The sequence below is a fragment of the Thalia democratica genome, chromosome 6 (assembly GCF_965202585.1).
Source record: "Thalia democratica chromosome 6, ktThaDemo2.hap1.1, whole genome shotgun sequence".
NCBI lineage: Eukaryota > Metazoa > Chordata > Thaliacea > Salpida > Salpidae > Thalia > Thalia democratica.
The window spans coordinates 29,581,744-29,653,832 of NC_139170.1; the positions used below are offsets into that span (position 1 = coordinate 29,581,744).

The window sequence follows — 72,089 nt, forward strand, 5'->3', positions numbered from 1 at the left end:
CGTTGTGTAGTGGTTAAATAACGTAGTTAAGTCGGCTAGAGCCCGGGAGGAAACACTTTTGTTGAAACTAAGGTATCTCAATTACTAAAAAGTAAAAAGGTAATCTTTCATGTAGGTAACAACACTTTAAACAAAATAGTTTAGAACATAACGTTATTTTAAAATTGGACATAGCACATAATGGGAGCATTACCTTTGAACAGATATGCTTTAAAAAGCAATTACTTTTTCAACAAGTAGTCATTTTGCATCGAAATTTAAATTTTAGCCTGATCATTATCATAACACTGATACAAATATTAATATTCAAAACTACATATATAATAAATTTCTTCAACAAGTAGACCTTCAAAATAAAAAAATACCTAAATCTTAAAAAAAAAACGTAGTAATTGAAGGGAAATAACCTATATTCGATCTTTATTTATTTTTATTTTTTAATTTATAGATTTTTATTACTTTACATGAACATGAAGCTAATGAATATCTTATTTGAATGCTAAGGGCTTCAAGTTGCATCTTTGATATTTTTTAAAGCGTTTATTATAATTTATGCTAGCTTAGTAGTGCGTGAAATTAAACATATTTTTATAGATTACTTACATACAATGCATGAAATGATTTTATAAACTCAATTTGTTACTGAAAAACTTATTTTTTTTTGTTGTTAAAGCTACGTTTTTTATTAAACATTTTTGTTTCTAAGCAGTTTAGTACAAATGCAGTATTAATTTCAAATAGATCTAACATATTGTTAAAAAACAAATTTAAGCTAGAGGGCTACTTTAAATTACACTATCCTCGACTAAAAATACTGTATAAACGTACATAAATGAGAACGTTCACAACTGATGGAGCTTTACTATCAAAACGTATTAAAACACTTTGAAGTACATATTTGTAACAAACTGTAATATTACAAGTGGGGACGTAGCTCAGTGGTAGAGCGCAAGCCTTGCATGACTGAGGCCCCGGGTTCGATCCCCGGCGTCCCCACGCCCATTGTTTTATTTACTTTGTTGTAAATTCAAACTTTTAGTTTGTGTTAAATTTTCAATATTGAAATTTTTAAGTTACTTCTTTATTCAACAAAATTTTGTTTTACTTAATAACTTATTTTTATTAAAATTTAAAACTTTAATACATGTTTATTATAAGCTTTTTAATACAGGGTTGCCAAAAGTTTTTGACTTGTGTAAACGGATACTTGATGCGTATATAAACCTATCATACTTACAAACATCACTTTGGTTTAAGCGTACTCTTTTACAATCAAATACTTTTGAGCTTTATATCTTGACATTTATACTGATTGCATTTAAGCTGTTAACAACTTTTCAAACAAACTTAGGTATCACTTTTTTTAAAGAACTGCTTACGGTAGTTTTTTTAATTAATATAAAAATAATAATTTTTTTTAAATATTAAAAACCAGCTTGAAATTTAAATAGTCTTTATTTGTTTAAAATAATAGATTTACATCATTAGCAATTGATGTTTATAAATTATAAACAGTATAACTTTTTTTAAGGCGTTACAAACACATTTTACTTTTATATTATATATTTTTTTAACTTTATCAAAGAATTTTAACATCAAATCAAATTTTATCTTCGCTTTTTAAACTAAATTACAAAATAGAAACTTTTTAAGACTATAACTTGTTATTATTTACGAAATAGGTATAAGCTTTAGAAATTTAGAAATATATTATTTTTTGTATACAAGTAGTAATGATTTTACCCTTTGATTTACAAATTAAATGTTTTTTTAGTGCTTATATATTTGAATTTAATAACTTAATATGTTTAAGTTTAACTAAAAAACTTAAGGTTAAAACAAATACAATAAGCATATGGCATAATTTTTTAACTTTTACTAAATACTAGTTTAAAAAGCTATATTAAACTAAAGTTCGTAAAATTTAATATAACATAAAATTTTTAAAATTTAAATTAAAAAATTAAAAATTGTTCAAACACAAGTTAAAGAGTTTTACTTAGAAATTGTTTTGCCTGTTATAAAACTTAACTTTACACAATTCTATTATAAATGAGGTAATACAATTTGTAAAAGATAGACTTATTAAGTTTTTGATTTAAAGTAATTTAATAAACTTCTAATAAAAATAAATTTCTAAAGTTTTATTAAACATAAGTTCATAAAGCGTCATTAAATATAAGTTTATAAAGCGTTTTTGAAAATTAGTTTAAACATTTTATTGAACATTTGTTTATGAAATTTTATGAAAAATTTATACAGACTAAGTTTATAAAATGCTAATTAAATTTATTTTATCAAATTTTTCTAAACAGAATTCTAAAAAGTTGTATAAAGATAAATCTATTAAAATTTTAAAATATTCATATCTTTATAAAGTGTTATTTAACATAAGTTTGTTAAATTTTGCTGAACATAAGATTTTAAAGTTTTAATGAACTTAACTTTAAAAAGTTTTACTATATGTAGACTGAAATTTTCAAAAAAAGTATATTTGTGTTGTTTATTTGTGTTAATAAACTTGTTATTTTAATATTTTTAGATTGTAGGTACTTCAAAACATAAGTATTAAAGCTTATGGATTTCTATTTTTAATTTAAAAAGACTTGTATATTTAAATTTAGTACAGTACGCTAATTACAAAAAAAATATTACCAGTCACTTATTAAGTTTTTTTAAGTATATCGAAAATATTTAACACTTTTAGATTATGACAACCGGTTTTTAAGTTAATTTGATAAACTGTGGTTGAAATATACTTGTTAAACCTCAAGCTAAATTTAAAACTTTATGAACATATTTTCATCAATTCTACCGACCTCCCAGGTGGTCTAGTGGTTAGGATTCTTGACTCTCACCCACGCGGCCCGGTTCGATTCCCGGTCTTGGAAACCTTTTGCTGAATATTTCAGTATAAAAGTAATCTTAAAAGTAATTAAAAACTTATAATTGTAGTTTTTTAAACTTATTTACTTGTATTCGTTGTATGTTTTGTAATTTCTAAATGAAAAAATTTAAAATTTTGGAATTTATCTGTTCTCATTAATAAAATGCAGTTTATTAAAAATAATCTTATAAAGTATTGCTAAATTATAGTCTATATAGTTTTTTTAAAACTATGTTTATAAAGAGTTATTAAGTATAAAAATTTTGACAAAGTTTTAACAAAACTTAAGTTAATTAAAAAAAAAAATTTGTAAACTTAATTAAAAATAAAAACATATATTTTTATAAAACATAAGTTTTGAAAGTATATCAAATTTAAGTTTACAAAGTTTTACTAAAATAAGATTTAAAAACTCTATTTAACACACATTTATTTAGTTTTACTAAATATAAGTTTGTAAAGTTAAATTAGACATTAGTTTACAATTATTTTTCAAAATAACATATAATTTTTTAAAATTTTAAACATATGTCTGCTAATTTTAATTTTTTATACATAAAACAAGTCTTTTTCAACAACACATATATATTTCAACAATTTTCTTCAGTGTGATTACAATTGTAACAAGGTAAAACAATTTTTAAACTTATATAGCCTTTTTAATTATATGAGAAATTATCAATCAATTAGCAAAAAAACCCTAAACCAGGGGTCGGCAAACTGCGGCCCGCGGGCCAATTGTGGCCCGCGAAGGGTAAATCTGCGGCCCGCGAGCACGTTATTTTTTTGAATGGAATGCGGCCCGCGAATAAAAATTTTGTGGCCCGCGAGTATGTAAATGTGGCCCGCTAAGCAAAAATATATTTAAGTTAATTTTTTTCGGTAATTTGATTTAATTTGATTAGTTTGGTTTTAAGTCTCTGTATAATATACTGGCTTAGTTTAAAAGTGTGAAAAAGACAGATTAGCATTCTAACAGGACATTTTTCTCAGTTTCATAATAAATTTCTTTTTTACAACAGCAAGTAATTATCTGAAAAAAGAGTGTAAAGAGTGCTTTGATTTAATAAGTTAGATAAATAATACCTATTTATTAAATAAACTAAATGCAAATGTTTTCCATTTTGTACAAAAGTAATGCATAGTTATTGTTTAATGTGTTAATTCTTTATAGCTTAGATATTCTTTTTCAATGTTTTTTTTACCTTAGTTTACTATAGTTTTACTTTAGTTTTTTTAGACTTTTTATTTGTAAATGTTACATTCCATTGTAAAAACTTTTAACATAACGTAGTAATAAGAAATAAGGTTTACTTGATTTTGTTTTGACACATTTTAATTTTTTAAAAGTTTTCTTTGCACTTTAAATTAATTTCTATGCATACCAACTTAAAAAGATGCTCATATTTTTAACCACTTTTTATCTAATATTTTAGTTAAAATTTAAAGTTTAGTTTCTGCGTAATTTTCTAACATTGTTGTTTCTACATGTAATATCTAAATTGTACACACACATTTAAAACAATATATATGACATACATTAATATAGTTTTTGTTAGGTATACATTTTCATTTTTCAAACATTTTTTTTGTAAAACTTAATTAATTTTATACCTTGCATATCAATACACACAATTACTGTTTTTTAGAACTATCTATTTAATATAAACTAGATTTAGGGATGGTAAATTTATTAAGTTTATATATTGTTAAAATAGTTCAAATTCAGGCAAAAAAAAAAACAATTAAACATTGCCAACGAGCGTGAACTTGGCTTGATTGGCTTTTTTTTGTAAAATAATTTTTTAACCAAACTTTAAAACCAATTATTTTTAATTTCTTTAATGCTAAATTAAAACTTTTTTTTTAATCTAAAGAACGTTCTTTTGTTAAGCTTTTCACAATAATTTTTATTGAATTGGGGTTTTAGTTTTGTAGTGGGCCCCTTTAAAAATTTAATGCTTTTTAGCGTTTCTACTTTACATTGTTTTTCTCCAAAAAATTTTTTTCAAATATTTTTAATTTTAACATACTTATTAAATTAAGTTATAATACGTTATTAATTTTTTGTTTCAAAAATTTTTTATTTTTATAGCATATGCTTTAATAAACTTTTCAGAAAAATTCCAAATTGAAAGGCTTTGGTTCTTTTTTTACATGATTTTACAACAAAAGTAAATTATTTTTAAAATATATTTTATTTTCAACAGACTTATATAATTAATTTTTATAACATTATTTTATTCTTTTCCAACTTATTATTATTTTTAAAATATCTGACCCATTTAAATTTTACCTAAGCTCTTAGTATTTGATCAAGAAATCTCTAAAGTTACGTAAACAAAATATTCAGGTAAAACTTGTATGGGTCATACATTTAAAAAATAATAATAAGCTTGAAAAAATTTATAACGTTATAAAATTTAAGTATATAAGTATGTTAAAATTAAAAACTATTTAAAAAATAATTTATTTTGTTATAAAACCATGTAAAAAAAGAACCAAAAGCGTGCATATTTAAAACTTTTCTGAAAAAATTATTTAAGCATATGTTATAAAAAAAAACTTTTTTGAAAAAAAAAATTAATAACGTCTTAAAACTCAATTTAATAAGTATGTTAAAAATAAATAAATTTGAAAAAAAAAAGTTAAGAGAATAACAATGTAAAGTAAAAAATGCTTAAAAACATTAAATTTTTAAAGGGGCCCCACTACAAAACTAAAACCCAAATTCGATGAAAATTATTGTTAAAAGCTTAACAAAAGAACGTTTTTTAGAACTAAAAAAAAATTTCTAAGCTAGCATTAAAGAAATTAAAAAAATTGGTTAAAAGTTTGGTTAAAAAATTAAATTACAAAAAAAGCCATTCAAGCCAAGTTCACGCTCGTACATTGCCACACTTTCAGACTATCACTATTTGAAGACTTTAAATCTCAGGCTAACTAAATCTTTTTTTTAAGTTTTTGGCTAGAATTGCTTTTTTTATACAAAAATATCAGGAATGTTTTTGATGACTCAGGCTGACTTTTTTGCTTGAAAGAGTGGCAAATTAAACTTATGATGTATGTTTTGCTCAATCATCAGTGTTAGTTGGAGCTATAATATATGTTAAATTTTAAGTCTTGCAGGTAATTTAATTCAAAATGTTTATTATATTATTGTGTACATTTAAGTGTGAACAATCAGTGTTGCCAAAAAACTTGAATTCAGGAAAAGCTTTGAATTTAAAAATTTGTGCTTAAAAGTTCTGGAAAAAATTTGAATTTGAGAATTTTTGAAAAAAACCTGAAATTTCAAACAATTTTTACATGTAAAGTAATAAAATTTCGATTTGACACAAAAAACTAAGCAAATAAATATTTTTCTATTAGAAAATACATCAAAGTAGCTTAAAAGTATCTTTCAATATTGATATATTTGTTAAGACATTTTTTCAATTTTAGTTACACTTTATACTAAAAATAAAAGAAGAAATTGTACTTCCAAAAACTTGTTTTGGTGCATTGCACCTTTACTTGTAAAATTTCACCGATTGTTGTGCTTCGCTTTGAAACTTAACCAAGAAATTCTACTAAAATGTCAAAGTTAGTAAAAACATCTCTAATAAAAATTCTCAGATGAGCAATAGTTTTTTTTATCAGTGCTCTCATGTTAACAGATTGATTAAAGTCCTAATTTGATTTATACGACTATAACCTTAATGCATTTCCTAAGGACGACTTCTAGTTGTCACTGAAGAAATAAACAAAAGCTTTTCATTACCGACAACATAAATTCTTTAGAAAAGTTTTCAATTATAAACGATATCTCAGTTTAAGTAATAAATTTTGCTACTTTATAACTTGCCTTAACAACTTTTTCTGATCATTCTGTAGTTACTGAAGATAATCATGTGCTTTGTTGGAGAACTGACTTTGGTGATTTGTTTTTTTATCGTTTCTCGCAATAACTCCTAAACAACGTTTTTTTATTCTTGTAGCTGGTCTTATATTTTGCAATTTCAATTTTTAAATGCAATACTCTTATTTCAGATAAAGAGTTGCTAAAATGCTTAATGAAAAATAAGTTTTTCTACTTCGCTAATGACTCAATAGAATTTTATACTTTTGTTAAATTTGTTTAAGAATCTTAATTGTTTATTCCAGCTGACTTATATTTTCTTGGCATGTAATTTATATACTGTTAATAACCTTTGTTATTTCTTTATGTTGTGAACTTTATTTTAACTGGGTTGCTACCCAAACAGGCAATTTTAAGAGCTTGAAAACTCAGGTGTGTGTGAAACTTTTATTTCAAACACTTTAAGGAAATCTTTCAATTTTCAGAATAGTTTTTATGACTGTAGTGTAGTTTACTAATCGTCTTACATTACGTAAATCTTACATTTTGTGTACTTTTTGATAATGATGATATTTTAACTAGGTATTTAAGTTTGATTAACAAGTATTTATTAGCTTTTTCAACTTTTAACAAACTTAGGCTGGTTTGATACAACTCAGACATTTTAGCTTTTTGAGTGGCAACCATGTAAAATACTAATTACTAATAAGTTATTTTATTAAAATTTTCGAGAATAAATTATGTTAAAGAATTTGTTTTAGCATTCTGGAATACAAATAGGTATTAATTTTATCAAGTTAACTAATTAATAAATTGTTTAATGAGTGTAAATTATTTAACCCGCAAAAACTTTTTTTGAAGTAAATATTCTTAGAAATATGAAAAAAGGGTTGATAATATAACAAATGTATAAAAAAACACATACATTGTCTTTCAAGTTAGGTTTTTATAGAGAGTTAGGTTGTAAGTAAAATTACTAAAGTATTAAGCTTAACTTATTAAGTGCTTATTAAAATGCATAGTTTATTAACACTTAAGTATATTAGTCAATGTGAATTCTATTCTAATAAATATTATTTTAAATAGGCATTCTATGTATAGCTAAAAGTCATTTAAAATAATAAGGTGTATAAAAGTAAAACCTTTCTTTAGTGTGACTAAAACCAAAGTATTATTCAAATGTCACTAAAACTAAAACTGCGGCCCGCGAAGACTTTGGAAACTTGAAATTTGGCCCGCGAGCACCAACTGCCTGCCGACACCTGCCCTAAACTATAACAAAAAAAATTAAAAACAACAAGGAAAACGTAATTAACTGTAACAATTTAAAACAAAACAAAATTAGTCTAATTTAAACAAGGATAATGAGTAATCAAATTCTCTTTGTTTGCATAATTCTGGCTTGTTTAAGTGAATATAAATAGCTTCTATTTTAAAATTAGAAGATATATTTTCTTAAAATTTGAGCAGAGCTGCCAAAACACCTGGAATCTAGGAACTTGACAGTTTAAACAAAAATTGGAAAAACCTTAAGTTTGTGAAATTAAAAAAAAGAAGGAAAAACATGGTATTTTAAACAAAAGTTACCAAAAAATATGTGATTTTTAAACTATTTCTGCATGTAAAATAATAAAATTTTGATTAGATATTATAAGTCTATCATATATTTGAGTTTTTATTTGTATCAAGAATTTATTTAACTAAAAACACATTTTAAGTACCTTTACTGTATCTTTTTAGTGTTGTTATACTATTTAAGATAGTTATTTACCTTAAATTTATTAGTTTATGCTGTAAATAGATCAATATACTTGTTGCCTTAAAAATTTAGAAGAAATTCTGAAAACATGGAGAAAGTTTTCAAAAAATCTGTTTGTGGTATTGATATCAAAAATGTAAGAGGAGAAAGATTTTTAGTAGTTTTAGTTTACCCCTACCATAAGGAATCATAGTATAACAGGCTATTTCTCACAAAACTTCTTTGATATAAAATTTCTGTAAAAAGCAACTCAAAGCTTAGTTGAAATTCAACAAAATAAGATCAAGTTATAAAAAAAAGACTAACCCCACCCTCCCCAAGTACCAAGTATTTTTTTATTATTCTTAAATTAAATTTAATGTTTTACAAACAGGTATATTTGTAGTGTTAAGTTACTAGAATTGCAAAAGAAGCATTTAATTTCATTCAAAAGTGGAAACACTTAGGCAAAAAAGAGTTTACAGAATTTTTTTTTAAAAGAAGTTCCTAAAATTGGTTTAGGGCCACTTGACCCATACCGAGAAAATGTACATTTTGAACCATCTTATAAAGTTGATGATGTTGCAGTCAAACTTCAATTGGGATTACCCACAGACTTCATTTAAGAATTTAATTAATTCTAAAGATATAAAGATCTTATAAGAAAATTTATTTAGATATTCAGTTTCCGATAGTGGTTATACCAAAATACCTGCTAAAAGACCTGCTAAAAGACCTGCTAAAAAACCTGGTAGTAGGAAAAGGGTTAAAGCAAATCGCACTTTTTCAAAACCATAAACAAATATTTGCTATAATTTTCTCTTAAAAGCTACTATGCTTGATCTTAATTTTATACTTGATGTTGTTTAATTGACTTACTCTTTAAATTTAGATCATGAATTTTTTTTTTTGACTAAAATTCAATTTTCAATTATTTTGATTTACATTAGATCAAATCTAATTTTCTTACAATACATTGGTTGTGTATCTTTGTACTAAAACAGAGATCTTTTAAATTCTTTAGATAAAACAACATTTGACCACCCTGATAAAGTTTTTATATAAAGAATAAATATTTTTCTCAATATGTATATGACACCTAAAGCTTCGTGTTGTCATGAAAACTTTTGCAGATTGAATTTACAAGTGCTTGTTCACCATCTGTGACAAAGTATGGGGTTGAAAATATGAGAGTAGGAAATTTATTTAAACTTTTTGATTTTTTATAAGAGAAAAGAAAGTTAATCTTCTTCTCTGGCTTGTTTGTGTAAAAAACTAGCATCTAAAAATACTGGATTAGAACTATTATTTCTGAAAGTTACTTTTTGTTTTTGAAAGTTATAGCTGTCAAGAAATATGTTCCCAGATTAAAACTTCTGTCTACACTTTAAACTGAACCTAGTTGAGCAGAACATGTGACCATGTAAACAAACTGATCCTCTGTGAAAAGAATCAATGAAGGTAAATTTTTATGGACGTTAGTAAGTATAGGATCATTAAAAATTTTGATAGACTGAATGAATCCATCACCTATTTTCTTCAAGCAACTCTCTAGATCATTTGCTATACTGTTATCTTTAAAGTCCTTATGCTTGTTGTTAATTCTATACTTCACATTTTTAGTTGGCTTAGTATTTAAACTTAGACAATTAATTGTATTCTTAATTTTTTTACTTTTAAAAATATAAACTTTTACTTTTTTGATAGACATTGGATCAACTCTATTTTTTTTATAAGACAATGGTTGGGTACCTTTGTATTGAAATAGAGCTCTTTTAAATTCTTTAGAAATAACAAAAGTGACCACCCTGATAAAGTTTTTATCTATAGAATGTTTTATTGTATACCAAACTGTTTTAATCAAATCATATTCTTTGAGTTGTTCACATAGATTTTATAGTGACTCAACAGAACATGTTTTTGAAAAGTAATCCTTTTTTTCAAATACAGCTTTTTGATAAAAAGTTACCTTATACAACAAAATAACAAAATATTTTGGCTGCCAATATTTGTTAGTATCAAAAGTTTTGAAGACCGTTTAATTGTTAAACTTACTTCGTTTCCAAGAGCTTTACAATTAAAAACTGTGTTTAGTAATTTTGCCGAAATATCTTCTAGACCATTTACATGTGGATAGAATGTATTAACATATACATCAAGTGTCAACTGCGTGCGATGTGGTCAACTCCCCTCCACACTTGTGGTGCTCACACTTACATTGATTAAGAAAATACTGAGTCCATTGTAAAGTTTATGTACTTTTCTCTTATTTGTACAACCGCATCTTTGTTCTTAACAATTCAAGCAAATACTTTTAGACAATTCATTTAGTTTAGGATTGGAATACTATCTATGAGTGATCCCAATCAAAATTTGACTGCAACTCTATCAACTTCAAATGTGTCAAAAAGTACACTTTGTCATGTGTTAAGTGAAGGAACTTCACTTAAATAAAGTTCTTTGAACTCTTTTTTAAATACTTTCATTGTAATTGAACTAAAGTACTATAATTGCCTGTATAAATTAGTAGTGCACAAGTTGTTTCAGTATTTCGTTTTAGTTTCTTTATTTGTTAGATTTAACTTTGTTTTTGTTAAGTGCTGTTTAGTTAAATTGTAATATGAAATTTTTATCTGATTTAGTATATTTTTATTTTTTACCATATAATTAAAAGTAAATTATGGTTACATACTTAACTGTTTGTTTTATAAAATCAGAATTGTGTTCTATAACTATCAGTGAACATTTAAATTAGATTTTTTAGTGTAAATTTTCTGTTTAAATATCAAGTAGTATTAATATTAATAACCGAGGATTGCTTATTTTAAACAGAATTACCTAGGACTAATGATATTTATTTTTTTTTATACTAAAGAGTGTATGTTTTAGATTTATATACATGTTTTTACTTTTTCTTTACTTTTCAATACATTTAAAGGAAAAATTATTTGTTTTTGTATAAAAATGTTTAAGTTCTAAAAGTATAATAGGTAGATGTTTTCCTTTCTGCTTAAAAAACATTTTTTTCAAAATATGTTTGGATTATTTTGAATACTTAAGATAACTAGTTATTAGTTTTGTGTTTTATGATAAAGCATGAAACCTATATATTTATGTAAATAAAACGTTTTTTTTTAATTGTTGTGTGTGTTAAAAATTAACATAATTTAAAATAATTATTTTTTTTTGCTAAAATGTTTCATTTTTTTATTTATTAAATAAAATTAAAGGAGATATAAAGTTTAATATACAACTAAAGTTAACTTTAAATTCAATTTAAAGTTTATATTATAATAAAATGTTATAGTTATAATTGAATATTTTTACAGTTTAAACTTAAGCTCTAAATAAAAATAAGAGCAAGTAATAAAACTTGTTAAAAATAAATTTTAAAACCCTTATGGCTTGTTTAAAGTATTATTTAAGTAATTATGATAAACAGCTTACAATAGATTAAAACTTTACTAGGTTTTTGTTTTTAAACAAAATGCGAGTAGTCTCTTTATATTTGATTTAAAACTAAAATAGTTAGTTATGCCTTATTTTAGTTTATCTATACACATCACATTACCGGCTTTAATAACTGGTCAAGTATGTTTTAATACGAAAACCATAACATAGAAGAAGTCTTATTGTATCATGTTAAATAAGTTTAAGGTATATAATTTCAAAATTACTAGTAGTTATAGTTTAATTAGTATTCTTCTGTAGATATAACTTAGTAAATAAGTTTATAAAGTACACATGACTCAAAGAAAATTACACATAAATTAAAAACGACCCACTTTATAATTGTTATTACATTTTATTAAAACTTAGTAAATATTTAAAATATTTTTTTTTTATACATGTGGTTGAATTTGTTTACAATTAAAATTCACATAAAAAGCGTTTTTTTTATAAACAGAGACGCTTGTTCTTGTGTTTACAAAAATAAAGCTCCAAAAACTAGCAGTACGACTTTTAATGAAGCCATTGATTGTAGAATTTTTAAATGTAAAAGTGTTCAATTTACTTTTCAGCGCGAAGTATTTTTACAACTTTTTTGTATAATTTTTAAATCAAAACTACCCAAAATATGGTATGATGTATTCAAAATATTGGAGCCTTTTTTTGCAAAATTGCTGCAATTATACTCATGTGAAGTACCCAATATTGATCGAAAAAAACTACACAAAAAAAGTCCTACCCATATCTTTATTTATTAAAAAATCGGTCAATTTACGCGTTTGCTTTTTATAAAGTTGTTTGATTTTATTTCAAGTGACGTATTTTTTGTAAAAAATTTAGACAATTTTTGTAAAATAATTTTCACGTGACGTCATGTATGCAAATTTTTTGTAAAACTTATTTAGTTTGTAAATAAATGGGTTTCCTATTTTAGCAATTATACTATAAACTATTAAGCTTTAAAATTTATGGGTTGTTCTCTTAACAATATATATTAAAAAAAATGAGCTTTTAGTTGTTATTTAAAATAACTTAATTAAGAAGTCTTTTTGTATTTTAAATTTTTCGTTTAGATTTTCATAAAACAGCTTAAAATATTCATAAAGAAACTAAACATTAACTTACGTTTTTTAGTTACCATTTGAATTTTTAAATAAATTGAAACCCATAAAAACATATAGAATTATTTAATAAATCGGTTTCTTATATCATCAAATATTATAAAGCCTTAAATTTTATGAACTACTTTGATAAAAGTAAACAGAAGAAAAAAAAAGTTTTTTTGTGCCTAATTTAAAAAAACATTATTTAAATTTATGTATATCGACAAAACTTATTCGTTTCAAATTTTGTGCAACAGTTTAAAGTTTTCTTAGAAATACCTAACATATACTTATTTTTTTGTAAGTGCTATTTTAACTTGATTTGAAAAAACTTCATTTAAGCTTTTACTTTAATATGATACCTTTTAAAAGTTGTTTCTTTTAGTTTACTTCTAACTATTCACTAACATTAACAAACATTTACTTATTTTAAACACACTTATACCCACTAAAAGATATATTTTTAAGTATAAAAAAATTCAAAGAAAAGCCTAAATACTAAATATTTAAAAGAAACCTTACCTTTATTACGCATATTTAAAGGTTATAAACTTAAATATTTTGGTTTAGCAAAGGTTCTTTTAAGTACAAAAAACTAAATCATAAAATTATATTAGACTTAAATTCTAATAAAAATCTTAACGCTCTAAAATTAATCCTTTTTTATTCAAAAGCGTTTTCTCTAAAGTAACAAAATTTTGCAACAGTTAAGCATTTAGTACAGCGGTTCTTAACCTTTTTTTCATTTATTACCCCTTTTTGGAAGGTAATTACCAAATATTCCCTTAATATACAAAATAGTGTTTAATATTGAGTAAAAACTAAAATTTGTAATTTCTTTTATTTAAGCTTGTTAAATGAAAAAATCGTAAGATTTAAAGAGCTTATTTCACTAAAAAATATTGAACTTTTTAACTGACTTAAAAATTAACAAGATTATTAATGAAAATTAATTTAAATAGTATATAAATTAATATTTATTAATAGTCTTGTTAATTTTTAAGTAAATAATAGAAATAAGATAGGAAACCCATATGTTTACAAACTAAATAATTTTTACAAAAAAATTGCATACATGACGTCACGTGATAATTGTTTTACAAAAATTGTCCAAATATTTTACAAAAAATACGTCACTTGAAATAAAATCGAACAATTTTATAAAAAGCAAACGCGTAAATTGACCATTTTTTTAATAAATAAAAATAAACATTATGAAACATAATTATCGAGTAATTCAGAAACTCCTATTAATATACATTTCTAACCTAGTATTAAAAGAAGACATATCTTTTCTAAGCGTAGGAACTGTAAGCAGAAGGTTGAAATAAATGTTGGTTGAAAAGTATAAAAGTGATTTTAAATGTTGTTTTTAAGGTGTTTGACGCAATGTAGATTATAAAATTACAATAAAACATGTGAAGTAATATCTGAGTATAAAACTAGGTAATAACTAGTGATGTACCGGCCCGGATCCGGACTTTTTTTTTCAAATTAGAATCCGGCCGGAACCGGATCAAGAATTTTTTTTCATATCAAGATCCGGCCGGATCCGGATATCAGACAAAAATGGTAATATCCGGCCGGATCCGGATAGTGAGTCCGGTACATCACTAGTAAATAGATACTTGATGCGTTTATAAACCTATCATACTTACAAACATCACTTTGGTTTAAGCGTATATGTTTACAATCAAATACTTTTGAGCTTTACATCTTGACATTTATACTGGTTGCATTTTGAGCTGTAAACAACTTTTCAAACAATCAAACAAACTTATGTATTACTTTTTTAAAGAACCGCTTACAGTAGTTAATATAAAAATGATAAATATTTTGAATATTTAAAACCAGCTTGGAATTTAAATAATCTTTATTTGTTTAAAATAATATAATAACATCATTAGCAATTAATGTTTATAAATCCTAAACAGTATAACTTTTTTCAATGTATTACAAACACATTTTACTTTCAAATATTATTTTTTCATCAAAACATTTTACCTACAAACCAAAATTTTATCTTCGCTTTTTAAACTAAACTACAAAATAGAAACTTTTTAAGATAATTTATTATTTGTGAAATAGGTATAAGCTTTAGAAATTCAAAAATAGATTATCTTTTGTATACAAGTATTGATAATTTTACCTTTTGATTGAAAAATTAAATGTTTTTTTTTATTGCTGATATTTGAAATTAATAACTTGATACTTTTAAGTTTAACTGATAAACTTAAGCTTAAAACAAATACGATAAACATTTGGCATAAATTTTTAAAATTTTATTAAATACTATTTTAAAAAGCTATATTAAACTTAAGTTCGTAATTTTTAATTTACCTCAAAATTTTAAAGATTCAAAACAAAAAAATAATTGAAAACTATTTAAACACGAGTTTAAGAGTTTTACTTACAAAAGTTTGTAAATTTTTATAAAACTTAACTTTGCATAACATAAGTTGACGAAAACTTTAAAACATAGACCTCCCAAATTTTAGATTTAATGAATTTAATAAACTTCTAAAAAAAACAAATATATAAAGTTTTATTATATAGATGTTCGTAAAGCGTTGTTAAAAACTAGTTCAAGTAAAATTTTTAACATTTGTTTAAAAAATTTTATGAAAATTTTATATAGCATAACCAACTGACCTAATATAATAAATATCTGGCGTAAGGTCATTATAACTAAGAGGTCTATAATGGTTACGAGGGCTAAAGGACATCTTAGGAGAGCGAAATAGAGAAAGTTAATTGTTATATTATCATTAATGCGCTACTAAAAACTAAGTAATTGTATAAATTACTTGTATTATAACTTATATATAGTTATTTTTTTTTATATTATTTTGTATAGGGTCTTCGTGGCAAAATTGATTTAAATTAACACCCTAAGAGTAAGTATTAAATAATTTTAATAGTATTAGAACATTCGAAAACTAATAACGTTAGTTTTCGGTCTAGTTAAAAAACTTATTTAACTTATACAAAGATGTACAATAACTTTAAAACAACGAAATAAACTAAAGTGATATTAAGTAATTAACGTAATTTTATCGTCTCCCCCTGTCGTCCTAGGTGGTCTAGTGATTAGGATTCTTGACCTACGCGGCCCGGGTTCGATTTCCGGTCTGAGACATTTTTGCTGAATATTTAAGTAAAAAAGTTATCTCAAAAGCGAATAAAGACTTATAATTATAGTTTTTTAAACTTATTTACTTGTATTCGTTGTAGGTTTTGTAATATTTAGATCAAAAAAGTTAAAAATTATCTGTTCTCGTTAATAGAATAAATTTTTTGACTATAATCTTATAAAGTATTGCTAAATTATAGTCTATACAGTTTTATTAAAACTATGTTTATAAAGAGTTAGTAATCATTAGTATAAAAAGTTTGAACAAGTTTTAACAAAACTATAATTAAACTAAAAAATAGTGTAAATTTAATTAAAAACATAAACATAAATTAATACTAAACATAAGTTTATGAAAGTATTTTAAATTTAAGTTTACAAAGTTTTACTAAAATTGGTTTTTAGAAATTATATTAAAAATAGTTTTATAAACTCTGCTAAACATACATTTGTTTAGTTTTATTGAATATAAGTTTGTAAGGTAAAATTAAACATAAGTTTATAAGATTTTTGAAAATAACTTATAAGTTAGTTTATAAAGCTTTATGAAATATAAGTTTAAAAATGTTATTAATGTTAGTTTATAAAGTGTTACAAATCATATGCTTATAAACGCACATTACATCTCATATTTGTTTTTTATTTAGATTTTGAGTCTTTGCTTTCCACGCGATTTCTATTTTAAATAATGTGTTTTTATTGATTTTTCTACCTTTATTCTAACAGTAGAAAAGTACAAGCTTAATCAATTGTTTTGATTCTATAAAATTTAAAACAAGTTATTTTCATTTACAAAATGAACTTTTGTAATTCACACCACACTACTCTTCTGTTCATAAAAACATTACTAAGTTATTGTGTTAGTTAAAAAAGTTAGCATACAATTTTTAAATAACGATATTAATTCAGAAAAATGAGCATTGTAAAAATATTTGAATGAATTATTTAAAATTTAGTGAAATAAATACTAGGCTGTATGATTTTGAAATGTTTTTTTTGTGCAAAAATACCATTCTTGGTAAAAAAGTGCTGTAACTAGGATTCAAACCTGGGTTGTCACGGTCACAACATGAAGTACAATAAATTTACATAAATCTTCCTACATAGTGAATCGAACCGGCACCGCGTAATTGAAAGCAGGAATCCTAACCACTAGACCATGTACGACTTTTAGATAAAACTTTTGAGGCGTTTATATTCTATAATTTTATGCATCATGACGTAGTAATAAACTTCATTGCAGTAAAGCAAATGTGTCTATTTAATTTTTTTCTGTACTAAAAATATCAAAAAATTTATTGACGATTTGAAATAAATAGCTTGCTTTCTATAAATCTGACCCTCAAAAGAAACAGAAACTTTTAAATTAAAAAAAAAGTACTGGTTTTACCACTTTAATCCTTTTGGCTGATTTTGAATCAATTTTAAATTAAAAGCTCTAGTTTTATTCAATATCTAGAATAGTATTAGTTTTATAACGTATACAAAACACAGTGGTCAAACTAATTCAACTAATAATAAACTATTTCATTGATACAACTTGTAGGCTTACCCTTATGATTATAGAAAATTTAACACATAACAACATTATGGTTTATTAAGTTAGTTAAAGTTCAAATATTATAAATTTGATTTGATTTTTTATTTTAAAAACAAACTACTTAGGTTTTCCGCAGAAATAATAGGATAGGGTTGGAAAACCCACGGCATGTACTAGCGAGGCACTGTATTTACTATATAGCGTACTATATTTCTGTGTCCATTCGATGTTCTACGATTTTTTAAATACTTTGTTTAATTTAAAATACTAATAAGTTTTAAATACTCATTCAAATTCTAAAAAATATTTAGTTTTTTCTTTAGAACGCCCTTATAACAAGTTTAAAATACAAAATATGTTATAAAGCTTTTAGTTAGTACATCGAGTTTAAAGTTTTGTTAATTAACCATAAAAACTATAAGTTTATACAAATATGTATTTATAGACTAATCTTTAATTGAAAAATCAAAACTAAGTATACTAACTATTTCTTGACCAGACCCTTATTAGTTAAAGTTTTTAATAATATAATCTTGTAAAAAGTACTGGGTGTGGGGTTCGAACCCACGCGGACAATCGTCCATTGGAACTTAAGTCCAACGCCTTAACCACTCGGCCAACCCAGTTGCTATAGCATAATAAACATTAGGTTTATAATTATAGTATTCCTAGCTTTTATCAATCATAACAACCCGAGCAAAGATACTACATATTTGTTATTGACTAATTTTATTAGCAATGAGAATTAAGTCAAAACTAATGTAGAAATCCAGTTACTGTTCTAGATATTAATAATTTTAATATATACAGTTATTATGAGTTAAAACACCATTCAAAATTGAAGCTTCGTTAAGAAGTAAATATTTACTTAAAAAGAACGCCCCGTTACAAAACATATTAACATTATACTACTTTAATTAAAATCAAACTTTTTTAAAACTTATATCTTCTAAATATAAATAAAATGTTTCCGCCCGGGCTCGAACCGGGGACCTTTCGCGTGTTAGGCGAGCGTGATAACCGCTACACTACGGAAACTTATGATTGAAAACAGTTTATTGCGTTTATATACTAGCTGTGCGATTAAGTTTGTTATTAGCTTGTTTTGTATTCAGATAATATTTCACATATTTATTGTAATTTTAGAATCTACATTGCGTCAAACACCTTAAAAACAACGTTTAAAATCACTATTATACTTTTCAACCAAAATTTATTTCAAGCTTCTGCCTACAGTTACTGAGCTTAGTTTAAAAAAATTGTTTTCTTTGATTACTAGGTTAGCAATATACGTAAATAGGAATTTTTGAATTATTCAATATTTATGTTTCGTAATGTTTATTTTTAGTTATTAAAAAATCGGTGAATTTACATGTTTGCCTTGTATAAAGTTGTTCAATTTTATTTCAAGTGTCGTATTTTTGTAACTATTTGTATAATTATTTAATTTTGTCTTTTCATCGACAATTTTTATCAAACAATATTTACGTGACGTCATTTATGCAAATTTTTCGTAAAACTTATTAGTTTGTAAATATATCGGTTTAATAGTTTACCAATTACTAGGAGCCTAAATGTCATAAAAACAACTATTTTTTCAACATCTAATTTTACAGATTTACTTTTCTTATTTTAGTTAGTATAGTTAATAGAATTATTATAGTTTTGTTTAGAAAATCTCCAAATTTAATCAGTTTGTAAGTTTCAAAAAATATATATATGTTCAAGTTTTCACCGACACTAAATTAGTTAAAGTTTTTCAACAACAAATTTTACAGATTTACTTTGTTTATTTTAGATAATACTATATTAAGTTTGATAAGTTATAGTTATTAATCTAATAAAATTAATTAGCTGTTTTACAAAAAATTTGCGTAAATGAAGTCACGTAAATATTGTGAAACTAGTGGGCGTTGGTGACCCAACAACCAAAGGTTCATTTACCCCAGAACGTTTACGCTTTGGGCGTTTTCTGAGTGTTAATTTACTATTAGGATTGACATAATTATAACTTTACCCTAGACTTAAGTATTACCAGATATCAATACTACTATAAATAACCAGACATAGCAATTGAGTGGGTTTCTCTATTTTACGAATTTCAATGAATACAAAATCAATTATTAAAATTACAAGAACTATTAAATATGTAGTTAACGTACTAAAATACTGTATATTAACCACTATAAAAAAGCTTAATAATATTTTAAGAAATACTTAATATTAAATGCAAAGCCAAGTGTTGCAAACTACAAGAACTATAAAAGCATGTCACTTATGTGAAAAATGCTTTATATTAAACCACTGAAAAAATGTATTTGATAAATAACTTGTCGAAAATCAAAAGAGCTAAAAAAATATACAGTAAGAGAAAAAACTTACTTCAAACAACAAACTTAAAATCTAACATATACAATTACAAATATATATACTAAATTTATAAAACAACTCAATACCAATATTCAATTGTCTTTCCTGTAAACCGTCTCTGCAACTCCTGGCGGTTCTGTCAACCAGATCAGTCTGTCGTATCACCTTATCATCTTGTGACCAAAAACATTAAATGAATCCTTGCATCATGCAGTTTTGATAACACGCCTTAAAAGAGAAATGCGCCCTTATTCTCTTTTTTTCTCTTTACGTCATAAAAGAAAAATGCGCTCTCATTCTCTGTATTCTCTTTCTCACTTTTCGTTTCATCAGACTTTGCCCGGGCAAGAATTGTAAGTACAATAACTCTTTTTTTTTTTTAATAAAAAGGTTTTCAAGTGAAACTTGGAATAGCGTTACACTTCCTCTTCCCGCCATTTTGAAAGAGAATCCTCACCCCACTTCTTTTTTCCGTTTGATGGGAATTGAATTCTATCCTAGCATTTCAAATACAAAAAAAAAACATTAATAACACAAAAAAAGGTTTCAAATAACTGGGAATAAACAAAAAAATATTTTAATCAGTTCTCTTAAATTATAATAATTTTTTTGTTAATACTTTTAAAGTTTTAATGCTTTTATTAGAAGTTAATTTTAAAAATGATTTTAGACTTGAGTCAAAAACTACTACAGAAGTTTGCAGTATTAAGTTGAAGAAAACAAGCACATATTTAAGTATAAATAGACGCTAGAAAAAAATCACTTAATTGCCATGCCTAGTTTATCCCTAAAATACTATTGTTCTACGTTGGCCTATCTAAAATTTTATTTGATAGTTCCTTAATCTTAAGTTTAATACTCTCAACCCTTTTTCAATTTTTAGACCTTTTTTTATCAACTCATCTTGTTTTATACGTAGATTCAAAATTTCTCTTTGAGGCTCTACCAGATCTTTATTATTGTTAACAGGTTTATAACCTGTTAAACTAGCATTTAATTTGTTTGAAGAATCAATCTGGCTGTTTCCATTTGGAAATTTTCTAACATTAGTTGTTTTAACCTAATGGGTTAATTTGTGCTTTATTTTATAGTTATTTTGTTTTTCCATCTGCTTTTTGTATCTTAATTTGCAAATCTGATGCCTGTTAAACCTCTGGTTATTGCTTGGCCACCTATCTGGGACATATTTTGAACCCTGAACTGGTCTGAAGTTGGGTCCTGTTACATGTGTCATATTTTTGTACTCTTTGCTACATCAAATTAAACAGCCTCACCTTGTTTAAGTGACCTTAAATACTTGTTAGGGTTGTTTCTAGTGATGTCAATGTGATGACAAACACATCACTGTCCTTATCATCACGATGAATGAAACCATATCCCTTGTTTACATTAAACCATACCACTCGGCCAGTTACTCCATATGCTAGGATTTTTCTGGGAGCTTTAGGTTAAAATGTTTGTACTTTTTATCTTAGACTAAAAGAAGCAGGTTTTGCAATTGCAAATGAACAGTGTTTTACTGCTCTGTTATTATCTTCATGTGGGGAAATATTTTGATTTTGATGTTTTATAAGGTGGGCCATTGGACAAGAGTCAGGCATTCTACATTTAAATTCCTTTTCACCATGGGCTAAATGTAAGTCACAAAGTTTTGCACAAAAAAAATTTGCGTGCTAGTCGCGACCAGGCCTTTTATGCTGCTGATTAGGTTGGTTACTACCATAGTCATTAAAAAAATTGTTTTGGTTCTCATGCCAGCCTGCGTTATTGCGCCTCCTTGTTCTATTTGTTCCAAAGCGTGGCTCGCAAACCCCATAGTCAATGTTTAGTGTGTTATCTAAGTGCCGCTCTTTATGACCTACAAAGGTTGCTGCCATCCTAAGGTGAAGTTCTTCAATATTATGTCCAAAGTTTGCCCGGACCTCATTTTCAAGATTATCTGGCGCCAAGTAACAAGTAAAAAATTTTACCCTATCATCTAAAGTTGCTTTTGCCCACTTTGTTGCTTCCATACGCAAATCTTTGTATTTTATTGGTGCATTAGACGCTGTTCTGGACCTCAGAATTTTTGTTAAAAGGCAACCTTTGTTTTGCAGAAAGCGGTATAAATTATTATAACTTCTTTCCTGCCTTGAGGTTGACTCCAAGAAGTCTTTAACATCCTTTTGAGGCCATTTTTATAATAGAATTTCGTACTTTGTCTGTTCGTTGCTAATCTCGTACATCTCGCATTGGTGCTTAAAATACCCCAGTTCCATTTTGTACGTTTCAGAAGTTAGGTGATATCATGGAACAGTTTTGAGAGATCTTTCACTCTCATAAGTCGAGCATATGTTATAATATCGTGGTGTTTATTAGTTACTATGTATGAATCATTAGACCCTATGAAACTGCTTCTTGAAGAAAAACTAGCATGGGTGACATTTTTTGACGGTGGTATGCTGCAGATGGACCTGTTGCTTTCGTCCTCATACTAGTGTAACTGTTTAATTAGTTGCTTTTTTTCTTCCCTAGCCCTAGTACCTGCCCTAATTTTGGCACGTGCAACTTACTTACGGAGCTCAGCTATATCAAGTTCCTCGTAACTATCAGCTTGCTGTGTCTGAATAGCATAATTATTGTACTGATCACCCCTCATACCAATATGTTTATATCTCCCTATGGCATTTTGTTCTATGTGACCCCCTATGACACTTTTTTCAATCAACTGTTTATCAAAAGATTGACAATTATTATTTTTGAGAACGCCATTGAAATCAGTAGGCGTTGGTGACCAAACATCCAAAGGTTCATTTACCCCAGAACGTTTACGCTTGGGGCTTAATCTGAGTGTTACTTTACTATTGGGATTTGACATAATTATAAATTTACCCTAGACTTAAGTATTACTAGATATCAATACTACTATAAATAACCAGGCACTACAGTTGAAGGGGTTTCTCTATTAAACGAACTTCAATGAATACAAAATCAATTGTTAAAATTACAAGAACTATTAAATATGTAATCTGCGTACTAAAATACTGTATATTAACCACTATAAAAAAACTAAATAATATTTTGAGAAATACTTTATATTAAATGCAAAACCAAGCGTTGAAAACTACAAGAACTATAAAAGCATGTCACTTGTGTGAAAAATGCTTTATATTAAACCACTGTAAAAATGCTTTTAATAAATCACTTGTTGAAAATCAAAAGAGCTATAAATATATACAGTAACAGAATTACAATACTCACTTTCTAACTTTTATTACACATATTTATAAGTTATAAGCTTAACTTTTCTGGTTTAACAAGATCTTTTAAGTACAAAAAATAAATCATAAAATCATATCAAAATTACTTTTTTTTAAAGTTTAACACTCTTAAAAACAAGTTTATTTCTTACAAACTAAGCTAACTTTAGTTAACTTCTAACAAAACATTTATACCTTTATCAATATAAACTAAGCTCATTGGCTTACAATTATTAAATTCAAAAGCTCACGTTAAGTTACAAAAAAAAAACTAAAAAACAAACATTACAGTTTGTTAAATACTTTTTTTGATTACAAACTTAAGTTTGTTCTATTTAACAAAACAGTCACACATTTTAAAAATATGTAGCTTTAAATCTTATTCATGTAGTTATACGACGATTAGCTACTCATACGATTAGAAGTTTTCTATAGTCAAAAATAAATCTGTATGACAGTAAAAGTTACTTAAAAGGCTAATTTATTAGATTAATAACTATAAAAAATACTTAATATAGTATTAACTAAAATAAACAAAGTAAATCTGTAAAATTTGTTGTTGCAAAACTTTAACTAATTTAGTGTCGGTGTAAACTTGGACATATTTATTTTTTTTGGACATTTACAAATTGATTAATTTTGTAAATTTTCTAAACAAAACTATAATAATTCTATTAACTATATTAACTAAAATAAGAAAAGTAAATCTGTAAAATTAGATGTTGAAAAAATAGTTGTTTTTATGACATTTAGGCTCCTAGTAATTGGTAAAATATTAAACCGATATATTTACAAACTAATAAGTTTTACGAAAAATTTGCATAAATGACGTCACGTAAATATTGTTTGATAAAAATTGTCGATGAAAAGACAAAATTAAATAATTATACAAATAGTTACAAAAATACGACACTTGAAATAAAATTGAACAACTTTATACAAGGCAAACATGTAAATTCACCGATTTTTTAATAACTAAAAATAAACATTACGAAACATAAATATTGAATAATTCAAAAATTCATATTTACGTATATTGCTAACCTAGTAATCAAAGAAAACAATTTTTTTAAACTAAGCTCAGTAACTGTAGGCAGAAGCTTGAAATAAATTTTGGTTGAAAAGTATAATAAAGATTTTAAACGTTGTTTTTAAGGTGTTTGACGCAATGTAGATTCTAAAATTACAATAAATATGTGAAATATTATCTGAATACAAAACAAGCTAATAACAAACTTAATCGCACAGCTAGTATATAAACGCAATAAACTGTTTTCAATCATAAGTTTCCGTAGTGTAGCGGTTATCACGCTCGCCTAACACGCGAAAGGTCCCCGGTTCGAGCCCGGGCGGAAACATTTTATTTATATTTAGAAGATATAAGTTTTAAAAAAGTTTGATTTTAATTAAAGTAATATAATGTTAATATGTTTTGTAACGGGGCGTTCTTTTTAAGTAAATATTTACTTCTTAACGAAGCTTCAATTTTGAATGGTGTTTTAACTCATAATAACTGTATATATTAAAATTATTAATATCTAGAACAGTAACTGGATTTCTACATTAGTTTTGACTTAATTCTCATTGCTAATAAAACTAGTCAATAACAAATATGTAGTATCTTTGCTCGGGTTGTTATGATTGATAAAAGCTAGGTATACTATAAATATAAACCTAATGTTTATTATGCTATAGCAACTGGGTTGGCCGAGTGGTTAAGGCGTTGGACTTAAGTTCCAATGGACGATTGTCCGCGTGGGTTCGAACCCCACACCCAGTACTTTTTACAAGTATGTATTATTAAAAACTTTAACTAATAAGGGTCTGGTCAAGAAATAGTTAGTATACTTAGTTTTGATTTTTCAATTAAAGATTAGTCTATAAATACATATTTGTATAAACTTATAGTTTTTATGGTTAATTAACAAAACTTTAAACTTGATGTACTAACTAAAAGCTTTATAACATATTTTGTATTTTAAACTTGTTATAAGAGCGTTCTAAAGAAAAAACTAAATATTTTTTTAGAATTTTAATGAGTATTTAAAACTTATTAGTGTTTTAAATTAAACAAAGCATTTAAAAAATCGTAGAACATCGAATGGACACGTAAATATATAAAAACCTTTTTTAAATCATATGAATAAGCTCATAAAACACTTAACATATTTAGATCTCAACGTACTGAATAAATACAGTAACTGTGTAAGTAATTTCGCGTAGTAATCAAAAACTGTGGTTTTAGTAATTTTTTTTTTGCCCATTGAATTTATCGTTTGTCAGTTATCAACAAGATAGCTAGTAAAACAAGTAAGAACAAGTTTTAAAACCGCAATAAACAATAACTTCACAATCGACTGCGTGGCCCAATGGATAAGACGTCTGACTCCTAGTCAGAAGATTCCGGGTTTGAGTCCCGGCGTGGTCTTTTAATATAATTTTTATACTTTTCAGAGGTATAACATCAGCTTAAGTTATTTGGATACCTAAATATATCTTTAATATGTTATCTCTCATGTTCGGGTCACCATATAACCTGATATGTGCGAAGAGTGTTGGTCTACGGCTGGGTGTGTCACTGCCTCGCTAGTATATGCCGTGGGTTTTCTAACTCTGACCTGTTATTTCTGCGGAAAACCTAAGTAGTTTGTTTTTAAAATAAAAAAATAAAATAAAATTTATAATATTTGAACTTTAACTAACTTAATAAACCATAATGTTGTTATGTGCTATAATTTTCTATAATCATAAGGGTAAGTCTACAAGTTGTATCAATGAAATTTTTTATTATTAGTTGAATTAGTTTGACCACTGTATTTTATATACGTTATAAAACTAATACTATTCTAGATATTGAATAAAACTAGAGCTTTTAATTTAAAATTGATTCAAAACCAGCCAAAAGGATAAAAGTGGTAAAACCAGTACTTTTTTTCAATTTAAAAGTTTCTGTTTCTTTTGAGGGTCAGATTTATAGAAAGCAAGCTATTTATTTCAAATCGTCAATAATTTTTTTGATATTTTTAGTACAGAAAAAAGTTAAATAGACACATTTGCTTTACTGCAATGAAGTTTATTACTACGTCATGATGCATAAAATTATAGAATATAAACGCCTTAAAAGTTGTATCTAAAAGTCGTACATGGTCTAGTGGTTAGAATTCCTGCTTGCAATTACGCGGTTCCGGTTCGATTCACTATGTAGGAAGGTTTTTGTAAATTTATTGTACTTCATGTTGTGGCCGTGACAACCCAGGTTTAAATCCTAGTTACAGCACTTTTTTACCAAGAATGGTATTTATGCACAAAAAAAAACATTTCAAAATCAAACAGCCTAGTATTTATTTCACTAAATTTTAAACAATTCATGCAAATATTTTTACAATGCTCATTTTTCTGAATTAATATTGTTATTCAAAAGTTATATGCTAACTTTTTTAACTAACACAATAACTTAGTAATGTTTTTATGAACAGAAGAGTAGTGTGGTGTGAATTACAAAAGTTCATTTTGTAAATGAAAATAACTTGTTTTAAATTTTCTAGAATCAAAACAATTGATTAAGCTTGTACTTTTCTACTGTTAGAATAAAGGTAGAAAAATCAATAGAAACACATACCACAGTCTCTTAGATGACTGCCGCAAATGAATTCAAAAAGTTAAAATTTCTTCAAGAATAACCGCAGTATCAATATCTTGCGGTAAGTAAGCTAAGTTGAAAATTCTCTAAAACAGTACAAACTTAAGTATCATTCAATAAGCTATTGTAAACAAAAAATGAAAACAAACCGAAGCAGAGCAGGGGCGACTCAAGCAGAGGCAACTCGAACACTGGCAATTCGAGCAGAAGCAACACAAGCAGAAGCGATTCGAGCAGAAGCAACTCGAGCAAAAGCAACTCAAGCAGAATCAACTCGAACAGAAACAGCACAAGCAGAAGCGATTCAAGCAGAAGCAGTTCAAGCAGAAGCAACTCGAGCAGGGACAACTCAAGTAGGGTAAATCGATCACTGGCAATTCGAGCACTGGCAACTCGATTTTTTTTTTCTGCACCACATAAGAAAAATTTCACGCGACGCCACTGATCAAGCATAATAGTTTATTGTAAATCCAGTATGAATTTTAATATCAAGCATTAAAATTTACTATCAAGCACAAAAAGTTACTATAAAGCAGAAGAACTTATTATCAAGGGTAAATTTTTATTATAACGCATAACTTTTATACATTAGACACAAGAATTTATTATTAAGCACAAGCACTTATTGTTTAGCACAAGAATTTTTTCTCAAACTTAAGAATTTGTTATCAATCATAAATATTTCACAATAAATAGATATCAAACATAATTATTCAAAATCAATCAAAATTATTCATTATCAAGCATAAGTAGTTGAAATCAAGCAGAATTATTCTCTTAAAAACGTAAGCATTTGACAGCAAGCATAATAATTCAACTTCAAGCAAAGTTATTCGACATCAAGCAAAATTATTAAAAATCAAGTATAAATATTCAGCACCAAGTAAAATTATTTAACATCAGGATCAATTACTCGACATAAAAAAAATACTTTATTTCATAAACCGATAAAAAACGAGGGGACACTCGGATTTTAACCAAGGATTGCTCTACCACTGAGCTGTTTCCCCTTCCCTCACATTTATTTATAATGGTATATACTCATTCCCCCAGCGTTGCCTAAAGTAAAATTGTTAACAATGATTTAATTTTACTTAATTTGTGTTTGTAATGCTTATTGTCTTTACAACCACTCTCACACCTTAAACACCGTATACTTGGTTGTAAAATTTAAATAACTTAAAGAAAAGGAAAATTTTAATGTTTTTCAATTAAAAAAAGGTAATTTTTACAACTTTACTGAAGTTATTAATTCATATGAAGTAAACTATACTTAATAAACTATTAATTAAATATAGTTTATAATTATGAAATAAAGGCAATCATTTGTTTTTCAACGATTCAGGTTTATAGATCTAAAATTTAGTTTTCTAATAACTTTTACAACTAGAGTAGTTAGCAAAATTACACTACTTTAAAAACTATACCATAATAACAGTATAATATTCTCGTCTGTACTTACCTACTATTTTTTTTAATTAAGTTTATTTTATGTTTTGCATTAGTAAAACATTTTATTAAGTATATTAAGTATATTTTTAACGAAATTGATTTAAAGTTAACATTTATTTAGATATATAAATTCGTTTATTTATTACATTCAATGTATAGTTATTTGCCTTAACTAAAAAAGAATGCTCAATTCACTTAGATGTAAAGAGCTTTTTAAAAAAGTATAATTTAAATATATTTAAATCGCTATTTACATTTAAGGTATAAATATTTGTTATATTTTATTCATAATAAACAAGATGACAAAGCAGATTATTGACAAAGATCTCTACTTACCGAAAACTAGCTGTACTATGTTGAAACAAATGTTCCTATACCGGGAATCGATTCCGGGCCACCTGGGTGAATGCCATTAATCCTCACCACTAAACCATGAATTATTGTTATAGGTTGTGTATATTGCGTTTATAAACGTTTATGTGAGCGTATGTAGTGTAAATTAGAACGTGTTTATGTAACTTAACCTTATGTACGCGTAATTAGTTAAATATTAAAATACATACGTCTAATTGCGTTTTATTAGTTTTTAACTTCAAGCATTTTATTACGCTTTAGTGGTATTAAAAATGTATGTAAAAATAAAACATTAATGTATATATTTCTATGTAGTTAGTTATAAAACATTTTATAAATTAAAAAACAATTTTTTTTTTTAATATTTACAAATAAAAGTTTGTCAATTAAAAAAAAATAGTAAAAAAAAACTAACAATAATTGTGCTTTTAATATACTATCTAAGTGCTTCAAAATTTTTGATAATAAAATTTACGAACTCTTTACATATACTATATTTTAAAGTTAGTTTTCCCTTAAAAAATTTATTTATGTATAATTTTTTTCAATAATTTTTGTAACAGTTTTATATTCAGAAAAAGTAGTTTAAAATCTTAGACAAATACTAGTATAAAACTTTTTATACAATTAGAAAGTATTTATTTAGTATTTTTGATTAAAAACTCAAGCAAAATTATTTCAGTTGTAACTGAACTTTTATTTTACTACTTATAAAAAGCTATAGTGAAAAACAAACTAAATGCTATGTTAAACTAGACTTGAAAAATAAAAATTAATACTATGATGAATAAAGCATACTTTAATTATTTTAAAATAGATTACAATTATTAAACCATAACACAAAAGAAGTATTTTTTTAAAACGCAGGATTATTTGAAAAATTAAATAAACCGTAAAAAAATAAAATCTTAGCTATTTTAATTTCTTTTGTAAAGGAAATGCCTCGACCCGAGATTGAGCCAAGAATCTGCAGATTTTCTGTCTGACGCTCTTCCGACTGAGCTATCGAGGCTTGAGTTCAAAATGATTTTTCAGCGTTTATATACTTTATTTAACTTCAAGTGCTGATATCCACCAATATTTCTAACTTTTTTTTAGCTATAAAACGTGTTCACTTTACTTTATTGCTTATATTTTGCAGAGAATTTGTTTATTTTTAAAACATAAACACAGCAAGGACATCATTTAAGTACGAACTTTAAGAGCTACGCACCCACGTAAGGTACGCATTAAATCTCGAAAAAAAAGTTAAAGCAAAAAAAAATTTATAAAAAAGTAACGAAATTAAATGAATGAAGATATGATGTAAACACTTTTAATAATCAAAAAACTCAACTCTTTTTGAAAAAAACAACTATAACAGACCTTACTAACGAAAAATGTTTCTATTAGCTATTATTCAAAATAAATATATATTTATATACAATTATAATATATACTATAATTACTAAAACTTTAAGTAACGAATTTTGGTCTGGGTTTAAGGTGCGTAATTTATCAATGTTTTAATTTTATTGAATTTATTTTACATTCGTTTTGATTGAAATATTATTATTATTATTTGAGTTTATTGTGCAAAGATGGACTCGGGCATTAAAACCCGAGCCGCTTAAACAATACATACGAAAAAAGAATTCGGGTCGAGGCAATTTTTTTTCTTAAGAAATTAAAATAGCTTAGATTTTATTTTTTTACGGTTGTAATTTTTCAAATAATACTGCGTTTTAAAAAAATACTTCTTTTGTGTTATGGTTTAATAATTGTAATCTATGTTAAAATAATTAAAGTATGTTTTATTCATCATAGTATTAATTTTTATTTTTCAAGTTTAGTTTAACATAGCATTTAGTTTGTTTTACACTATATCTTTTTATAAGTAGTAAAATAAAAGTTCAGTTACAACTGAAATAATTTTGCTTGAGTTTTTAATCAAAAATACTAAATAAATACTTTCTAATTGTATAAAAAGTTTTATACTAGTAGTTGTCTAAGATTTTAAACTACTTTTTCTGAATATAAAACTGTTACAAAAATTATTGAAAAAAATTATACATAAATAAATTTTTTAAGGGAAAACTAACTTTTAAATATAGTATATGTAAAGAGTTCGTAAATTTTATTATCAAAAATTTTGAAGCACTTAGATAGTATATTAAAAGCACAATTATTATTAGTTTTTTTTTACTATTTTTTTTTAATTGACAAACTTTTATTTGTAATTATTAAAAAAAAAGATTTTTGATTTATAAAATGTTTTATAACTAAATACATAGAAATATATACATTAATGTTTTATTTTTACATACATTTTTAATACCACTAAAGCGTAATAAAATGCTTGAAGTTAAAAACTAATAAAACGCAATTAGACGTATGTATTTTAATATTTAGCTAATTAAGCGTACATGAGGTTAAGTTACATAAACACGTTCTAATTTACACTACATACGCTCACATAAACGTTTATAAACGCAATATAACGCAGCCTATAACAATCCTCATGGTCTAGTGGTGAGGATTCATGGCATTCACCTAGTTGGCCCGGGTTCGATTACCGGTGTATGAACATTTGTTTTAAACATAGAGTTAGTTTTCGGTTTGTAGAAATCTTTGTCAATAATCTGCTTTGTCCACCTGTTTATTATACATAAATTTAACAAATATTAATACATTGAATGTAATAAATAAACGAATTTACATATCTAATTAAACATTAACTTTAAACCAATTTCATTAAAAATATAGTTAATAAAATGTTTTACCAATGCAAAACATAAAACAAACTTAATTAAAAAAACTTGTAGGTAAGTACAGACGAGAATATTATACTGTTTGTATGGTATAGTTTTTAAAGCGGTGTAATTTTGCTCACTACTCTAGTTGTAAAAGTTATTAGAAGACTAAATTTTAGATCTATAAACCTGAATCGTTGAAAAACAAATGATTGCTTTTATTTCATAATTATAAACTATATTTAAATTAATACTTTATTAAGTATAGTTTACTTCATATGAATTAATAACTTCTGTAAAGCTGTAAAAATTACTTTTTTTAATTGAAAAACATTAAAATTTTCCTTTTCTTCAACTTATTTAAATTTTACAACCAAATATAAGATGTTTAAGGTGTGAGAGTGGCTGTAAAGGCAATATGCAATTACAAACACAAACTAAGTAAAATTAAATCATTGTTAACAGTTTTGCTTTAGGCAACGCTGGGGAAATGAGTATATACCATTATAAATAACTATGAGGAAAGGGGAAACAGCTCAGTGGTAGAGCAATCGACTGCAGGTCGATAGGTCCTTGGCTCAAATCCGAGTGTCCCCTCGTTTTTTATCGGTTTTTGAAATAAAGTAATTTTTTTTATGTCGAGTAATTGATCCTGATGTTAAATAATTTTACTTGGTGCTGAATATTTTTACTTGATTTTAAATAATTTTGCTTGATGTCGAATAACTTTGCTTGAAGTTGAATTATTATGCTTGCTGTCAAATGCTTACGTTTTTAAGAGAATAATTCTGCTTGATTTCAACTAATTATGCTTGATAATAAATTTTAATGCTTGATATTAAATTTCATACTGGATTTACAATAAATTATTATGCTTGATCAGTGGCGTTGCGTGGTATTTTTCTTATGTGGTGCAGAAAAAAAAAATTCGAGTTGCCAGTGATCGAATTGCCAGTGATCGATTTACCCTACTTGAGTTGTCCCTGCTCGAGTTGCTTCTGCTCGAGCTGCTTCTGCTCGAATCGCTTCTGCTTGTGCTGTTTCTGTTTAAGTTGATTCTGCTCGAGTTGCTTCTGCTCAAATCGCCTCTGTTTGTGTTTATTCTGCTCGAATTGCCAGTGATCGATTTGCCCCTACTTTAGTTGTCCCTGCTCGAGTTGCTTCTGCTCGAGTCGCCTCTGCTCGAGTTGCTTCCGCTCGAGTTGCTTCTGCTCCAGCTACTTCTGCTCGAATCGCCTCTGCTTGTGTTGTTTCTGCTCAAATTACCTGTGCTCAAGTTGCTGGTGATCGAGTTGCCTTTGCTCGAGTCGCCCCTGCTCTGCTTCGGTTTGTTTTCATTTTTTGTTTACAATAGCTTATTGAATGCTACTTAAGTTTGTACTGTTTTAGGGAATTTTCAACTTAGCTTACTTACCGCAAGATATTGATATTGCGGTTATTCTTGAAGAAATTTTGCCTTTTTGAATTTATTTGCGGCAGTCATCTAAGAGACTGTGGTTTGTGTTTTTATTGATTTTTCTACCTTTATTCTAACAGTAGAAAAGTACAAGCTTAATCAATTGTTTTGATTCTAGAAAATTTAAAACAAGTTATTTTCATTTACAAAATGAACTTTTGTAATTCACACCACACTACTCTTCTGTTCATAAAAACATTACTAAGTTATTGTGTTAGTTAAAAAAGTTAGCATACAACTTTTGAATAACGATATTAATTCAGAAAATTGATCATTGAAAAATATTTGCATGAATTATTTAAAATTTAGTGAAATAAATACTAGGCTGTTTGATTTTGAAATGTTTGTTTTGTGCATAAATACCATTCTTGGTAAAAAAGTGCTGTAACTAGGATTTAAACCTGGGTTGTCACGGCCACAACATGAAGTACAATAAATTTACATAAATCTTCCTCATAGGGAATCGAACCGGCACCGCGTAATTGCAAGCAGGAATCCTAACCACTAGACCATGTACGACTTTTAGATAAAACTTTTAAGGCGTTTATATTCTATAATTTTATGCATCATGACGTAGTAATAAACTTCATTGCAGTAAAGCAAATGTGTCTATTCGATTTTTTTCTGTACTAAAAATATCAAAAAATTTATTGACGATTTGAAATAAATGGGAGCCGATCATTTCTAACCCGCTATCATTTCTAACCCGATCACTTCTAACCCGATCACTTCTAACCCGATCACTTCTAACCCGATCACTTCTAACCCGATCACTTCTAACCCGATCACTTCTAACCCGATCACTTCTAACCCGATCACTTCTAACCCGATCATTTCTAACCCGATCACTTCTAACCCGATCACTTCTAACCCGATCACTTCTAACCCGATCACTTCTAACCCGATCATTTCTAACCCAATCACTTCTAACCCGATCACTTCTAACCCGATCACTTCTAACCCGATCATTTCTAATCTGATCATTTCTAACCCGATCACTTCTAACCCGATGTTTTCTAACAAGATCATTTCTAACCCAATCACTTCTAACCCAATTAAACCCGATCATTTCTAACCCGATCATTTCTAACCCGATCACTTCTAACCCGATCATTTCTAACCCGATCGTTTCTAACCCATTTTATTTATGTTATGTTTTTATTTTTTAATCTGGATTTCATTCAAAAACAAACTAGTCTTAATGAAGTTATTAAAATAACAATAAAAAATTAAACTTTTAGTTACTTTAAAACATAATGATTTTGCTGTGTAACATAAATTATTATAAGTATAGATTTTAATTTTAGTATTAACTTAACATAATCTTAATATATTTTTATTACCTCATTTTTTGATTTTTTATCCTATACATAATTTTAGTTTTTTTCTATTATTATTTATTTTTTTTTCAATACACTTTAAGAGACGTTTTTCGTTAATCATATACAATTTACTAAATTGTTTACTTTAAAGTATTTTGAACTCTTCTTTGTAGGATTTTTAAAAAAGCAGTGATAATTATATTTTAGTTGGATCTTATTGTAATTGACGTGACTACAATAGTTTTAACATAAGCACATTTTAAAATTAAACTCTTACAATTGTAATATCCAGATACAAAAACTTTTATATTACGGTTTAAAAACTACATTGAAAGTCTGACGTAAAATTTTTATTATTGCTTACTAATGTATTAACCTTTTATAGTATGGTAGTTTTAAGTTTCATTTTTATAACTTATACAAATTGTTATGCAACTTGCATAGGCCTATTAAGATAATGGAATTCAAACAAACATTAGGAGAAGTTAAAAACTTTTTTTATATTAAATGGAAAAGCATGGTTTTTAATAGAAACTAGCTATTAAAACACTTAAGTTATATAACTAAACCGCAAAAGTTGTTATGTCGATTGTCCGTCTTGATTTCAATTCATTAATAAATTCCTACTTTGTTTTAGAACAAAAAAAAAATTTAACACTAATAGTTAAACAGACAAGTTTATTTTTATAACAAGTTCGAGGGTAATTAAATCTCGCCTATGTTTTAATTGCGACTTAAATTAGTACTTTAATTGACAAACATTTCTTTAAAATAACTTTATTATGAGCAGTTGAAATAACTTAAGTAAAAACAAAATAAGTATTAAAAAAAAAACATTTTTAAATAAAACAATAAATTAATTATAGTTAAATTAAGTATAATTAGGAGCTGAAATTAAAAAAAACTCCGTTAAGTTCTTTGTTTCTTTTAATCAAATATTTTTCCAGACGATTATTACACAAAACATATTTATTTTTTATTCATTACAGTAAAGCCAGCTTACAGTCTATTTACTTTATTCTCGGTGGTTTTTTGCACCTCTAAATTTATATAGATATGATGAGTTTTTTCTTTATTAAAAGTTTAAACCTATATAATAGGTTTCACAATACAAACTGGTTTTATTATTTTGTTATAAGTTTTTAAGTTATATAGTTTAATCTAATAATTAATATTTACATTTCATATTTAATGATCGCTATGTAATCTATAAGTTTTTGTGTTTTTGAAAAACTGTAAAACAATAACTTTTAAAAGATATCAAGAAAATTATTTTAGAAATATCTATTATTAATCGTGTTTTTGCAATTTTAACTTTTTATGAAAAATGTAAATTTATTTTGCCCTACATAAGTTTTATTTCAAAAGAAAAAGAAAAAATGCGTAATAATAAGTTTTCGACACTAAACTTTCATAGTTAAGTTTATTATAATTAATTAAACTTAATTACAGTTAATTTTTATATACAATTTACCAGTTGATTTAAGAATTAAAATTAAATTAAAGTTCGAGTTAATGACAAGTTCTAAGTATTTAAAAAACCTTCTACCTCTACTTTTGGCTTTGTATTAAACAGTATACACTTTCGTTTAAAAAACTTAGAATTTAATGATATTAATTTTAAATAAAACCACCATTACAATTACTAAATTTTATTAACTGTATTATTTAAAGTTTCATAAACGCTGATATTAATATTTTTAAAATGTTGTATTTCGTATAAATACTCCCTGAATTTAAAGGCAAATTGACAATCTGGTTTCTACACTTAAAAATATATATTAACCATATAGAACCATTTCAAAAGAAAGTACAGAATAGACTTTAACAGCTGCGATACTCAATATATTCCTTACATTGACGACTATCAAAACTTAATATTTAATCTTTAGAATACAAAATACTTATACTTTTCCTAATGCTTTTTAAATAATTAACTACACTTAATTATAATCCAATTTTAAGCCTTAGTGTCAAAACAATAAACGAACCAATTAATATCAACAATTAGATTTTAAACAAAAGCTATCTTTTTAATTATTGTAAGTTTATTGTCATACAAAGGACCCAGGCATCAAAACCTAGGCCACTTATACAGAAAGACATACAACAAAAAGACAAAAATAAACCAAAGTTGTACATTAAAAATGAAAAAAACTGAGTTTAACTAATTAAAGTTTAAAAATTAACATAAAAACACAAAACTTATAACACAAAATTTGAAATTTCGGTGCTTCCGAAAAGAGAACAACAATATCCTACTTCAACTTCACCCGAACAAATGGTTTTACTCCAAAACTAGTTTCACTTTCATTCGAACAACTGGCTTCACATTATTTCAACAACTGGTTCAGCCTTCATTTGAGTAACTGGTTTAACTTTTATCCATACAACTTGTTTCACTTTTATTCGTATAACTAGAACATTAGGTTTTATTTTAAACAAAATGAACTGAACATCTAAATAAAACAATTTTGTTGAGATAATTTTGTTTTTAAAACAAATCCTTATCTTAAAAAAACAATAAATTAATATATTAATACAGATCGGCTAAATAAATATCGGGTTAGATATGATCGGGTTAGAAACGATCGGGTTAGAAATGATCGGGTTAGATATGATCGGGTTAGAAATGATCGGGTTAGAAATGATTGGGTTTAATTGGGTTAGAAGTGATTGGGTTAGAAATGATCTTGTTAGAAATGATCGGGTTAGAAGTGATCGGATTAGAAATGATCGAGTTAGAAAAGATCGGGTTAGAATTGATCGGGTTAGAAATGATCGTGTTAGAAGTGATTGAGTTAGAAGTGATCGGGTTAGAAATGATTGAGTTAGAAGTGATCGGGTTAGAAATGATCGGGTTAGAAACGATCGGGTTAGAAGTGATCGGGTTAGAAGTGATCGGGTTAGAAATGATCGGGTTAGAAGTGATCGGGTTAGAAGTAATCGGGTTAGAAGTGATCGGGTTAGAAGGGATCGAGTTAGAAGTGATCGGGTTAGAAATGATCGGGTTAGAAGTGATCGGGTTAGAAATGATCAGGTTAGAAATTATAGCGAGTTAGAAATGATAGTAAACCGAAATAAATAGCTTGCTTTCTATAATTCTGACCCTCAAAAGAAACGGTTTACTATCATTTCTAACTCGCTATCATTTCTAACCCGATCATTTCTAACCATATCACTTCCAATCCGATCACTTCTAACCCGATCATTTCTAACCCGATCATTTCTAACCCGATCACTTCTAACCCGATCACTTCTAACCCGATCACTTCTAACCCGATCATTTCTAACCCGATCACTTCTAACCCGATCACTTCTAACCCGATCACTTCTAACTCGATTACTTCTAACCCGTTCACTTCTAACCCGATCACTTCTAACCCGTTCACTTCTAACCCGATCATTTCTAACCCGATCACTTCTAACCCGATCATTTCTAACCCGATCACTTCTAACCCGATCACTTCTAACCCGATCATTTCTAACAAGATCATTTCTAACAAGATCATTTCTAACCCGATCACTTCTAACCCGATCATTTCTAACCCGATCACTTCTAACCCGATCACTTCTAACCCGATCATTTCTAACAAGATCATTTCTAACCCGATCACTTCTAACCCGATTTAACCCAATCATTTCTAACCCGATCATTTCTAACCCGATCATTTCTAACCTGATCATTTCTAACCTGATGATATCTAACCCGATCTTTTCTAACCCGACAATTATTAACCCGATCTGTATTAGTATATTTGTTTATTGTTGTTCTAAAATAAGGATTTGTTTTAAAAACAAATTAGTCTCGACAAAGTTGTTTTTTTGATGAAATTTATTTAGTTTTGTTTAAAATAAAACTTAATGCTCAGATAGCTTTATTAAAATTTATTTTTTAATTTTCTTTGCTATTGAAAGTTTGTTATCCTACGCTAGACCCAAGCATCAAAATCTGGGCCAGTTAAACTGAATGCCACTTAACAAAGAGACGAAAATTTATATACCTTAAAATCAAAAACTATAGTTTTTTCTAATATTTATAGATTAACAGCAAAAGAATTTAACACTTTTGTATAATACTAATTGACTTATTTATGATTTAAAGAAAAGGTTTTTAACAAATTTGGTTTTAACTTCTGATTAAGCAAGTTTAACATCAATTCTTTCATCGATCAGTGAGTTCCAATAAAACCAAACATAGCTGCACAATCTTTCAATTTAGAATTAACTTCCACTTTCTTTCCAACAAAAAACCTTTACTTAAAAATTCAGCAACACATATTGAGAAGTTTTAGTAAATTATTTCAATGATTTTAGTGCAGCAATCAGCAAAACAGTCTCAATTACGCACTTTTTCATTAAAAGAAGGTTCATGGTTACTTTTATAAAATTCTTTTAGAACATACTAGAATGTCAGAATTTAAACAAACTACATAAGTTCATGAATAAAATTTATTTTTGTTCAAAAATCAACCGGATATACACATCCTGACTTTTAGAGTTAGGTTCTGTACACTTGTGCAACCGTTTTGTATTTCATTTTTTTCTTATCAATTATTTTTGTCGTGTTGCCAAAGCATAATCAATACAATTAAAATAAACATTATTGGAATTAAGGTACAGACAATTGTAAAAAAAATTAAAAATTTAAGTGCATTGACTGACTACTAAATTTAAAGTCCAAAGCACATTAGGAACACAGATTAAAAAAATATCTATCAAAAATATTGAAAAACCTTGTACTATTTACAGAGGAAAGGCGCTGCTAACAAAATCAAACTATAGAGTTACCCAAGTTCTACATATTATATTAATGGTTTATAATGGTTTATTTTCGTTAAGTTTATGAATAAATGGTTTATTTTCGTGGTAATAAATTATTTAAATAAAGTTAAAATGGATTAATTATTAACTGTAGTTAATTAGTTTTAAAAAGCATTACGAAAATTTTAAGTCTTCTGTCTTCTAAAGATTAAGTATTAAGTTTTGATAGTCGTCAATGTAAAAAATATAATGAGTTTTGCAGTCGTTAAAGACTACTCCGTACTTTTTCTTTGAAGAGATTTTATATGGTTAATATACATTTTTTAATTATGGAGACCAGATTGGCAAGTTGCTTTCAAATTTAAGGCGAATTTATATAAAATACAACTTTTTAAGAATATTAATATCAGTATATATGAAACTCGAGATAATACAGTTAATAAAATTTAGTAATCGTAATTAGTATAGTGGTTTCATTTAAATTATCATTGTTAAATTCTAAGTTCTTAAAACAAAAGTGTATACTGTTTAAATAGTCAAAAGTAGAGGTAGACGTTTTTCAATATCTAGAACCCGTCATTACTAGAACTTAAATTTAATTTTCTTTCTTTTAGCAAATGGTAATTTATATTTAAATATTTAGTAAGATGTATTACATAATAAACTTAACTATAAAAGTTAAGTGTCGAAAACTTATTATTTTGCTTTTTTTTTCAAAATATGATGTATATAAAGAAAAACAAATTTACATTTATCATGAAAAATTAAAAGTTTTCAAAATTTAAAATTGCAAAAAAAGCTTCTAACGATTAATAGTAGAAACTTCTTTAAAAAATTTCTTGATATCCTTTAAAAGTTATTGTATTACAGGTTTCCAAAAACACAAGAATCTAAGATTATTCACCGAAAATTAAATATGAAATATGAGTATAAGTTACTTGATTAATTTTTATATTTTTAAAATTTATAATAGAATAATAAAATTTGTTTGTATTGTGAAACTCTAATATAGGTTTCTAGAAAATTAGAGGTGCAAAAATCGTTTTGAGAAATTTAGAGGTGCAAAAAAAACACCGTGAAAAAAGTCAATAGATTTCAAGCTGGCTTTACTGTAATGAATAAAAAGTAAATATGTTGCGTGTAATAATCGTCTGAAAAAATAGTTGATTAAAGGAAACAAAAAACTTAATGTAGTTTTTATAAACATTTGCTTCTAGTTATACTTAATTTAACTATAATTAATTTATTACTCTATTTCAAAATGTTTTTCAGTACTTATTTCGTTTATACTTAAGTTATTTCAACTGCTCATAAGGAAGTAAATTTTAAAGAACTTTTGTCTACTAAAGTACTAATTTAAGTCATAATTAAAACATTTTGTATGTTATATAGATTTAAGTGAAGGTTTTAAAGAAGATTATCTGGGCGAGATTTGATTAAACTCGGACTTGTTATACAAATAAACATGTCTGTTTAATTTTTAGTGACTTTTTTTGCTTTAGGACTAAGTAGGAATTTATTAATGATGTGAAATCAAGACGCTCAATCGACGTAATATACTTTTGCAGTTTGTTATACGACATAATTGTTTTAATATCTACGTTATAACTAAAATTCAGTCTTTAACACTTAATATAACAAAATTATTTAGTTTCTACTAGTGTTTGTTTAAATTCCATTATCTTAATAGGCCTATGTAAGTTGTATAACAATTTGTAAAAGTTAATAAAATGAAACTTAAAAATAACCTACTATAAATCGCTAGTACATTAGTAAGCAATAATACAACATTTACAACAGACTTATATTGTAGTTTTTGGACCGCAAGATAAAGGTTTTTGTATCTGAATATTACAATTGTCAAGGTTTACTTTTTAAAATTTGGTTATGTTAAAATTATTATAGTCACGTGAATTATTATAAGATTCAACTTAAATATAGTTATAAGTGCTTACTTTAAAATCCTACAAAGAATAGTTTAAAATATTGTAAAGTAAACGATTTAGTGAATTGTATAATATTAACGAAAAACGGCTGTTAGAGTAGATTTAAAAAGCAAAAAAATACAAAATAAAAAAAAAAAATTGAAGTTATGTGTAGGATGAAATATTAAAAAATAAGGTGATAAAAGTAAGTAAAACTTATGTTTAGTTAATACTAAAGTTAAAGTTCATACTAACGATGTTTTTTACGTAACACATTAAAATCATAATGTTTTAAAGAAACTAAAAAAAATACTTTAATAATTTTATAAGACTAGTTAGTATTTGAAGCAATCTATATCAAAATTAAGAAATACAATAAACAAGTAGAATGGGTTAGAAATGATCAGGTTATAAGTGATCGGGTTAGAAGTGATCGGGTTAGAAATGATCGGGTTAGAAATGATTGGGTTAATTCGGGTTAGAATTAATCGGGTTAGAAATTATCTTGTTTGAAATAATCGGATTAGAAGTGATTGGGTTAGAAGTGATCGGGTTAGAAGTAATCGAGTTAGAAGTGATCGGGTTAGAAGTGATTGGGTTAAAAGTGATCGGGTTAGAAGTGATCGGGTTAGAAGTGATCGGGTTAGAAATGATCGGGTTACAAATGATCGGGTTAGAAGTGATCGGGTTAGAAGTAATCGAGTTAGAAGTGATCGGGTTAGAAGTGATCAGGTTAGAAGTGATCGGGTTAGAAATGATCGAGTTAGAAGAGATCGGGTTAGAAGTGATCGGGTTAAAAATTATCGGGTTAGAAGTGATCAGGTTAGAAATGATCGGGTTAGAAGTGAACGGGTTAGAAATGATAGCAGGTTAGAAATGATCGGCTCCCAAAGAAACAGAAACTTTTAAATTAAAAAAAAGTACTGGTTTTACCCTATTTATCCTTTTGGCTGGTTTTGAATCAATATTAAATTAAAAGCTCTAGTTTTATTAAATAGCTAGAATAGTATTAGTTTTATAACGTATATAAAACACAGTGGTCAAACTAATTCAACTAATAATAAAGTATTTCATTGATACAACTTGTAGACTTACCCTTATGATTATAGAAAATTATAACACATAATAACATTATGGTTTATTAAGTTACTTAAAATTCAAATATTATAAATTTGATTTTATTTTTTTATTTTAAAAACAAACTACTTAGGTTTTTCGCAGAAATAACAGGATAGGGTTGGAAAACCCACGGCATGTACTAGCGAGGCAGTGACACACCGAGCCGTAGACCAACACTCTTCGCACATAGCAGGTTCTCGTGTGGACGATATGGTGACCCGAACGTGATAGATAATATATTAAAGATATATTTAGGTATTCAAATAATTTAAGCTGATATTATACCTCTGAAAAGTATAAAAATTATATTAAAAGACCACGCCAGGACTCGAACCCGGAATCTTCTGATTAGGAGTCAAACGCCTTATCCGTTGGGCCACGCAGTCGCTTGTGAAGTCTCTGTTTATTGCGGCTATAAAACTTGTTCTTAGTTGTTTAACTAGCTATCTTGTTGATAACTGACAAACGATAATTCAATGCGCAAAAATAAAATTACTAAAACCACAGTTTTTGATTACTACGCGAAGTTACTTACACAGTTACTGTATTTATTCAGTACGTTGAGAACTAAATATGTTAAGTATTTTATGAACTTATTCATATGATTTAAAAAAAGTTTTTTTTTTATATTTACGTGTCCATTCGATGTTCTACGATTTTTTAAATGCTTTGTTTTATTTAAAACACTAATAAGTTTTAAATACTAATTCAGATTCTAAAAAAATATTTAGTTTTTCTTTAGAACGCCCTTATAACAAGTTTAAAATACAAAATATGTTATAAAGCTTTTAGTTAGTACATCAAGTTTAAATTTTTGTTAATTAACCATAAAAACTATAAGTTTATACAAATATGTATTTATAAACTAATCTTTAATTAAAAAATCAAAACTAAGTATACTAACTATTTCTTGACTAAACCCTTATTAGTTAAAGTTTTTAATAATACATACTTGTAAAAAGTACTGGGTGTGGGGTTCGAACCCACGCGGACAATCGTCCATTGGAACTTAAGTCCAACGCCTTAACCACTCGGCCAACCCAGTTGCCGTTACTTACTAAACATTAGGTTTATAAATATAGTATACCTAGCTTTTATCAATCATAACAACCCGAGCAAAGATACTACATATTTGTTATTGACTAATTTTATTAGCAATGAGAATTAAGTCAAAACTAATGTAGAAACCCAGTTACTGTTCTGATATTAATAATTTTAATATATACAGTTATTATGAGTTAAAACACCATTCAAAATTGAAGCTTCGTTAAAAAGTAAATATTTACTTAAAAAGAACGCCCCGTTCCAAAACATATTAACATTATATTACTTTAATTAAAATTAAACTTTTTTAAAACTTATATCTTCTTAATTTAAATAGTACTGTTTCCGCCCGGGCTCGAACCTGGGACCTTTCGCGTGTTAGGCGAACGTGATAACCGCTACACTACGGAAACTTGTGATAAATCACGGTTTATTGCGTTTATATACTAGCTGTGCGATTTAGTTTGTTATTAGCTTGTTTTGTATTCAGATAATATTTCACATATTTATTGTAATTTTAGAATCTACATTGCGTCAAACACCTTAAAAACAAAGTTTAAAATCACTATTATACTTTTCAACCAAAATTTATTTCAAGCTTCTGCCTACAGTTACTGAGCTTAGTTTAAAAAAATTGTTTTCTTTGATTACTAGGTTAGCAATATGTATATAAATAGGAATTTTTGAATTATTCAATATTTATGTTTCGTAATGTTTATTTTTAGATATTAAAAAATTGGTCAATTTATATGTTTGCCTTGTATAAAGTTGTTCAATTTTATTTCAAGTGACGTATTTTTGTAACTATTTGTATAATTATTTAAATTTTGTCTTTTCATCGACAATTTTTGTAAAACAATATCTACGTGACGTCATTTATGGAAACTTTTCGTAAAACTTATTAGTTTGTAAATAAATCGGTTTAATATTTTACCAATTACTAGGAGTCTAAATGTCATAAAAACAACTATTTTTTCAACATCTAGTTTTACAGATTTACTTTTCTTATTTTAGTTAGTATAGTTAATAGAATTATTATAGTTTTGTTTAGAAAATTTACAAAACTAATCAATTTGTAAGTTTCAAAAAATATATATATGTTCCATAAACTTAATATAGTACAGAAACTTAATATAGTACTAAGTGAAATAAACAAAGTAAATCTGTAAAATTTGTTGTTGAAAAACTTTAACTAATTTAGTGTCGGTGAAAACTTGAACATATATATTTTTTTTGAAACTTACAAACTTTTTAAGAATATATTTATTTTATAACGAAGCTTCAATTTTGAATGGTGTTTTAACTCATAACAACTGTATATATTAAAATTATTAATATCTAGAACAGTAACTGGGTTTCTACATTAGTTTTGACTTAATTCTCATTGCTAATAAAATTAGTCAATAACAAATATGTAGTATCTTTGCTCGGGTTGTTATGATTGATAAAAGCTAGGTATACTATATTTATAAACCTAATGTTTAGTAAGTAACGGCAACTGGGTTGGCCGAGTGGTTAAGGCGTTGGACTTAAGTTCCAATGGACGATTGTCCGCGTGGGTTCGAACCCCACACCCAGTACTTTTTACAAGTATATATTATTAAAAACTTTAACTAATAAGGGTTTAGTCAAGATAGTTAGTATACTTAGTTTTGATTTTTCAATTAAAGATTAGTTTATAAACACATATTTGTATAAACTTATAGTTTTTATGGTTAATTAACAAAACTTTAAACTTGATGTACTAACTAAAAGCTTTATAACATATTTTGTATTTTAAACTTGTTATAAGAGCGCTCTAAAGAAAAAACTAAATATTTTTTTAGAAATTTGAATTAGTATTTAAAACTTATTAGTGTTTTAAATTAAACAAAGCATTTAAATAATCGTATGTAGAACATCGAATGGACACGTAAATATAAAAAAAAAACTTTTTTTAAGTCATATGAATAAGTTCATAAAATATTTAACATATTTAGTTCTCAACGTACTGAATAAATACAGTAACTGTGTAAGTAATTTCGCGTAGTAATCAAAAACTGTGGTTTTAGTAATTTTTTTTTTGCGCATTGATTTTATCGTTTTTCAGTTCACACGAAAACCTCACAAATCTCAAAGCAATCCTCACCTACCTTCAAATGAACCATTGAGTCCAAAAGTTCCTTTTGAATCAATTCTTTGTGATTATTTTCAGTTCAAAAGTTGGTATTATGTTGTTGCTGCCGACAGACTTTCAGGCTAGACAGAACAACAAAGAATCGTGTTTTTCCAATAAACTATTTAAAAGCCCTTCATGTGGGCTCTGTAGAAGGTGTTCAAGTTTGAATACTAACCTTATTTTATATATATACTTTGACCTATGTTTTAAAATATTATCACAATAAACAAACAGTAGATCTATTCTGTCTAACAAAATATTGAAACAACTGTATTTGTAAAACGTTGTGTTTTATTAATATATATGTATATACAACTTTTCGAACTTTTCAAAATGTACAAAAACTTAAATCAGTAACATAACTAAAGTCAGTGTGTTTTTCAAAATTAACTTGTTGCACAAAAACCTTCATTATTACTATGTCACAATACTTATAAAAGTTTTTAATTTCTGTTAAACATTGTTAATAAACTTTAGCTTTACTGAGGAATATATGTGATAACATATCTCATATTTGAAACGGTCGTATAAATCTAATGTTTATTACATAATTAAATAAATATATAAATATAATTATTGAAAATAAATATTAATTTTTTTTGAAGTGTTTTGATTCGGTAAACATAAGATAAACAACCATCACTAATTGAAAAACTTTTTTCTTAAGTTTGCAGTTATATAAATGATTTCAGTTTTTGTTTTTACATAACGATTAGTGTTGTCTAAAAATTTTTTTTATACTGTTTTGCAATATAGCTTCTAATTTTTATAACTTTGATACTTTAAGAAATGTTCATAAGAAATCAAGTTTTAGCAATTAAAAAAATATTCATAAAAAGAGTACAGTTTAAATCACTTTGATGATCAATTTTCAAAAAACGGCTTGACTTTATTTTGTATTACCGCGAACGCTAATTTTATAACCTTTTGTAATTATTTGTTGTTATGACGATTGACGCTATAAAGTAGTTTGTTAAAAAAAAAAGTTTTACAATAAAAACTATATTATGTTTGATACATTAAATAAGATTTGTTTAAGCACTGACGAGCTCTTTGACCGAAACTTAGTTTGTAGAATAAATTCTTGAAAGAATAAATGCGATATTTCTCTCTAGTAGTTGAGATCTCTTTATTTGTTTTCTTGAAACCAAAACATATAATAAAAAGTATAAAATTCAATATGCATTTATAAAATTCTAATAAAAAACCATTCAAATATAAAAGTCTGCATGTATTACATCAGTTTTATGACGTAATAATGCAAACTATAGCAATATAAACGCTACGAATCGGAAGTAATCAGATAGGGGTGTAGCTCAGATGGTAGAGCGCTCGCCTAGCATGCGAGAGGTACCGGGATCGATGCATCTCCAGACCACCCTTTGTCAGTTTAACTTTACTAAATGTAATACATAATAAGTAGCGTAAGCTAATTAATTTCAAATATTTTCCATTGTTAACCAAGCAATTTTTGCATTATTTAAGGTTTCTGGTTGGTGAATTATCTACACAAAATTCTGATTGATTTTGCATCCGAGGTCGTAGGAAAAATATGTTCGAGCGTAAAAACGTAAAGAAGAAAAAGGAGGTACAGAAACAGAAAATATATTTCTACACACTGGATGGCGAAGAAAGCCTCACAAATCTCAAAGCAATCCTCACCTACCTTCAAATGAACCATTGAGTCCAAAAGTTCCTTTTTAATCAATTCTTTGTGATTATTTTCAGTTCAAAAGGTGGTATTAAGTTGTAGCTGCCGACAGACTTTCAGGCTGGACAGAACAACAAAGAATCGTGTTTTTCTAATAAACTATTTAAAAGCGCTTCATGTGGGCTCTGTAGAAGGTGTTTAAGTTTGAATATTAATCTTATTTTGTATATATATACTTTGACCTATGTTTTAAAATATTATCACAATAAACAAACAGTAGATCTGTTCTGTTTAACAAAATAGTGAAACAACTGTATTTGTAAAACGTTGTTTTTTATTAATATATATGTATATACAACTTTTCGAAACTTTTCAAACTGCACAAAAACTTAAATCAGTAACAAAGCTAAAACCAGTGTATTTTTCAAACTTAACTTGCTGCACAAAAACCTTCATTATTACTACGTCACAATACTTATAAAATTTTTAAGTTTAGATTTCTGTTAAACATTGTTAATAAACTTTAGCTTTACTGAGGAATATATGTGATAACATATCTCATATTTGAAACGGTCGTATAAATCTATTGTTTATTACATAACAGGGGCGTAGCGTGGGGAGGGACACTGGCGCATGCGTGCCACCCAAAAAAAGAAAAGAAGTAAAAAAAAGAATGTAATATCTTTATCCTTTATTTTTTTTTTCTGCTTAATTTGCCTTTTTTTAACTTTGTTTATATAGTATTCGAAAATTTAAATGAAATTTTGAATACCTATTACAATTACATTTACAATTAGGGAAATTACCCAACATACTAATTCGGTGCGCAAGCGAAAGTGCGCACCGATGTTGATGAAAAACTCCATAAGGAAAAATTTTATAACTTCATTAACTTCATAAGAGTTTAGACTCAAAAAGTACGCATTTAATTAGTGCACCGCAAGAGTATAACTTTATGACAGATTTTACTACAAAAAGTTTACAAAAATACGTCACACTTGAAAGAAAATTAAACAATTTTACAATTTTTTTTTTATGCTACAATATATGTTAAGACTACTGCTAGTTTTTATTTCATAGACATACAAGAAAAATCGTGTCGGCCTATGAGAAATAAACTTTGTTTGTGATTTTTATTTTTAACAAATACAATCATATGAATTAAATTTAAAAAGTATACTTTTAACTATTATACAAAGTTGTAACAAATTGTAATAATAGTTATAAAATTGGTATATTTGTCTTTTGTTTAATTTTATTTATTAAATTATGTCAGATGAGGTGTTGTTATCAGTGTTATATTGTATATTTAAGAGATTGAAATTTTTTTCGTAAATAAAACAGATTCTTTCGTTTTATTGATATATTCATTTTTAAAGATATAAAGTTGATATACTACGCACCTTAAACCGAGACTAAAGTTCGTTACTTAAAGTTTTAGTAATTATAGTATATATTATAATTGTATATAAATATATATTTATTTTGAATAACAGCTATTAGAAACATTTTTCGTTAGTAAGGTCTGTTATAGTTGTTTTTTCCAAAAAGAGTTGAGTTTTTCGATTATTAAAAGTGTTTACATCATATCTTCATTCATTTAATTTCGTTACTTTTTTATAAATTCTTTTTTGCTTTAACTTTTTTTTCGAGATTTAGTGCGTACCTTACGTGGGTGCGTAGCTCTTAAAGGTCATACTTAAATGATGTCCTTGCTGTGTTTATGTTTTGAAAATAAACAAATTTTCTGAAAAATGTAAGCAATAAAGTAATATGAACACGTTTTATAGCTGAAATGAAAGTTAAAAATATTGGTGGAATTGAGCACTTGAAGTTGAATAAAGTATATAGAGCTCGATAACTCAGTCGGGTGAGCGTCAAACTGAATATCTAAAAGTCCCTGGTTCAATCCCGGGTCGAGGCATTTTTTTTTTCTTAAGAAATTAAAATAGCTTAGATTTTATTTTTTTACGGTTGTTATTTTTCAAATAATACTGCGTTGTAAAAAATACTTCTTTTGTGCTATGGTTTAATAATTGTAATCTATGTTAAAATAATTTAAGTATGCTTTATTCATCATAGTATTAATTTTTATTTTTCAAGTCTAGTTTAACATAGCATTTAGTTTGTTTTACACTATAGCTTTTTATAAGTAGTAAAATAAAAGTTCAGTTACAACTGAAATAATTTTGCTTGAGTTTTTAATCAAAAATACTAAATAAATACTTTCTAATTGTATAAAAAGTTTTATGCTAGTAGTTGTATAAGATTTTAAACTACTTTTTCTGAATATAAAACTGTTACAAAAATTATTGAAAAAAATTATACATAAATAATTTTTTTAAGGGAAAACTAACTTTTAAATATAGTATATGTAAAGAGTTCGTAAATTTTATTATCAAAAATTTTGAAGCACTTAGATAGTATATTAAAAGCACAATTATTATTAGTTTTTTTTACTATTTTTTTTAATTGACAAACTTTTATTTGTAAATATTAAGAAAAAAAATGATTTTTGATTTATAAAATGTTTTATAACTAACTACATAGAAATATATACATTAATGTTTTATTTTTACATACATTTTTAATACCACTATAGCGTAATAGAATGCTTGAAGTTAAAAACTAATAAAACGCAATTAGACGTTTGTATTTTAATATTTAACTAATTACGCGTACATGAGGTTAAGTTACATAAACACGTTCTAATTTACACTACATACGCTCACATAAACGTTTATGAACACAATATAACGTAACTGTTCACAATGCTACATTGTCAAGTAGTTAGGACTCATAGCTTTCACCCAAGCGGCCCGGGTTCGATTCCCGGTGTAGGAACATTTGTTTTAAATATAATAAAGCCAATTATTGGTTTGTAGAGACCTTTGTCAATAATCTGCTTTGTCATCTTGTTTATTATATTAATTTTTAGATTTATTTATTCACAAAGGCAACAATGATTCACCCCTAAGGGATCTTCAGGCCTGCAAAATAAACATAAGACGATGGATAACTAAAAAAATATATTAATGCAAGAAATTATAATTAAATTCAAATCAAATTAAAAAGTGTATAGTGTTATTACTAGATAATTAATTAACAGATAACAAAAAATAAAAAACATTAATAATGAAAAAGATTTTGAAATTTTGAATAACATTTATACTTACAATAGCTGATTTGTTCTATACAGATTTAGATTTAGCTTATAACAACACAAAAAAAAAAGGCGTTTGACAAATAAGGGTACAAGTAATAACTAAAATAAAAATGAGTGATGAAATTAAATACGCTAAGTTTTAAAATAAAATTTCCTAAAGTGCGGGCAGGTGTAGAAGAGCTCTTGTCTTTTGTTTAAAATTCGTTTCTCGTTAGCAAGTGCTATTTCTATTTTTTCCAAGTTGCAAGTCTTACATATTTTACCTATATTCTTTATTTCTCTAATCTTATGCATTATGCTCCACCTTAAATCGTAGCAAGTGTTGTTGTTTTTTAATCTCCAAATGTACTTGGAAAGCTCTGTTCCCTTGCTGTTTTCATTCTTAATGTCACTAATGTTTGCATACTATTTTTTTTTGAATTGGCCTCCCCTGGATCCTATGTATTCCTTTGTTTCGATCTGACTGGTAATCGTCGCCTTATATACAACATTCCCCTGCAAACATTTGCCACTTGAGGGGCAGGAGTCTTTGTCGCGGCAGTTGCACGTTTTATCCTCTTGGTCGTTCTTATGATTCAGTTTACTTATTATCTTCTTGTTGTGGCTACTTATTAATGATTTGACATTATCCATACAACAGTATGATATTTTGCAATTACTTCTGTTGAAGGTGTTTTCATGCTCTTTGCTTTGAAATGTTTGTCAATTAGATCTAAGAATTTCCTCCCAATGTTGGTTTTTACTGACTGGCAGTATGGGGGATTAAAGTACATAATTCTTCTTGTTCGTATACGTTTCTTTCTGTCATCAGGGTTGGTTTTGTTTTCATATTCAAGTTTGTGTTTGAAGTTGGGTTTGAGCAGGGAAATTTGGTAGCTATGTTTTGCATTATCAAAGGTTCTTAGGTCTGTAGACAGTCTATTTAGTCTTTTCTCAATCATTTTGGGTATGTTTTTCTTGATTAGCGTCGGGTGGTTGGTTACTACTGATGTATCTGATTGAAGAGTTTTCTTTTCTGTATGGCATATGACAATTGTTTGCAAGGTCTAGTGTGATGTCTAAGAAGTTGCATTTAGTCATACCAATTTCCATTGTGATCTTAAAACCAATGTCTTTAAAGGTCTTTATTGTTTGTTTTTTTATGTTCTCTAGGTCTTGGTTGCTTTTGTGCTTGATAATCGCCGAGCCATCATCCCTATGTAGGCCTATCTGGTCTGACTTGTATGTTTTCCCTAATCTATCAAGAATGTGTAGACCAATAAGGTCGCATAACTCAGCTCCGAAGTACGACCCCATAGGGACGTCAAAAGATGATTCTTGATTTTTCTTGGTCCATACTTTTCCATCGTATATGAGAACTGAATTACAAGTGTGGGTTATGATATTCACATCTTCTTCACTTATCTCTGTGAACTTTCTTGCGAATTCTATTGCATTTATAAGGTGTGTCAGTTTGATACTCCGGTAAATGTAGTGTGTCAGTTTGATACTCGGGTAAATACCCTTAAGTGGCAAATGTTTGCAGGGGAATGTTGTATATAAGGCGACGATTACCAGTCAGATCGAAACAAAGGAATACATAGGATCCAGGGGAGGCCAATTCAAAAAAAAATAGTATGCAAACATTAGTGACATTAAGAATGAAAACAGCAAGGGAACAGAGCTTTCCAAGTACATTTGGAGATTAAAAAACAACAACACTTGCTACGATTTAAGGTGGAGCATAATGCATAAGATTAGAGAAATAAAGAATATAGGTAAAATATGTAAGACTTGCAACTTGGAAAAAATAGAAATAGCACTTGCTAACGAGAAACGAATTTTAAACAAAAGACAAGAGCTCTTCTACACCTGCCCGCACTTTAGGAAATTTTATTTTAAAACTTAGCGTATTTAATTTCATCACTCATTTTTATTTTAGTTATTACTTGTACCCTTATTTGTCAAACGCCTTTTTTTGTGTTGTTATAAGCTAAATCTAAATCTGTATAGAACAAATCAGCTATTGTAAGTGTAAATGTTATTTAAAATTTCAAAATCTTTTTCATTATTAATGTTTTTTGTTTTTTATTATTTGTTAATTAATTATCTAGTAATAACAATATACATTTTTTAATTTAATTTGAATTTAATTATAATTTCTTGCATTATTATATTTTTTTAGTTATCCATCGTCTTATGTTTATTTTGCAGGCCTGAAGATCCCTTAGGGGTGAAACATTGTTGCCTTTGTGAATAAATAAATTTAAAAATTAACTTTGTCTCCAAAACTAAAATTGTCGAGACCTTTTGTGCCAAAGGAATAATCCTTGCATATATCATTGTTTATTATATATAAAGTTTAACAAATATTATACATTGAATGTCATAAATAAACGAATTTACATATCTAATTAAACGTTAACTTTAAACGAATTTCATTAAAAATATACTTAATAAAATGTTTTACCAATGCAAAAAATAAAATAAACTTAACTAAAAAAACTAGTAGGTGGCGTAGCGTGGGGAGGGACACTGGCGCATGCGTGCCACCCAAAAAAAGAAAAATGTAAAAAAAAAAGAATGTAATATCTTTATCCTTTATAGTTTATTTTTTCTGCTTAATTTGCCTTTTTTCAACTATGTTTATCTAGTATTCAAAAAGTTAAACGAAATTTTGAATATCAATTAGTGACAAGTTAGGAAAGTACATGTTATTACTCAATATACTGATTCGGTGCGTAATTGCAAATGCGCACCGATGTTGATGAAAAACTCCATAAGGAAAAATTTTTAAACTTCATGAACTTCATAAGAATTTAGACTCAAAAAGCACGCTATTAATGTAGTGCACTGCAAGAGTATAACCTTATGACAGATTTTTCTACAAAAAGTTTACAAAAATACGTCACGCTTAAAGAAAAATTAAACAATTTTACAATTTTTTTTTATGCTACATTGTTAAGACTACTGCAAGTTTTCTGAACTTTATTTTGTAAACATACAAGATAAGCGTGTCGGCCTATGAGAAATAAACTTTGTTTGTGATTTTTATTTTAAACAAATACAATTAAATTAATTAAATTTAAAAATTATACTTTTAACTATTTTACAAAGTTGTAATAAACTGTAATAACAGTTATAAAATTGGTCTGTTTTAACTTCTCTGTAACTTTATTAAAATTATGTGCAATGAGGTGTTGTTATCACTGTTGTATTGTATATTAAAGAGATTGATATTTTTTTCGTAAATAAAACAGATTCTTTCGTTTTATTGAATATAACATTTTTTAAAGATATAAAGTTTACTATAATTAATAAAAACAATTTTTATTTAGTAAGTTTACATTTTTGCAAGTATAAGTAAATCTAATAAAATTTATACTTTTATTTAATTGTTTAATTTTGTAATATATAAATGTTTTTTTAAACAGTTAACGAACTTATTTTACTTAATAAATTTATTTCAATTATATTACTTATAAAAAGTTTTTTTATAGCTAATTACAAAAGTTTTAATTTAGAGGATTTTTTAGAAAAAATTTGCGCACCCCCTGACCAAAATACCACGCTACGCCACTGGTAGGTAAGTATAGACGAAAATATTATACTGTTACTATGGTATAGTTTTTAAAGTGGTGTAATTTTGCTCACTACTCTAGTTGTAAAAGTTATTAGAAAACTAAATTTTAGATCTATAAACCTGAAACGTTGAAAAACAAATGATTGCTTTTATTTCATCATTATAAACTATATTTAAATTAATACTATATTAAGTATAGCTTACTTCATATGAATTAATAACTTCTGTAAAGCTGTAAAATTTACTTTTTTTAATTGAAAAACATTAAAATTTTCCTTTTCTTTAAGTTATTTAAATTTTACAGCCAAATATACGATGTTTAAGGTGTGAGAGTGGTTGTCAAGGCAATATGCAATTACAAACACAAATTAAGTAAAATTAAATCATTGTTAACAGTTTTGCTTTAGGCAACGCTGGGGAAATGATTATACACTATTATAAATAACTATGAGGAAAGGGGATATAGCTCAGTGGTAGAGCAATCGACCGCAGATCGTTAGGTCCTAGGTACAAATCCGAATGTCCCCTTGTTTTTTTATCAGTTTTTGAAATAAAGTTTTTTTTTTATGTCGAGTAATTAATCTTGATGTTAAATAATTTTACTTGGTGCTGAATGTTTATACTTGATGTTAAATAATTTTGCTTGATGTCGAATAACTTTGCTTGAAGTTGAATTATTATGCTTGCTGTCAAATGCTTACGTTTAAAAGAGAATAATTCTGCTTGATTTCAACTACTTATGCTTGATAATGAATAATTTTGATTGATTTTGAATAATTATGTTTGATATCTATTTATTGTGGAATATTTATGCTTGATAACAAATTCTTAAGTTTGAGAAAAATTTCTTGTGCTTTACAATAAGTGCTTGTGCTTGATAGTAAATTTTTGTGCTTGAAAATCAATTGTTATGCTTAATATTAAATTTCATACTGGATTTACAATAAATTATTATGCTTGATCAGTGGCGTCGCGTGGTATTTTTCTTGGGTGGTGCAGAAAAAAAAAATTTGAGTTGCCAGTGCTCGAATTGCCAGTGATCGATTTACCCTACTTGAGTTGTCCCTGCTCGAGTTGCTTCTGCTTGAGTAGCCTCTGCTCGAGTTGCCTCTGCTCGAGTTGCTTCTGTTCGAGTTGATTCTGCTCGAGTTGCTTCTGCTCGAGTTGCTTCTGCTCGAATCCTCTCTGCTTGTGTTGCTTCTGCTCGAATTGCCAGTGATCGATTTGCCCCTACTTGAGTTGTCCCTGCTCGAGTTGCTTCTGCTCGAGTCGCCTCTGCTCGAGTTGCTTCCGCTCGAATTGCTTCTGCTCGAGCTGCTTCTGCTCGAATCGCTTCTGCTTGTGTTGTTGCTGCTCAAATAGCCTGTGCTCGAGTTGCCTCTGCTCGAGTCACCCCTGCTCTGCTTAGGTTTGTTTTCATTTTTTGTTTACAATAGCTTGTGAAATGATACTTAAGCTTGTACAGTTTTAGGGAATTTTCAACTTAGCTTACTTACCGCAAGATATTGATATTGCGGTTATTCTTGAAGAAATGTTGCCTTTTTTAGTTCATTTGCGGCAGTCAGCTAAGAGATTGCGGCAGTGTAGTGAGCAAAATGGTCGTTTTCTAAATTGGAGTTTTATGAGAGATTTTGTTCTAAAAAATAACTAAAACGTTATAATTACTTAAATTTTTCTTGCAAAATTTTAAGGTGGTGCAATTGCGGCAGTGCAACACCTCACGCGACGCCCCTGTGCTTGATAATAAATTCTTATGATTGATAGTAAATTTGTATACTGGATTTACAATAAATTGTTATGCTTGATAATACATGATTGTGCTTGATAGTAAGTTGTTGCACTTAATGTAAAATGTTAGAGTAAATTTATTTTTTACATACGCAATTTATTATTAATAAATGATTTGTAGTTGAAGACCAACAATAATCCATTCACCATCATAGTTACAATATTTACTATTATTTGAAATATAACTGTTTCTAATATTTCTTATTGCAAGTAATAGCTTACAAAATATTTGATATGGTACTAAGTTTTACTGTTGGGATAAACGATAGCCATCTTACTTTTATAAACTGAAGACTACAAAAATGTACATTTAAAGACCATAGCTTAAAAGATAAGTTTAGTATGTTTAGTTAGTAGCAGTGGCGTAGCGTGGTATTTTGGTCAAGGGGTGCGCAAACTTTTTTTTCAAAAAATCCCCTAAATTTAAACGTTTTTAATTAGCTATGAAAAGATCTTTTTATAAGTAAGATAATTGAAATAAATTCATTAAGTAAAATAAGTTCGAAGTAACTGTTTGTTACTTTAAAGTTTTTAAATTAAAAGTATACTTTTTAAATTTAGTTTATCTGATTTTATTTGTTTAAAATATAAATCACAAACAAAGTTTATTTCTCCTAAGCCGACACGCTTTTTCTTGCATGTTTACAAAAACAAAGATCAGAAAACTAGCAGTAGTCTAAAAATTCAATGTAGCATAAAAATAAACTTGTAAAATTGTTTAATTTTCCTTTAAGCGTGACGTATTTTTGTAAACTTTTTGTAGAAAAATCTGTCATAAGGTAATACTCTTGCAGTGCACTACATTAATAGCGTGCTTATTGAGTCTAAATTCTTATGAAGTTCATGAAGTTTCAAAATTTTTCCTAATGGAGTTTTTCATCAACATCGGTGCGCATTTTCGCTTGCGCACCGAATCAGTATATTGAGTAATTTCCCAAACTAGTTGTCACTAATTGGTATTCAAAATTTCGTTTAACTTTTCGAATACTAGATAAACTTAGTTGAAAAAAAGCAAATTAAGCATAAAAAAATAGACAATAAAGGATAAAGATATTATATTCTTTTTTTTTATTTCTTTTCTTTTTTTGGGTGACACGCATGCGCCAGTGTCCCTTCCCACGATACGCCCCTGGTTAGTAGTTAACATTTTTAATGAAGTTTAAAGGTAAAAAGTTAAGTACTTTTATTTTAAAATATTTTAAAATTTGTTCTTCTAATTAAATTATATGAAAAGACTAAATTAGTAGTACTATAACAAAGCTAAAATGAAATAACTTAGATGTAAACATAAACATAACACAGCTAGAAAATCATTTTTATAAGTCAGTTAGTCTTTAGTAACACGGCTTAGTTTCAAAATATTTTGAATGATTTTAACTAGATATTTATGCACTTTTGAAGTTTTATTATATCTAAATTAAATTGTGAATACATTAAAGTTACAACGTTAAAATAGAGAAGAAATAAGTTATTAGTTTTCATACGCCTAACTTAAATTGTCTTAAAATAAGTACTTTTTTAATTGGCTGACGTTTTTTATTTGAGCTCATATAAAATAACGTAAGTTTGCTAACTAGTTGTTTTTTTTTTGTTTTCACATTTATGAGTAGAGGAAAAGTAAACAAATAATAAACGGTTATTGCGTAACAATAAGTAGTTTAAAATTAGAGCCTATTTTATTGTATATATATAAGTGGTCCCGTGTTGTAATGGTTATCACACTGGACTTTGAATCCAGTAATCCGAGTTCAAGTCTCGGCGGGACCTCATTTTGTTTCTTCCAAAACTAGTAACAAAATAAGAAATTTACGCTTATTCAATATTGATTAGATATTATATACGAATTAGAGAGTATTTGTTCATAAACAAATAATTAATACATGATTACTATTAAAATAATAAAGGAATAACTTTGTTACTAATAAACATAGTAATTTTATTTCCACTGTAAGTTTAAATTATTTTACTGGAAACTTTTAACTTTGTTTTTGGAAAATTTTGCATAAACAAAGTTTTAATTTATAAACAGACATTTATCTTTTTCACACAAAAACATTTTTCTAAGTTATACTATGTTATTAGAAAAAAAAAAAAAACTAGTTTGCATTTGATCAAGTTAATTAGGTTTTTTATTTATATTGTCTGTATATTATAACACAAAAAACTTCTTTATAAAAAAGTTAGTCTCTAAGTTTATTTTGCTTACATTATAACCCTTGGTTTTTTTATAAACAAAGATAATTGATTGATTATTTTGATATTGCTTGACTTTTATTATTGAATGATAATAAAAGTAACAAAACTGAAGCCTGACAGGGAACTTGAACACCTGACCGTTGGATTAAAAGTCCAACGCTCTACCGACTGAATAGCCAGGCTCGCACTATTTATGAAATTGCAATCGTCGTACATTATTACGAATAATAACTTAATTTTGTGACGTAATAAATGAGCCTATTTGTTGTGATAACATAAAAGACTAGTTTTTACATGTTTTTATTTTTTAAATATTTTAGTAAAATCTGCTATAAAGTACTGTTTAAATTTAAAGCTAAAGGTAATTTTGAAAAACGAATTAAAGTATGTACTACTAATTAAATATTTACCAAAGTTGCATAGCTGCAAATAGTTCTAACTTGTGGTTTTGAATACTTAATTTAATAAAATAACTAACAAATAGTTTATGAATTTTACGTTGAAAAGTTAAAGATAATAAGAAAACAAATTTATTTATAATTTGAATAGTTAAATATTTTAAGTTTTAAATAGCTTTAATTTTTTATAATATACTTAACAAAGTATTAAACTATACAGTAATAAAAAATATTACAAAAGGTACAGCACTGTAAGGTTAAATATTAAAAACATGGTCTAAACTTGTAGCAAAAAAAATACAAACAATTGCAATTTGTAATCATTTTAAATAAAAGAAATACTACAATTGCAACTTGTAATAATCTTAACTACAATTACAATGTGTAATCATATTAAATACTATAACTGAATTGTTTAATTCTTTTAAATACTACAGTTCCACGGTTAAGGAAATTGTTCTAGTAAATATAAAAACTATCAAAAATAAATAAAACTAATTGTTCAACATATTTATTTAAATATTATAACCTATTAAACAGTGTAGATATTAATCAAGCTATAGTTTTACAACAAAGCATTTAAATCTTTAAAAACTTAATTTCAACCTTTTTCATAATTCAAAACTTACAGACAAGTAAATAACAAAAAAGTAAGTTACTATGAAAATAACTTTTTTTTTCAATTAATACTTAATATGTTAGTTTAGTAATAGATTCGGTTACATATAGACTAGTTTTACAACTTAAGTACTAATTAATATTAAAAAGCTAAGGTACTAAGTTAAAACGCATCATAGTTTTTATGATATTTTTTTCATTCAGTTAATGAATATTTTATAGGTAATAAGAAGTTTAATTTATTTTTATAATATTACTTTTGTGTATCTTAGTAATATTTGGACGGGTCAAACATGCAACTTTTGCACGAAGGGTTATTTTTCACGAGCATAAATAAATTAAAGTAAAATAAAAAGTAAAAAAAAAGTTGATGATAAAAAGTTAATTAAAATAAAAATACCGTTCAAAAGTAATGGTTAAAGGTAACCGTGATAGTAAACAAAAAAAAGCACGTGCAAAAGTGTCTTTGAGCAAAAGTTACCCTTTGGCATATTTGATACCTACCCTAGTATTATATCTAATGCTTCAGTATTATTAATATTGTCATCTTGAAGTATATAAACACAATTGTTATAATGTCAAAGAGTCTTCGTGGCGCAATCGGTTAGCGCGTTCGACTGTTAATAGAAAGGTTGGTGGTTTGAGCCCACCTGAGGACCTATTTTTTAATTGTAATAAGTAAAAGTGTTTCGTTTATTACGTATAATAATTTGTTTACGTTCAGGTGATATAAAGACTATTGATTTTTAAATTTGCTTCTAATAAAATTGTAGTTAAGAATAAACAATAAAAAGTTGGAATAACACAGCATTTATAAAGCCCGTGTAACGACGGTTTGACGTCATAATGTTTATATCAAAAACTAAAAGTCTAAAGCTTGAAAAATGTTTTTTAGATATAAAAGCTTATAAAAATTGTTTCAACGTATGAACGTTTTTAATATTCAAGTTGTTCATTGTTTTTGAAAAAAAAGATGTGTTTAAAGTCGTATGAAAATATAAAGTAACTGATGTGGATCATAACTCCAACTTAAAACGTGTTTATTTTTATTTATTAAAAATTGGTATAAACGGGTGTGTGATGACTCAAATCCTGACATTGGTAACAAAAATATATAAATTTTTTATGAGCTTCATTATAATCAAAATTTTCATTGCTGATCAAAAAATTAACCTTTTTTGGTGTTTTAAACTAATGGTAATAAATATAAAAGTACTTAATTGTTAGCTATTATAGAATTATATGTTACTTATTGTATTAGAACAAGCTTTAAAATAATTCTAATCCAAATTAATAGCTTTATCTATTAGCTTAATAACCGAAAGGTTCTTCGTGCACCAGGTCCTAGGACCAAATATTTTGAGCGTCTATTATAACGTTCAATAAACTATAGTTAACTATAGAAGTAAAGAAGTGTTGTATTTTAGTTACTTGCTGAAAAAGGAAAATTTTCTACATCAACTGATTTTTATTAAACAAAACAAGTTTTCATTCTAAACTAAAGCTTTAAAGACTATTTTTACGATTACTTGATAAACACAAACTAAACAAAAACATGTCCACGATGGGACTCGAACCCACAATCTTCCGGTTCGTAGCCGGACGCCTTATCCATTGGGCCACGCGGCCGGTCTTGCACCATCGTATTTAATCAATTATATAAACAAAATTATAATGCGGGCGTGAAATAATATTTTTTGTTACTGTTTTAAATATATTTAAGTAAAACAAGTCATAATTAAGTTACTTATTTACTCGAAACAGTGTTTTACCAGTTAATTCTAACTTTTCTTTTGTAAATGCAGCATTAAGAATTGAAGTGTTAGTAATTTTAACGGTTACATATTAATGTTTATAAATATACATTATTAACTTTAACTTATACGACTTTAAATTTTTACAGTTAGGTTTAAAAATAATTCCTTTTACTTCTTCTACAATTCCATAGTATGTTAAACACTTGTAAATTTTCGTAGTTAAGATTTTTCACGTCACAAAAAGTATTACTGACAAGTTTTTACTAAGAATTACTACATAATAATTGTATTTAATAAAAATATAAAAAGTAGCTAGCTTGTATTATCAAAGTAATTTTTTTTAAACTTATAAGAAAAGTACACTAGGAGTTTAGAAACATGAAAACCTTTTTACTTAAATTAAGCATTATCTTACAAATTTTTCATAAATTTAGTTATTTTGATCAGAATTTTAAAAATACTCGAAATAAAACTAAGGCAACAACAAGGTTCTTTATGTAAGGTGTTTAACAGTAAAAAAAATCTTTCACTAGTAAACTGTTTAGTTCATGTTGTCTTATTAACTTATAACACGGTCCTTGATAAAAAAATTCTGAGCTTTGAAATAATTAAAAAAGTTATGTTAATGCTAAATTAAATTATGTGCTTATGCAAAGCAGTAATAACTATATTCACATAAAACTAAATTCATAACATCTTTTAAACATAAAACGTAAGTAAATTATTTTGCAGATTACTTAACCAGTATTAACTTAATCGTATACAAGATATAGTAAAAAAAAACGTTGTTCATAAAATTTACATACATATTACTTACTTTGTTTTTGTTTTATTATCTAATTATTTTCTTTTTTGATCTTTTTAGAAATAATTTGCTTTTAATAGTTTTATTTGACGATAGTTTCTGTTAATACTTTACACACAAATATTTTAAAGACACAAACATATTTAATTTTGTTATGTTCTTTATAAAGTTTACGCAAAATTTTACTAACAAAGTCACGATTAATCATGATAAATATTATGCGAACCATAAAGCGTTTATTATAATTTCTGCTTACAGTAGTGCGTGAAATTAAGCATATTTTTAACAGATTACTTACATACAATGCATCGAATGATTTTATAAACTCAATTTGTTACTAGAAAAGTTAACTTTTTTTTGTTAAAGCTTCGTTTTTTATTAAACTTTTTTTTTCTAAGCAGTTTAGTACAAATGCAGTATTAATTTCAAATAGATCTAACATATTGTTAAAAAACAAATTCAAGCTAGAGGGCTACTTTAAATTTACATTTTTTTCGACTTAAAACACTGTATAAACGTACAAAAATGAGAACATTCGCAACTGATGCAGTTTTACTATCAAAACGTATAAAAAAGTATATAATTGTTTTAAACTGAATCAATAACAGTGGGGACGTAGCTCAGTGGTAGAGCGCAATATTGAAACTTTTGAGTTACTTATTATTTGAATAAAATTTTATTTTACTAAAAAACTTAAAACTTTAATATCTGTTTATTATAAGCTTTTTAATACAGGATTGCCAAATATTTTGGTAAATTTCTTTTAGGTTTTCTGATTTATTTCGGAATATTAAAAATGTTTTTGTCTTTTTTTAGTATAGAATAAAAGTCAAGGTTTAAAAACTGTCTTAAATAGTATAACAATGTTAAAAAGATACTATAAAGCTACTTTACATATGTTTTTCAATAAAATTCAATAATTCAAGAGTTTTTGGGAACCCTGTGAATATCTAGCTTAATCCGTAATTAAAATTCTACTGATGCTAATAAAAAAAAAATTAATTAACTTCAGTAACTGTTAGATAATTATAAACACTTTTAACTTTAGTTAGTTTTTAAAGTATTTGCAATATATTGTTTCTCATTATCTAATTAATCCTTTTACGAACTAAAAAAAGTTTACTTATGCGCTAGCTTATAAAATTCATAAACGTATCATATTTCGACTTAGGTTTACAGTTATTTTTTGACAAACAGGTATAGTGATATTTAATATAAGTTGTGTAGCTGGTATGTTTAATACAGAGCTTTAAAGAAGTAAAAGATATGTTCTCTGAAATTTTCAAAGAAAAATTTTAACGTAGTTTAGATCAAATAAAATCATAAGTATAACTTATTTATTATAAAACACAAAACCTTGCTAATGAAAAATTAAAAAAATGCTGTAACCAGAATTCGAACCTAGGTTGTCACGGCCACAACGTGAAGTACTAATCACTATGCGATTACAGGAAGAATGTAGCAGAGGATGGTTTCGATCTATCGACCTCTGGGTTATGGGCCTAGCACGCTTCCGCTGCGCCACTCTGATGTTTGACATTATCACTATTTGCGATTCTACACTCTAAACGGAATGTGCATCTAAGAAAATTCATAGCTACTTGCTTGCTTAACTGAGTTATATCAGTAGAAAGTTAACAATAAATTACAAGCTTACTTTTTTTCTAGTACGTTTTACTACTGTATGTAAGCATTAATGTCTATTAAACTATTAATACTTTTAAAACAATTGTTCTTTATTGAGAACTTTTATTTAGCTGTTATTATAGCTGTTGATGGTCATTTAGTTAAAATAAGCAAAAATCAAATAAATTTATTAGTTCTATATAAACAAAAAACTTATAGTTTTCAACCTTTAAGAATTTTTAAGTATTTAATCTGTGAAATTTAAAATAAAAAACTAAACTATATAAATGTGTTAAGACAAAGTTTTAAACTACAAAGTATTTTAATACAAATGATGTAATAAAACAACTTTAAGCGGCTTCCTTAATAAAGTATAAAACTTTTAAATACTGCTTAAACATAAATTTAGTTTAATAATGCTGTTTATTTAAAAATAGATTACTCATCTAACTGGCTTTAACTGCTGTCAGTTACTACTAGCTTTAGTTCTAAATTGATAATTTTAAGCTTCTTGTTCTCATCGTAGTATTGAAAATAAAACACCTCTTATTTTAGTAAAAAATGTCTTATTTTAAGTAAAAGAGAGTATTTTTAAAGTATTTAGCTCATTTTATTATAAGATTTCAATAATAAAAAACCAATAAAAACTTTTTTTTAAATTAGAAAAAAAAATCTTTTGACTTATATACTGTATTCAGTAAAAAAAGGTCTTTTTTTGTTGTGACGTATTTTTTCTTATTTTAACAATTTTTGTTGTTGTTTTTAAACTTTTTTTTATATGTAAAAATACTTATAAATACATAATAAATCATTACTAATTACTACCAACCATAAGTCTACCTCTATAAATACATACAATGATTTAGATAACTTTTTTTGTTTTCTATCTGAAGATCTGCTACGCAGTGAAACTTAGTTGTACCGAATAAACTAACTGAACACAAACTTTGTTTCATTGTATTCTCTGTTCTTCAACTCGATGTATAAATCTGCATGTTTGAAAAATTTTTTGAATAAACGAAATAATAAAAAATTCAAATCAAAGTTATTTAAAAACGGAAGTGTCTTAGTTTAAAAATAGGGCCCGTCCGGAATTTGAACCTGGGACCTCCCGCACCCTAAGCTGAAATCATACCCCTTAAAAACGGCCACTTATTCAAATTCAGACAGTTGTATTTATAAATTCTCTTGTTTCTGTAACATTATAATGAAATATTTAATGATATTTTAAAAATTATAAACTCAAAAACATTTTTAGAATCTGTTTTAAACTATCTAACCAATTTTACTATCTTATCGATAAAAGCAATTAGAGTTATACTAAACTTAAATAAAAAATGTTAGTACTTAACTTAAGTCTTTTATAAATAAATGCTGGTTCTAGTTTTTACATGATACCATTTTTAAAAACTTGATTTACTTTAAAGATAAATTTAAACAACTTGTTTTAATTAAGGTTTTGTAGAAAAAATAACCTACTGGTATTAACTTAAACAGTCAACTAGCATAAGTAGTTAGAATATCATAGACAGTCGATTCTAAAAAGTGTAGCAGCAGTGGGATTCGAACCCACGCCTCCGAAGAGACTGGAGCCTTTATTCATTTTATTTATCATCTTTTTTAAATATTTTTGAAAATTTTTGTTAAAAAGTAAGCCATTCTCAAAATTTAAGGTTACTGTTTTATCTTTATCAATGTGATATAAGAGAGGTATTGAAGTACTAAACTATAAAAAGACATATGGTGCCTACCCCTACTCTTTATTTTATGCAATAATTAATAACTCTTATATCTAACATAGCTAACTAATAAACTTTAACTTTAAAACCTAAAAAAAAGTATAGTTGTAAAAAAGAATCTTTAAAATGTATCCTGTTGGATTTTGGTTAATTTTTAAAATGATACCAAGTAAATTTTTTTAATACTTTGTATGAGTTAAGTTGATTTTTAAGCTCTGTAAAAACTTATACTTGTTTAGTTATTGTCAATATATCAGTATACATAACAAAACAAGCTCAATTGTTATTTCGTCATAAGTACACCAAAGTTAAAAGTAGCCAATATAGTTGTCTAAATTTGTTAGTTGTTGCTTCAGTATTTAAACTAAAAATTTTGGTTTGTTATAATAATACTCATTTTTTGTTTGTTATTTATTTAAAACATTACTAACCTTAATCCATTTGCGTTTATTTAGCTTTTTCTACATCGTTTAAGGTTAGTAATGTTTTAAATAAATAACAAACAAAAAATGAGTATTATTATAACAAACCAAAATTTTTAGAATAACGGGAATTTTTTGATGGAATGCTACATTATTTTAAAATAGTCCATTTGCGTTTATTAAGCTTTTTCTACATTGTTTAATTTACAATAATGTAGCATTCCCTTAAAAATGTCCCGTTTGAGCTAAAACATGTTATATTGTTGTGTGATTTATTAAACAACTTTCAATTCAGAATATTTAAAACTGTATATATTTTTGGTGACGCAATAATGACTGCATTGCTTGGAAATATTTTGGTATGCTTGTCTGTAAGTTAAATAACAAATTGCTTAAAGTTAATTTCTCTATTAGCTTGTCAATAAAAATAAAGGTTAGTTTTATGTATGTTGTATAAAGAATTTACTAACTTTTAATGTTATCTTAAAACATAACTTTAATCGTAATTAAACTTTTGAAGCAGTATAACATACTAGTAGTAAACATCAATTTTTGACTACTGTTTTAAGTTTAGCAACTTTTTATAGTACTAAAAAGTTTACTCACATGAATTAGTTACATTTGTTTATCAAAATATATTTATTTGGCAAGTTAGTTAACCACGATTAAATTAAAAGAAAAAACCTGTTTGGTATATAAACATAAAGTACTAGCTCAATCTAAATTTTTGCTAATGCTTTTTAAGTGGCACATTTAACTACTTTTGCTTATAGATAACAGATAACTAACACACTAAACAAAATATTTAGTTTAAGTTACACGAAAATATGGTTATTAATTTTTAAATAAAATTTGAACAATTTGATAAAGATTGTAAATTATAAAAAATGACAAAACTTTGAAGGTTACCACTTATTTTATACTTTATGAAAAGAACAAATAGAGGACACTGTCCTTACAACCGTTAAGACTTTTTTTATTAATCAATATAAATAAACATCTATTTATGAATAACAAAACATAGAACAACTCTTAAAACTTTAAGGTACGCATTTCACGTTAGGTACGCACTTTTGTCTAGGTTTATAATGCATACTTTATCAATGTTCTTACTTTATTGAATTTATTTAAATAATCATGTTTAACTTTACAAAATCATGTTTGATGATACTAAATCATTTTTTTCTTAATTAAATCCTAATAGACTTTACTAAACTATTTTCGACTTTACTAATTATGTTTAGTTTTATAAAACTTAACTAAATTCTGTATGAATTTTTAAAGTCATTTTTAACTTAATTAAATGATGTTTAAATTTACTAAACAAAGTTTTGCTGAACTAAATAATATTTGAATATACTATATAAAAATTGATGATTAAGTAGATGATGTCTTACTCAACTAAAAGATGTTTAAATTTACTTAATAATACTTGACTTTTCTAAAAGCTTTTCGAACTTATTAAATCATCTTTGATTTGATAAATTATGTTTTACTTTTCTAAACCTAGTTTTTTATAACTAAATCATGATTGAATTTTGTTACTCAGAAGTAATAAAAGTTTTTATAGAACTCGTTCAAACCGATTAGGTTCTTACGAACATACTGTAAGTATTAAAGTGAGCTGTTTTTTTAATTAAATTAGCTACAGCTTAAGAGTAAAACACATGGTTTTGTTATTTTACAAATTACTATTGTTTTATTTTTCTAATCTCAGTTTTTAATAGAAACAAAGCTAGTTCAAGTAGTAAAAAATGCTTTGATTTTCATGTTTACTGCTAGATTGCTTCACCAACCTTAAATAACATAAAAATTATTTGGTTGACAAAAAAAAAATTGAAATTAATTAACTTACGGTACTTACTATATATTACATTTAATAAATTTAAATAATTTAAAAAATAATATTGAAATGCAAAATATCGATCCTGGTACTTTTAATATGCTAAACGAGCGCTCTACCATCTGAACCCCTTCTAATTGCAGACGATTCGTAGCGTTTGTAAACACATTGTTTGAATTATTACGTCATAAAACTGATACAATTTATTCAGACTGTAAAATTTTGTGTTCAGTATTCAATTGGGTATTGTTTTTATTTAAATAGTAGATTAAAGTTTATACTCGTTATTGCTATATTTTTTTATTTTAAACAAACTACTTTATAACGTCATAAACTAAGTAAATGCTAGAGGTTATAGAATTAGCATTAGCGATATACAAAACCTAGTTTTTATAAAAAGCCGTTTTTTTCAAGCTGTTTTTTTAAATTGATCATAAAAGTGATTGCAAAAGCTTAACTTAAGCTATTACTTAGTAAGGCACTTTTTTGATAATAATTTCAGTATTTTATTACTTTTGCACGAGTTGCCACATTAGTACTGGTGATTCTTTAAAACAGAGTGTTTAGCAAATAATTCTTAGACGGTTGTTTTTATTTATCTGTTTATTTATTCGTACCTATAGACTTATTGCTAATATTCATGTACTTTGTTTTGCGTAAAAGATAATAATTTAGATTTTATAGCTTTAGATGTTTAATTTATATGTTAAGCTTGTTTGCAGATGATGCCAACATCTTTAGTCAGTCAAATACTTCATTACAACTATCTTTAGATAATATTTACATATGGTTTAAAACAAGAAAGCTAAACTTAAATCCTAGCAAATGTAAAATTCTAACCATTAACAAAAAAAAATCTTCTCCTACTGACCTCTTAATCAATAACATCAAGTTACCAGAAGTTAAAGTTTTGAGATTTTGGAATTTATATTTCCAAAGATTTAAAATGGAATGAACATATCAACTATTTATATAAGGTTGCACAAACTACATGTTAACAAATATTGAAAAGTTTTAAAACTAATTCTGCTTCAATTCTGGCAAAACTATTTAAAACATACGTTCGCCCTAAACTTGAGTTTAGTACCCAAATTTGGTCCCCCCATTTAAAAAAGGATATTAATAAAACTGAATCTGTGCAAAGGAGTTTTACCCGTCATATTTGTAGTCGTTGCAACATATCTTACACATCATATAATGATAGAATGATTAAATTTGGCTTGGAATCACTGGAATATAGAAGATGGGAATTTGATCTATTAACTCTTTACAAAATTATCAATGGCAAATATAAAAGTTTTTTTAACCAGTTTTTTAGTTTTTCCCAAAAAAATATCAACTAAGAGGAAATAATTTGAAAATAAAATATAAACATGATTTTCAAAACAGTCAGTGGCAATGTGCATTTTTTCACAGAGCAAAAGCTATGTGGAACAGATTACCTCAGGATATAGAATCTTGTGAGGGGGTTGAACAATTTCGTTTAAAGCTAAAAAAATTTGATTTAAATACAATTAATACCAGTAAAATTCACTAACTTTCCACTATAAACAAAAGAAAAAAATATTCTTTTCCCTACGCCTCCCCCCTACAAATTATTAGTTTACTTATTTATTTTGTAATAATGAATTTTGTTTTATAAGCGATGATTTTAGACAAACTTCTTTATTGTGTGTACTAAGTAATATATAAGTTTGAATTTTTTGAATTGAATTTTTAACTTAGTTCATTTGTATATCATATTTTGTTTAATTTTGTGTTTTCATTTAAATTATGTTTATATATATATATAATTTATCTTAAAGTTTTGAATATAAGTCTATTTTCTTTTCTCTTTTTGTGTGTACTGTTTAAGTGGCTCAGGTTTTAATGCCTGAGTCCAAAATTGTACAATAAACAATATAATAATAATAATAATAATAATAATAATAATAATAATAATAATAATAATAATAATAATAATAATAATAATAATAATAATAATAATAATAATAATAATAATAATAATAATAATAATAATAATAATAATAATAATAATAATAATAATAATAATAATAATAATGATAATGATAATGATAATGATAATAATAATAATAATAATAATAATAATAGTAATAGTAATAGTAATAGTAATAGTAATAGTAATAGTAATAGTAATAGTAATAGTAATAGTAATAGTAATAGTAATAGTAATAGTAATAGTAATAGTAATAGTAATAGTAATAGTAATAGTAATAGTAATAGTAATAGTAATAGTAATAGTAATAGTAATAGTAATAGTAATAGTAATAGTAATAGTAATAGTAATAGTAATAGTAATAGTAATAGTAATAGTAATAGTAATAGTAATAGTAATAGTAATAGTAATAGTAATAGTAATAGTAATAGTAATAGTAATAGTAATAGTAATAGTAATAGTAATAGTAATAGTAATAGTAATAGTAATAGTAATAGTAATAATAATAATAATAATAATAATAATAATAATAATAATAATAATAATAATAATAATAATAATAATAATAATAATAATAATAATAATAATAATAATAATAATAATAATAATAATAATAATAATAATAATAATAATAATAATAATAATAATAACAATAATAATAATAGTAATAATAATAAAAAAAAAAATAATAATAATAATAACAATAACAATAACAATAATAATAATAATAATAATAATAATAATAATAATAATAATAATAATAATAATAATAATAATAATAATAATAATAATAATAATAATAATAATAATAATAAGAATAATAATAATAATAATAATAATAATAATAATAATAATAATAATAATAATAATAATAATAATAATAATAATAATAATAATAATAATAATAATAATAATAATAATAATAATAATAATAATAATAATAATAATAATAATAATAATAATAATAATAATAATAATAATAATAATAATAATAATAATAATAACAATAACAATAACAATAACAATAACAATAACAATAACAATAACAATAACAATAACAATAACAATAACAATAACAATAACAATAACAATAACAATAACAATAACAATAACAATAACAATAATAATAATAATAATAATAATAATAATAATAATAATAATAATAATAATAATAATAATAATAATAATAATAATAATAATAATAATAATAATAATAATAATAATAATAATAATAATAATAATAATAATAATAATAATAATAATAATAATAACAATAACAATAACAATAACAATAACAATAACAATAACAATAACAATAACAATAACAATAACAATAACAATAACAATAACTATAACTATAAGAATAACAATAACAATAACAATAACAATAACAATAAAAATAAAAATAACAATAACAATAACAATAACAATAACAATAACAATAACAATAACAATAACAATAATAATAATAATAATAATAATAATAATAATAATAATAATAATAATAATAATAATTATTATTATTATTATTATTATAATAATAATAGGCTAGAAATATAAATGAAGGGCAAAAACCTAAATATTATCATAAGGGTTATTTGGGCAAAACTGTTGTTTATAAATCTTTGAAAAATAATACTATTTTAATGAATATTTTTAAAATAGTTAAAACTTGATTTCTTAACAACATTTCTCAAAGTATCAAAATTATAAAAATTAGTAGCTATATTGCAAAACAGTACAATACATAAATTGTAGACACTAATAACTGTTATGTATAAAAAAAAAGCCAAATGTTTATATAGCTCCACACTTAATAAAAAATGAGTTTTATTTAAATCAATGGTGAATGTTTGTCTTAAATTTACCAAATCATAACACTTTAATAAAACTTAAATGTATATATATATATATAATTTATGTATGTTTCTATATATATATATATATGTGTGTGTGTGTGTGCATATGTAACACAAACCTATGTAATTAGTTACGAATCAGTAGAATTTAAATTTATAAAACTTGTTAGCAGCCATAGAAACGAGTCGGGGTGGCCGAGTGGTTGAGGCGATGGACCACTAGCCCTTAGCGCTCTGCACGCGTGGGATCGAACCCCGTCTCTTTCGTTTCTTTTTGAATTTACTCCCAATAAGTCTTTATACATTGTATCTACAAACTGACTTTGTTTCACTGTTTAAAGAAATTTATATTTTAACGTTCATTTCAAAACCAAAATCGAGTTTGCTTTCTGTTTAATGAGTTCGTCTCTTTTACTTTTATAAAAATTATAATAAGGTTACTTTTCTCCTTATCACCCATTTAAAAATAGAACCTGTGCATAATCATCACTAACAAAAATTTTAACCCTACATGATTATTTTGTAAAATTAATAAACATTTATTCAAATCAGTTTTAAACAAAAACAGTTTAGAATTTTTTCTTAGTTTTGATCACTACTTTGTTTCTTAATACAATAGTTGTTACATTTTTCAGTGTGTTTTATAAATTAAAAAAAAAAAAACTTCAGGACAGAATTTTATTCAAATAATTTGTTATGTAAGCGTTCAAAATTTACATATAGTCCTCTTTAAAAATAGTCTTTGTACTTCAATAAAATATTATTTTTGAATCAACATAATTAATCAATTTAAAAATACTCTTCAGTACTTATAGAATACAGCGTACTAAACCAAAGTGTTAAAAGTGATCAGAAGTGGGACTCGAGCCCACGCCCACATTCGTGGACCAGAACACTCTGCATCGCATTAAGATGAAGCGTTACGCTTGAGTCTGGCGCCTTAGACTACTCGGAATATCTGACTTACGTTTGAGTTCGATTATGACGGTTTATAAACGCAATTGGCATGTAAAAGCTTTACATATAAAACTTCAAACCGCTAACATTTTTTGATATGTAATTCATTAGTTATTATGAAGACCTTTACAAAGCTGCTTAGACTAAATATCTTAATTTTGCTATTGATTAAATTTACTTTATCAATCTTAAATGATTTTTTAACTCTTATAAGATCTAGTACTATGACTTTTTTTTTATATTTACTTTTAAATGTGTAATTTGGCTTAAATGTATTAGTCTGACAGTTTTTCAACAGAGCTACTTAATAAATTCACTAAATTTTAATAACATCGAATAAGTTTTTTTTGAATATTAACTTAAAACCAAATAAATCGATAAAAATATGTAAATAAATACAAATAAAAACATTAAAATTATGTAAATAAATACGAATAAAAACATTAAAACACATACAAATACTTTTATAAAAGTTAAC

At 25.9% G+C, this 72,089-nt stretch overlaps 11 non-coding genes across 11 annotated transcripts; 5 read left to right on the forward strand and 6 right to left on the reverse strand.

The window, feature by feature from the left end:
• Positions 1-924: 924 nt before the first annotated feature.
• Trnaa-ugc (transfer RNA alanine (anticodon UGC)) lies at positions 925-996 on the forward strand. The gene has a single exon. It is a non-coding gene; the product is annotated as a tRNA-Ala (tRNA).
• A 17,239-nt stretch (positions 997-18,235) lies between these two features.
• Trnal-uaa (transfer RNA leucine (anticodon UAA)) lies at positions 18,236-18,318 on the reverse strand. The gene has a single exon. It is a non-coding gene; the product is annotated as a tRNA-Leu (tRNA).
• Positions 18,319-18,657: 339 nt separating this feature from the next.
• Positions 18,658-18,730, reverse strand: Trnav-aac (transfer RNA valine (anticodon AAC)). The gene has a single exon. It is a non-coding gene; the product is annotated as a tRNA-Val (tRNA).
• Positions 18,731-24,586: 5,856 nt separating this feature from the next.
• Positions 24,587-24,659, forward strand: Trnav-aac (transfer RNA valine (anticodon AAC)). Its single transcript has one exon. It is a non-coding gene; the product is annotated as a tRNA-Val (tRNA).
• Positions 24,660-24,998: 339 nt separating this feature from the next.
• Positions 24,999-25,081, forward strand: Trnal-uaa (transfer RNA leucine (anticodon UAA)). The gene has a single exon. It is a non-coding gene; the product is annotated as a tRNA-Leu (tRNA).
• Positions 25,082-42,378: 17,297 nt separating this feature from the next.
• On the reverse strand, positions 42,379-42,451 carry Trnar-ccu (transfer RNA arginine (anticodon CCU)). Its single transcript has one exon. It is a non-coding gene; the product is annotated as a tRNA-Arg (tRNA).
• A 576-nt stretch (positions 42,452-43,027) lies between these two features.
• On the reverse strand, positions 43,028-43,110 carry Trnal-uaa (transfer RNA leucine (anticodon UAA)). Its single transcript has one exon. It is a non-coding gene; the product is annotated as a tRNA-Leu (tRNA).
• A 339-nt stretch (positions 43,111-43,449) lies between these two features.
• Positions 43,450-43,522, reverse strand: Trnav-aac (transfer RNA valine (anticodon AAC)). The gene has a single exon. It is a non-coding gene; the product is annotated as a tRNA-Val (tRNA).
• Positions 43,523-44,606: 1,084 nt separating this feature from the next.
• Trnal-uaa (transfer RNA leucine (anticodon UAA)) lies at positions 44,607-44,689 on the forward strand. The gene has a single exon. It is a non-coding gene; the product is annotated as a tRNA-Leu (tRNA).
• A 12,440-nt stretch (positions 44,690-57,129) lies between these two features.
• Positions 57,130-57,201, forward strand: Trnaq-uug (transfer RNA glutamine (anticodon UUG)). Its single transcript has one exon. It is a non-coding gene; the product is annotated as a tRNA-Gln (tRNA).
• A 3,001-nt stretch (positions 57,202-60,202) lies between these two features.
• On the reverse strand, positions 60,203-60,275 carry Trnar-acg (transfer RNA arginine (anticodon ACG)). Its single transcript has one exon. It is a non-coding gene; the product is annotated as a tRNA-Arg (tRNA).
• Between the last annotated feature and the right edge of the window lie 11,814 nt (positions 60,276-72,089).